The sequence below is a fragment of the Chaetodon trifascialis genome, chromosome 19 (genome assembly GCF_039877785.1).
Source record: "Chaetodon trifascialis isolate fChaTrf1 chromosome 19, fChaTrf1.hap1, whole genome shotgun sequence".
Lineage (NCBI taxonomy): Eukaryota > Metazoa > Chordata > Actinopteri > Chaetodontiformes > Chaetodontidae > Chaetodon > Chaetodon trifascialis.
In genome coordinates, this window is record NC_092074.1 from 7,127,681 (window position 1) to 7,199,769 (window position 72,089).

The following is a 72,089-nucleotide window of genomic DNA, read 5'->3' on the forward strand; positions in this document are numbered from 1 at the left end:
AGATGGGTAGATGGGGGGAGTGAAGGCGTAATTTGAATCCATATTTCATCCGACTTTAACAAGAGGTTTTTCCTGACTTGACATCTATGTGGTGACACGCACATGGCCAGTCATATGACTCATTAGCGTGTGCGTGTGTCGCACTGGGTTAGCGGTTACGCTGTGTGCGAACTGAGCATGTGAGCTGGCGTCTGTCAGTGTGTGATGTATGGGTGGATGTGCGTGTTTGTCAGCATTTTCAACACTGACGTTCAAGGTTTATTGTCAGACTGTGCAGACAGGAACACCTGCAGGGTATTTTCTTATAGTTCCCCTGATGAGCTTTGCTGTGAGTAAGATAGAGGACAGTGATGAGAACAAAGGAGAAGTTCTCAGGAGTCAAACTGAAAGGAATTATGCTGTAGAGAAGATGGGAGCTCAGATACAATGCAAGCACTGTATTAAAGCACATCCAGAAGAAACACCAATCACAGCAGACATGAACCTGTTGAGTAAGGTCAGGCGGTGATAGCGAAACACATCATTTCACACAGATTTTTGTCAACAATGGAAGGTTCAATGGCCACAGGTTTAGTACAGAAAGTAGATTTTATTCATTGCAAAGAATGGCTGCACCGTCACAGCACAGCCATTCACATCATGTTGTTGGCCTCCCACGCTGATACTTGTCCTTGCCTCTAAATGAAAAGGTTATATGAAATATCTTTAAGTAAAATCTTGCAAATTGCTGCCTACAGCTACTCTAAGATGAAAGCTGTAGTCCTTTTTAAATTAGTGAAAACACCTGCATTTCCACTCTTCCTGGAAGCTTTTGAAATGATTTCAAGAACTTTCACTAAGGATAATCCTTATTGGATGTTCGCCAACCTCACAGGATGGCATGCTGTGTAAATACATGTTCTGAAGGCATAAATTGTACACATGAAACTCATTAATTAGCGATTTGCACCACAGAGGCAGTTAATATTCGATAAATTGCAACCTTTGAGTTCATGTACAAATAATCTGCCAGGGCAAAGTCAGAGTTAATTACAGTGCAGAGAAGCTCACAGAGCTGCTTTTGTTGTGTGACAGAGGTTTACGCAATCAGTCAGAAATGCAAAAGGTGAACTTCCCTCAGGCCGACTCCCTGACAGCTTCAACTCTCACTGCTATCAAAATACATCGGCTTTTTCCTGAGTGTGGGCGCGACAGCTAAACACAAGGCGAAGTCGCCCAGACTCCTGCATGAAACATTATACAATAGCCAATAAATTTTTAACCTAAGGCCTGGCCTTAAAACCTTAACGCATAAATGTAAAACGACCTCACTTGTCAGGAAACACCCTTTTAGCACCAGCGGGATGGAGTGGGTGGGTGGGAAGGGGTTGTTGAAGTCAATCAAATAGACTTGGAAAGGATTAGACCTTTCCAAGGAGGGAAACAGTCAGTCTCCTTAGTGTTCATTAATAAGTGGGTCAGTCAGTCTAAAGCTATATGCTACACTCATGTCAAGTTAGACAGCGGTTCCAAACTTTTTTTTATCTGAAATACTCCTTCATCTTTAGCTCAGGTATCCCTTCAGCACCACCTGCCATGATACAAATGTGTTCATTTTACAGTAATTGTAAAAATACATAAAAGATGGTCACAAGCTGTTCAGCCATTTATCCTTCAGCTATTTCAGCTGTTTGTCCATGACTTTGAATTAGTTATTTCACCTCTTTATTATTTTTCACGATTTCTTAGCTCTCTCTTAGCTGACTATTTAAACCATCCATCCACGAATTTTACTTCACTGTTTTGACTTCTCCTCTCACTTGCTGACTAGCTTTTCTATAATCTCATATGCCATTCAGGTTTAAGGAGGTGTGTATTGTGCAGCCAGCCTGTTGTAGCTGGTAGGTGATTTAATCAGTAGAGATCAGTCTCATCAATTAGTAAACCTATTCTACTAAATAGAAATACATTGATATGCTTTTTGATCAAATCATAATTTCTCTTTTTCCAAAGTAGCTGAGCTACTCCACAGTCTTTCCACGTACCCCCAGGCAGCTGCAGAAGTAACCCCTGGGGTACATGTACCCCTGGTTGGGAATCACTAATGTATCCACCAACTGAGTAAACTGAACCTGATTCGGAGCTTCACCCTCTGGGAAGATCGGCAAACAGCAAATGACATCAAATCGCTTTGTACCACATGCTCCATGAACTTGACACCATTGATTGGTTTATTAAACACAGCCGCTTTTTAAGACTCTAATATGGGAGTGGTGCGGCGGTATACTGCCACAGGGCAGCATTCACTAAGTGAACAATAAATCAGCTGCCCGCTCTTTATCTCTGCGCTGCCACTGCAGTTAACAGGATTGGAGAGTGACAAGATTCCATGTAGCATAATTACATCAATCTGATTACAAATTATGCTAATCCTATTACAAAAGAGTGGTAATTGAGTAAAATGGAGATACTTTATGACACTCATCTGACACATTTGAAGAGCTAAAGGCGCATTGATTGTGATGTTACATGGTTGAAAATATTGACTATTCAGATTGTATTTGAAAAATGAGAAATTTGCTAAATCTATTTGCCTTTTTGGACAATTTTCTATTCAATATACCTGCCTGAAATCCATTAACATATAGCACCCCTAAGCTAAAATCTAATAATCGCTGTACCAACTAATGTTTTAGCAGGTACTAGTGATAAATTTCATTCTGAAGGTGCCCTTGCCCCATTTCAGCACAGCAGCTGCTGTGTCTGTCAGGCTTTTCTCCGTGTGCCACAGCAGCAGCTGAGGAGCCATTTTGGGGCCTGATGCATTCAACAGCTGGTGGTGCCAAGCCCAGGTTGGGCGTAGGAGGAGGAGAGAAGGAGGGGGAGCACGAGGTCGTCTGTCTATCGAGCCGTGGAAACATGGGACACGGAGCATATCGGACGACAGGCACGCAGCCAAATGGTAAAAGAGGAACAGCACTTCACTCGCATCACTCCTCTCAGGGCTGACCTAAAATCACATTTAAACTGCAGCTATAAGCGTCCCATCACTCAGACGGCTCTGTAATGCATGCCATGAGAGCACTGCATGTAACTCGCCCATACGCTGTATGTTGTAGGAGCCGAACGCCAGAGCTGGCCTCGGTTCACAGCGCTGTTCCCGTTCTGTTCCATGCATGCATGTGTGCGTGCGGCACGGTGAGACAACATTGCACCGCTTGTGGATTTTTGAGACTCCAGCTTCACTTCACAGCACTGTGAAAAGTGGATAGCATCCCATTTTTCTTACAATCCCGGGATGTGTTTACATAAAATCAACCTTAGTGGTGTCAGGTAATGGAAAAATCCCTTCCAGATTGAATGATTGCAGACACTAGAGGATATGAGAGAGGGAATCGTTTAGTCAATGACCTTCGTCTTGAAGAAACCTCAGACCTCCAGCAGCATTTTATTGCAACTCGCTCACTCCGTAATGACGATACTCATCCACAGCCAGATGTTCAAAGTGCTTTTTTACCCCTCTTCTCTGGTGCTGTTTGGAGTGTTGCGGCGTGCACAGAGCATCGGTTTGGTTAAAATAAAGTAGAGAGTACGCCACATGAAGGTGGAGTTTCCTGTGAAGTCGTTCTCACATGTAAATCATCCTCCATCTCTGAACTAACACTCAGGGAAGAGTTCACTCTGCCTTTATGTTGCGCTCATTCACACAATCTGCTGTGTGTGTTAGAGTTTCTCTGTCTCCTTACAAATTATGTGTACTCTCCTCGCTGTCTGTGTGTGTTTTAAGGAGATTCTGCAGAGATGACAAGACAGCTGAACAAATGAAGAAGGAGATAAACATTTGGACAGGACACACCAGGTGGATGGCGAGTAGTATCCAGATGGCACTGTGACGAATCACAACGTGTGTCATTTTCCAGTATGTAATTAAGAATTTAGAGGAAAATTCTAATTTAGAAAATTGTCTATCAAGACAATTTTGAGGAAAAAAAGTTTTTTTGATAAGAATATGCATATCACAGTGAAATGTATATGCATGCCATGATTTGATCACTTCCGTCTTTCTGTGTGATTACCTGGGGTCAGGCCTCCTAATCAATAATCAAGCCTATAATTTCACAACACAAACAAACTTGACAATGGCGTGCAAATGGCCCTGCAGCAGATATAATAATATAATGTCTGTCATCCACCCCAACCACCTCCCTGCGACTCCAGCATGGTTCATAAATGTCATGTTTCATGCACTCAAAGAAACGAGGAGCAGGAAAGATGCTTCCAACTGAAATATGTGTGAGTGTGCTGAGCGTCACGAAAGAAATGGAAAATTCATGTCCATGCGCACAAATCCTGTAGATTACATTTTGTGACTATTTCACAAACTGCCCTTAGACTGTGTTGCATATACAAATCCCCACGATCTGTTTTTAATCTTAACTCTGTTGCATCAGTGTGTTGTTTAGTGGTTGTGACCTGAATTTAAAAGCTTAATCAGGTAGATGCGGTGAATTAGCTTCTGCTAGACGCCTCATCAGATTAATGAAGTATGCACCTGTTGACAAATATAAAACCTTAGCTGAACTTGTAATGGACATGTGAGAGACAAACATGTGGGTCATGGTCATTTTGCAAAACATGCTAATTGTACTTAATTCCCTGCACAATGACTAATATTGACTCACACATGATTGTGTACCAAGTAGGGTTCATAATAGCCTGAATGAAGAAGAGGACATACTAGATAAAGGAAAATTAATGAGTGCAGTAGAGGCCAGTTGGAGTTAGGGTCTGCTCCCCATCCCTCTCCTTAGTAACAGTGGCCTTATGGTAAACATAGGAATTATTTTAGTTCATAACATGGTGTGCATTTGTATGAGCCATTAAATCACCCCTCAAAGCAATAATTGAATCATTCATGCTGCTAAGAGTGTTTTTCTTGGACAAATTCCCTTCTGCTTTTCTCTTTTGCACTGATAACACAGCCGGGGCTCGGCTTTATGATGATTCACTGCGATTAACCTGCATCTCCAAAAGGTTAGACGAACACTGCTGCCATAACCTTATTTGACACACTATACACCTCCTCTGGTGCACCCAAGGTGTGCCAATGAATATTTCACTAAGTCAAAATGGATATTATTCCCGAGTCAGACATGCTGGCACAGGCTGCAGTGCCACAGGTGGGGCATTAGTGCCAGGCACGCTCAGAGCACAGGGGTAATGTATCGAGACATTATGGGCTCGGGTCACTTCAGTTTTTTTTCTGTTCTGATAAGAGAAGGCTGTATTTGGAAGATTTAGCTGCAGTTAAAGAGGACTTCAGAAAGAGTATGGCAGCTTTTGCAGGGATACCGTGCCACCTTTAGCTCTAACAAATGGATGCAACACCATCAGCTTAGACCTACATCACTAGAAATTTGCTAAAGTTTTGACTGATTTCATTTCAGTTTCCCTCTTAAGGACTGTGCAGACCTGAACGGCACTATGTTCATAGAGATTTTTAGCACTCACAGTCACAGCCATTCATCCTTATCTTATGTTGGATTAAAAATATGCTATAGTGAGCATTCAAACACTGACTTCAAGCTGAACTGCAGGTTACTCAGATTCTAGCTCCAGCTGCTTATGTGTCATCCGGAAGGTTTTAGGCAATAGAGTCCTCACATAGCTCATCAAAAGATAAGCTCCTCTTACAATTCTTGTATTTCAGCTGAGACCTCTCTTCTCACAATTATAAAGCCGAGCATAAGAATTGCCTTTAACCAGTCACTGTACAAATACTTTGACGTAAGCCCTGCATGAAGGAGCTTACTTCTTCCCCCAGCAGTATTTAATGAAAGAGAATTCACAAAGGAAATGTGACACTGTGCTTTTATATAAACCTCTGAAAATCAACGCATGCTTAACAAGTGATAACATTGGACTTGGTAAACTGTATAGCCATGATCTTATAAGGCTGTGTAAAGCACAGCAGCCGTTATTTGGACATGAGACACATTATCCTTAGGTGTCAGCTCCGAATTTGCTACAAGCCCTATTCAGGCCTTCACTCTTCTCTTTCACTCTCTTTCATGACACTACTTCTTATCGTAGAGTATCCATCTCCTTTCATGTCTCTCCTCAGGGAGCAAACCAGTATAATAAGTAATATGTCGTGCATCAAATGTGGTTCTGCCCATTTATTTTCCGTAAGACTATGTCAGTCAGGCTCAAAAGCAATGAGCCAACACCGCTGGTAAAGACATTTGCAAAGTAAATAAGGCCTCCTTTCTGACACCACAAATGTATGCCCATGACTGCTGTCACCATGGTGCCGCCTGTCAGCATCGTCACCGGTGTCGTCATGGCAGCGTGGGCTGATGATAATCTTTTCTGCGGGTGTGACAGTTTGTGGTCGGGCAGAGTGGGAGCTCCAGGAGCGGGGGTGTGGTAAATGTGTCAGTCAGCTACTGTTTAGGCAAAGGACCAGGACGGAGTCAGAGGGCAGGGGACGGATCTGAAAGAAAGAAGTCTATTTTTACTTTTTCATAAACTTGTAGCTCAGATATTTATTTTCCTTTTTTAGCCATGGCAACGTGGCTCTAGGTGCGGCAGTGCAGGTTGGTCAGTCGGTCCACCGCCTTCGTCTCGACAAAGAGACAATGTGGCACAGGAGAACAGCGGAGCAGCAGATTTCACATTAGAGTAAATCAATCAAATCAATGTGTATCCATGATCCTGTATTAAAAAGATCCAGTTAATTCATTCAGCACCAATTAATGTAGCCTATGCTTCCAAACCCTGCATAAGCAACTGCATCATTACTTGGCAAATCTCAGTATGCACAGAGTGAAGCTGGCACACAACCACATGCTACAAAGACAGAGGCAGTCCAGCTACGTGACACGTCTCATCCATGTCCCATATACTTGGGCCGTTAGTCTTGGAGGAGGCGTGAGCTGATTTTATTCACCCAGAGAGGTAACATGGTGTTATAAAACAAGAGTCCCTTTTAAGCCATGGATAGTGATCAGCTGGTGTTCTGGAGCAGCCGTGGAAGAAAATGAAAGACATTTTTCTTTCCTCCACCGTTCTATTTGTTCAGTTTGGTCTGCTTGTCTGTCTTAGGGGGAACCAGAGCTGAGCATGGGACACATCTGGGACTGGACTGGACAGGTCTGGACTGGTCTAAATGTGTGTGTGTGTGTGTGTGTGTGTGTGTGTGTGTGTGTGTGTGTGTGTGTGTGTGTGTGTGTGTTGGATGGGGGGTACCCACTGCAGTGCAGACTGGGTGCTGGAGAGAATCATAACTGTTTTCTTTTTCAGGAGCGTGCCCTGAGCTGGTTTACATTGTCGCCGTGCCATATGCTCTACCAGGGAAATGGGCTTTATTAATACGTTTAAGAGCTCGTCAGGCTTTGGTGACTTATGGGCTATGTAAGCCAATGTGAAGGTGCATTGTCGGCAACTTTTCACAAGTAAATGGGGGAAAAAAAGAAGGAAAGAAAAACATTCTCTGGGGGCCTCTGTGGAGCAGGGGACCGACCGGTTTCAGGCCTGTCACGGGGGAGAGGGCTGTTTCAGCCGAGCCTCTGCGTTCCAGGTGTTGCTTTTTAATTGGCAATTCCGAGAGCAATAAAGCATTTCACTTACTTTCGCTTGTAAAGTGCTTTCATTCCATCTCCAAATGATGTAATTACCCCGCCGTCCCAGGCGAGAGGGCGGTAGGAGAGGAGAGGCGTTTGCTCTCCGTGCAGCCTGCTCTCTCAGCAAGAAGCCTGGTGAAGGCTTTCCTGGAGTATGTTTTCATTTAGGAATCCAAACACCATAAAGTGAGGTAGTCGTTCGCACAATAAACCTACGCTTTAATTTCATTTCAAGCTCCCCCTGCTCTGTGTGTCTAATATTTGTGAAAATATGAAAAAACCATAGGTTAGTTCTCTTTGATGTATGAAGGGCAGCGGGGGTTGTTCTCTGTTCCTGGAAACAGATGGCGATTGATTTTATTTGTTCAACATTAATCTTTCCGAGGCTTTCATAAAGCCACAGGAACATATTTTTGTTTTCATCATAGCTGGAGATTGACGTCTAAAAGAGTATGTTCAGTGTTTGAATACATTTTTGCTTTCATTTGTGCTCTGACACAAGTCTTGTTCACAACTTCACCCGCCGATCCAAGGCCAACGCAAATAAGTTTGAAATCCTCACTGCGCTTCACCTTCGCAGGAGCCTGTTTTTCAGGTAGAGGACGAGAGGTTTACAATTACACATATGCTAATGAAGTCAGCTAAACCGCTACGTGATGTTATCATTTGAAATTTTGTGGGAAGGGGAGACTTTAAAAAACTTATTTTCCTGTTTATGTAGTGTGGAATTCCCTCTGAGACACAAAAAGGTCAAAACCAAAGCCAAGTGTCTGTCAGCCAAGCGTGCGGAGACTGTAACACTAACCTGAAGTCATTTGACTAAAACGGATCTCATGATCCACCTGAGGATTGTGAACCCACAAGAACAAGTTCAGCCTGTCAGTTTGTGGCATGGAGCGAGCTCAGAAACATAAACTCCATTTGATCAACTTCGCCCAGCGATAGGTGAATTCCACTGATGCCGTATGCCCAAATAACTCAGCGTGGATGTAACAACACACAGGAGAAAGTCGGAGGGAAAACATTCTTTTTCGCACAAGGCCTACCTGGCAACGCTTTTGCATATCAGACCTCTGCAGAGCCTGTCAGTATTCCAGCAGTGGCAACATTGCCAAAAAACACAAAAACAAGCTGTTCGCTATCACTGTCGTTCCCATGGGAACAGGCCCGCAGAGGGTGTGCCCGCTCTGACACTCATCTGCACAAACAGTACACAAGCCTACTCCCCAGCATGCTACACAGACCAGGACGAGGTAGAGAGGGGGAGAGTGCTGCACTGCTCCACCACCCCCAGCCTCTTTCTGCAAGTATCGGGGCCTCTTACAGAACCCTGCTATCAGTGTAAGCGATTAGCTGGCCCCGCTTGTGAAAAGTGCCACAAGGGGAAAAAGGATCAAGATTCCTGAGATGTTGGGCCTGCAGTGCTCACACTTCGCACACTTCCTCTCTTTAATAAAGACCACACATTCCCAGCGGCTGGAGCGACGCTGGTCCGACAGAGCTGCAGTTCAAAGCTGGCCAGAGCTGCAGAGGAGGGGGAGAGACGTCAACAGCAGAGCGCTGGCTGGCGAAACAATCAACAAATAAACGCCAGGCTGTGGCTTCAATTAGCCACACGTATTTTTGTTAGGCCGCGCTACGAGAGAGGGAAAGTCAGTTTGACGATCGCGTCTGTGAAGGCATCGCGTTGGTCTCTGCCTGTTTTTGGGTAATTGGCTGCTGCTGTCGTCTTAGCCATCAGTAGGAGCGAGCATCCCCTCCTCACACCTCTGCATGCTGCACCTCCACAGGTGGCGCAAACACCATGTAATTAGAATGGCGTGTACCTGCAGTTTTTTTTTCTGGACGACTTTGTGGGGCCGCAAACAAATGCACCACAAAACAGGTGCCAGTGAGAGGTAACAGTCCTGCATTTATATATCAAGCTCTAAATGAAACTATATGGTCAAAAAATCACAGACAGAAAATATATATGCTGAAATGTTTTTTGCGGGCTGCACGGTGGTGCAGCAGGTAGTGTGCGTGCCTCACAGCAAGAAGGTCGCAGGTTCGATTCCCGGGTCGGGCCTTTCTGTGTGAAGTTCTTCCCGTGCATGCGTGGGTTCTCTCCGGGTACTCCGGCTTCCTCCCACAGACCAAAAACATGCTCATTAGGTTGATTGGTGACTCTAAATTGCCCCTAGGTGTGAGTGTGAGTGTGAATGGTGTGCGTATGTGCCCTGCGATCGGCTGGCGACCGGTCCAGGGTGTACCCCGCCTCTCGCCCGTTGACAGCCGAGATAGGCTCCGGCCCCCCCGCGACCCCGAAAGGGATAAGCGGCATAGAAAATGGATGGAAATTTTTTTTTTTTTGTACATAAATATGGATTTTAAAAAGAAATCATTGAGGAGGCAGTCTGGGAATCTGAAGGCCTGACTGTAAAAAATGTATGACATATGATGCAGTCCTACATAAAAAAGCCACAGTGCCATGAAGAACTAAACTAAAGGGTCACTTCACCCAAATGACAAAAGAACATGTTTTCATTTGAGACGTCAGTCATATTTGTATTGCTTATATTGGAAATACTTGTCAGTATAATGCTCTTCAAACACACTGCACAAGCACCTTTTATTCAGTTTAACAAGGCTACAGATGCTGCCTACCTCGCCAGCTAACTGGATAGGTTGGCATTATAAGCTTGCATATTATTCAGCGTTACACTGCAGAGCCAGTGTTAACAGAAGGAGCTAGCGGGGTAATTCAGAGTTATCTTGGCAGCGTCCTGATTTTAAAAATGTTCTACAAAGAAAGATAAACACACATATTAACTGTGAGGAGCGAGCACAAACAGTGTCAAGCAGTCTGGTTGCTGTTGCCAGCAGGATGGAGTGAACGCTAGGTAGCTACCAGCTGTTGAGCACGGAAAGGTGAGGGGGCAGGGATAAGTGACAACAGCGCTGTCATGAGGAGTGACACTATTAAAGAAAAAAGACTTTTGCGAAGGAATGGAAGAAAAATGAAACCCAACATAACCCCGAGGCTCCATGAAGTGGCTCCTCATTGAACATTGTTGGCTGTTTCCTTCAAGCTGTGGATGCCTTTTTGAGGTCTGCCGCTCAGAACCACCTTGAAAATCTCTTCCTATTCTGTCTTCTTGTAGATACTTTCACTGTTTCTGATGTCCGTGACACAGTCTTACTTTCAGTGGATTCAGTTTCTAAACTGCATTTTATCTAATTATTTCCATTTTACTCCTCATGACTGGAAATGACCTCGTCACAGTCAGTCTGTCTGCCCTGAAAATAAAATTATTCGTGTGACGTGGTCATCCTCATCAGTTATGTATGTGTTTTTATTGTTTAATTCATATCTCTGACCCGAGACTGCTAAAATGTGACAACAACAACTCCACAAAAGAAAAAAAAGAAGCTTTCCTCCCCAGAGGAAAACACCCCACTCTCTAAGTGAGCAATAAATCTAGCACTTAGGAGAGCTTGTCCGTGTGTGTGTGTGTATTTGAGCGTGTAAATGTACTCAGTGTCCTCAAGTCCACAGCCTCCAGAGCTGTCAAACGCTGCCTGGCCCCGCAACTTCCGTAACCCGTGACCCCTGTAACTCCTGTTTTGTTCTCGCCACTCCAGGCCCCTCAGATATCCCTCCACTGGAACTCCCCCAGATGACAGACACCCCTCTCCTCTCTGTTCCTCCACACCACCCCGGTAGCCTTTGACCTCCCCAGCACCTCTGCCTCTCTGTGCGACTGCCCTTGCATTCCAGCAAAGGCGCTGAAACCTGAGCCCGCGGTGAGCTCATCGCCGGGCCACGGAATCAAGAGTTAAATGATACCAAAAAACAGAGAGAGAGGAGAAAACGGAGAGAGAAGGGGGAGAGGCAGCCGTCAGTGCAGGACAGGTCTGGAACTGGTTCTGTGTGTCTGCTCGCCGGGGCTCTTCAGGGGTTAAGTTACACCAGAGAAAGCGACGAGGAAGAGGAAGAAGAAACTGCTGGCGTCTTTGAATTCCCTCTGCTTTTGTCTGTCTCATTTTCGCCCTCTCGCTGTCTCTCAGCGGCCTGACTGACTGGTGCCTGCAGTTTCCTCTTGACACACTCCAGCAAGCCCGCCGCCCTCCATCCGCGCTTTCAAGTTAACGAGCCCCGTCGGTCTCGTCCTCGTGTCTGCAGGCTGGGATGTGAGTGTAATGCCGAGAGGTCGCGCTCTCCCCTCTGTCTGTGTCTCTGTTCTTCTCTGACCCTGCCATGACCACCAAGTGTCCAGAGATGGTAAGTGTCCCTCTTTGAATTGTCTGACTGTGTGTGGATTTGTGTGCGTAGGCTGGGGGATTGCATGGCTTTATCTGTGTGAAAAAGTGCAAAAGATAGCAGGGAAAAAAAGCTGCTCCCCAAATGTCACATCAGAGAATCATTGTGATTCATGTCTCATATTGTGATGAGTGCCATTAAGATGCTTCATCACTGCAAACATAATTAAACCAATCAGTGTTTCTCTCAAGCTGAGTTCTGAGGATAACTGCAGTAAGTTAGAAAAGGGAGCTTTTTAGCCAAGAGTGTCTCCAGCTGAAAGCAAAGATCAACTTTTAAAAGTTTTAAGAGCGCCATTAGATAAACCTTTCATCCATGTATTATTCATGGCTGCCATGTTTCTTTCTAGTTCACTGCCTGTTGTTCACCATGCCTCTTTCTGACCTTGTGCACTTGTCTTGTCGACCTTTGGGGTGACAAATCCCTTTAAAACAAAGTTTTAAACAGGGTGATGATTTTAATGGTTGACCTGCAGGAGACTGTAAGTAAAAGGCTGAGTACACATTATTTGAAAGAAAAAACACACGATGAAAGAGTGCATCCGCATCCTCAGGGGTTGTTTTTTTTTTAAATTCAAAACAGCATAAGGGCCAGTTTACAGTCTCAAATCTGCCACCTGCACTTCCTTTCAGAGCAGAAAGCAATTTAAAATAATTGTGAACGTTTCCAGCAATAACTTTTAAAAACGTCTGAGGTGAAACAGTAACAATTATCTCGAACATCTTTTGCAATGGTCTCATTATTTAAATGGGTGTGAAGTGCTCCATTGCTCCTCACAGGTAAATACACCGCACTTCTTGGGAAATAATGACATCTCTATGATCAAAAGCTTTCTCTTTTCTTTTTTTTTTTTTTCTGCCCTGCATGCACTTGATTTACAAAGCTGTGCTATTCACAGCTTTTACTTAACACACCGCCAGCATGCCAAATCCCAGAGCCTGACTACCAATGGACGTGATTAATGAGTAAACATTACAACTTGTAGAGAATAGCAGCACATACCTCGCCAGCTTTGACATGTAACTTCTTACAATTCAGTTCACGAATTCACATTATTCTGTATTGTCAAGCACTTTTAAGGCTTTTCCCTTTTTATTCCTTTTTTATGTTGCTTCCTGCAAAGAACAAAATGATTGAAATGATTCCTGGTCCAAAATGATTGGTACAGAGTGGTTTGCACATACAGTACACCCAATAGTAAAGAAGTCAAGGGTCAAAGCTGTAGTGTGTTGTAAGAATACATCAGTGGCTCCCAACACTTTTTGTCTGATGTGCCCATCGTCCCTGCCAGATGAGCTAAAGTACCCCCTCATCAACTCCAACCATCATGTGCTAAATGTGTTGCTTTCAGCTGATTTTAAAGTGGATGTTAAGTAACACTACATATATATATTTTTTTTATTCAATTGAATTGCCAATGTTTAGTTTCTACCAACACAGAATCTGTTTCAACCATTTCTCTGCTACTTTTAACTGCTTATTTCAGCCATTAGTTTTCACTAACTGCTTCAACCATATATCCATTACGTTTATTTAAGAGCATTTCTCATCTAAAAGTGCTCGTCATGAAGGTAGAAGCACCCCTGTTCATATATATATATATATATATATATATATAATTATTGGGTTAGAATAACTGATGGATTAATATATAAGCAGTATTTTAATGTTGTAGCTGGTCAAGGTGCAGCTATTTTTATTGCTTTACGTACTCAGGTAGTCGTCGTTTTAAAGCAGGAATGCAGACCAATCTGTGCTTGCAGCTTCTCCGCTGTGACCATTTCTCTGCTTGGATCAATGTCAACTGAATGTCTGACCACTGTTCAGCCAGACCGACACATTCAAAGACATCACTATGAGCTCTTTTTTCACTATTCTCAGATGTTTAACAGACCAATAGATTAACTGGTTGATTAAGAAAATGAGAAAAGTCAGATTGAGCTGTAAAGAACGGTAGCCAGAGCTGTCAGATAAATGCAGCGGCGTACAACATTTCTCTCTTAAATGCAGTGGAAAAGAAGGTCTGACGTATGAGCCTAACTGAGGTGACATGCCTAAATCTTTCCAAATCACTGCAAATTTCATGCATCATCATTCATGCATCAGCTCTGAAGGTATGTCACTGAAGTGTCAGAGCAGCTGACAGCTCAACATGCACCTTTTTGGAGCATAGGGGTTGAAGTGTTGAAAAAGAGCTGCTTCACCTATAATTGCTTTAGGGGACAGGCAGGTAGTCAGAAATGGTTTTATATAGAAGTCCATGAATGAGCGTATTTGACAGCTGGAATGTGTTTTTGTACGGCGGCGGGGGAAGAAAGAGGCACTGATTCAAGCCTCTGTTTTAAGCTGTCAATTTAAAGACATTTAATATCCAGATTTTACATCGTTATTTTGACAACAAGAATGACTCACTGTGTCTGAATCTATCAGAAATAAATTATAAAGACACAAAAGCAGAAAGATAAGAATAAAAAAAAAGCAATATTTTTTGTAGAATTCTTGGCTTTTGATTTGAAACTGTTCTTCTATATTAATTTCTTATTCCGACACTCTGGAATTAATCAGGATATTGAATCAATCTTCCGACAAGCCCGATCCCATTGTACAATAGAGTCAGCTGAGCGCAGCAGCGAACTCAGGCCATGAATCAGACGTTGTCTGGCTCTGGACATGGCCTGAGGGCAGAGCTCAGATATGCAGCGAGGGAGCAGAAGGAGGGTAAAAGGGGAGCGCGAGGAGAGCGTTGAGAAAGATCCGAGGGTGAGGAGGGGGAGACAGAGACAGCGAGAGTGGACCATGGACTGCTCCTCTGGCCAAATGGGAGATCCAGCACAAGGAGAAGCTTGTTCTTGCGCTGCCTCACTGTTCTCTGGGCATGTAGCAGGAGGACACGGCCTCCCTTGGCTGAAAGAAAAATAGACTCAAATACCAGAGGATAATGTGATTACAGGCAAATAGGAGAATGAGGGTTAATTGGAGTTAAGTGTCTATAAAAAACGACCCTATATATATACATTTGCTACATTCCTGCGGCGTCCTTTAAAGTAAACACATAACTCAATATTTCAGAAAGAATGTTGCACATGTATATTTCCTGAAGATAATACCTTGAAATTTGGAGTGCAATCATTAGATTATCGTCAATGGTTTAGACGTGTGATTAGAATAACATGAGGCCCAATGTAAAAAACATGAAGCTGCCACAGTGACTTTGTCACAAGTGTCTCACATGCATCTGGAGGTCGAAAGGAGCGATTCAACACCACTCATGACAAATCCCAGCAGTGGCTGTTTTCATCAAACCCTCATAATCTCCCACTCGTGACCATTCACGGCCTGTTTATGTTGGACCTGTCATTCAGACAGACAGACTGCCCTCACTAAGGTAAAAATGCGACAAACTCGACCTCTAAAAGACAACCAGAGCCAAACACGGGAGGAAAGAATGACTTCTTTTTGCCATACTTCAGCTTCCTAGATGCCTTTTCTGGCAAGAACATTGACATTGACGGCGCCACGGTAAATGTGTCTCAACATCAGAGGTGACAAATGATTTTTTTTATTCAAAAGAATCACTCAACATTTACTGGCACCTTTGATTGTTCTTTGCAGAGCAGGATAAAAGGAAAATCACATCTTTGATTGCTGCGGTAACAATGTTCTCAAAGCGCTGTGCAATTCAAACCACTTAGGGATGAGGAAAGCCCATAAACATTCAAAACAGCCATTTAAACCTGGCTCGCATGCCCTTCTGTATGGAAAAGACCCAGAGACTGCCACTCTGTAAATAACAAACTGCATTATTAAACTGGCACGTAATTAGGCTGGTTTGAAATTTGCTTTACAATATGAGTAGCAGAAGACAAGAAGTGTAACAAGCAAGTGAGCATGACTTTAAAATAAAATCCAACTGAAATTGAACCTCTTTTTTTTTCTAAGATATCAGTGTCTGTTTTTTCTTTTGTTATTTTGGCAAAATTTTACCTACAGTGGCAAAAAATATTTAAATTGACACTGTGGGAGCAGTTTGGTAGATACAATAACAGATTTTGCAACACTTTCTCAGAAGACGACATCTAAAGTGCTCTAATCTAATCTAATCTAATCTAATCTAATCTAATCTAATCTAATCTAATCTAATCTAATCTAATCTAATCTAAAGTGGGCATTCATAGTGAATTATAATGCATTTATAAAGCTTCCTCATGATGACCAAGTAATACTTTCTGATACACTGTATCCACAGTTATATAACATTATAGATGTGATTTAATATGACAAGTTACAACTTCAGGTGTCTTATGGATGATCTTGACTAAACCAGAGGCTGACTGATGGAGCTTATAATACATTATATGACTGCTTATACGCACCTATACACACACACACACACACACACCTCAGCACTCAACGGTGGTAAGGACTCGTAGTATGCTACAGTATAATAGTAGTATCATAATTTATTATTGAACCAACACTATGTTGAAAAAGGAGGGACCCACATCCTGTAGCAGTCCTCCGTAGGCTCTGCAGGGCTGTGGCGTGCTTCAGTCAGTTGTACACCATGTTTGACGGCACGTCTCCTAGCAGCACTGACTCTCAAATGTCAGTTAACAGCTGCCATAATGCCTACGCAGAGGTCTGAACCTGCCTGTCTCCACAGATATGTCAAAAAATGGTATTGTTATTAAATTCTTTTGATAAAAAAATGCTAAGTTATGCATTGTATTCATAGTATTGTCACAGTTTACACGTCCTTACACTAAAGGTGAGGATACTTGAACTTAATCACAACTTGAAATCTCGTTGAGCTTGATAAGAACATGCAAACGGCTCATGCCATTTTGAGAAGCACAGTGCTGCGTATGAGTGAGCGGGCTGACGCACGGTGTTTTACGGCCTGTAAGCTGGGCCATTCGTGTTTGCTTTGGAGCTTTCTGAAAGCAGCCAAAAAGCAAAGGCGAATGCCAGCCAGAGCAGCTGCCAGCACACAGCCCAGACCCCCGCTCCTCCATTCTCTCATCCAACCACACTGAACTTTTAGGAGGTTTTTACGCTGCTGTCGCAGTTTGGGCCCAATCAGCCCCTCCAACCTCACCTCCACCCTCATCTTTCCCCCTTATCTTAAATTTTATGTTCACACCTCATAAAAACTCAATTTGTCTGCTCAGTCTGATCTTTAGGGCTGAAATCCTTTTTGTCGTTTACAAGCGATGGTGCAGTTTGTGCTCAGGCACTGTGAATCTATCAGGATTAATTTCAGTGGTAACAACACTGCTGCACATACGGTGAGCATTTTTCTGGAGTGAAACCAAAACAAGCTGCAGATGTGACAGAGCATGGAGACACATGCTTTCACACTTTAACACCACAGTGGTAATGTCGCGCAGGCAGCATCAAAGACAAGGACAGTTCATCTGTGCAGCCATGTCTCATGTGGCAGGAGGGGAGGAAAGTAACTCTGTACTGTGCTGAGTATTTCCATTTTCTGTTACTTTCTACTTTTCCTCCACTACATGTCAGAGGGGAATCTTGCTTTTGAATCCACTTCATTTACATGACAGATATAGTTGCTTTTCAGATTAAGATCACAGCAGTTTTGGCTTACAAAAACACATTTCCTCATTGGGGCTATCGCATTTCAGACATCCATGAGCTGTCAGCAGTTTCAACAAAGAGTGGCTCTAACTGTTGAGATGGTTTCATTTAAATAAGTGATCAAATTAGAGAAAAGAGCACAGCAGAATAGAGCAAAATATGTGGTTGCAAACACTTCAATCTACTCTAAGACTTTTTTAGACAGTTTAGAATGTCACATTCATATCATCATCAGCATCGTTTTGTACGGTTATGAGACCCATTTAAAGACACAGCAAATGAAAAATACACTTTTCTTTCTCCTTGTAGAATGTAAAAATATTCCAGTGACTCATCTTGAACAAGTAATCATTTATCCAGATGAATGTAATTTGAGTTATCCTCACCCATCATTTAAAACTTGAGTGTTAGCTCATGGTACCGTAGTAGATCATTATCATATTGAGAGGTGTGTGTTTGGCAAAATCTTTGTTTACATTCTGAAAAATGTGATTGAATTTTTAAAACAACACACACACACACACACGCACGCACGCACACACACACACACACACACACACACACACACATTCACCCCTCAGATTTATTTTGTGAACCTTAGGTTGGAAACCACTGAACTAAACTACCAAACTGCAAAAAAAAAGGTGATTAAAAGCAGCTCCACCTCAATCAGCTATGACAATAACATGCATGTAATAACATCACTATACAAAATCTAATAATGTCATCTATAATAGTTTATAAGCAACAGTATTTTGATGATGCTTCAAATACATTTTGCTAATAAAGCATCTGAACATTTACTGACTGTAAATAGGCTTTTGAGTGCATTCTCACGTTGTTGTACTGGCACTTCCACATAAGGTCCAAGTGCTTCTTCCACCAGCGGTCACAGCCAGATGTGATGTCACCATCATATGTTTTGCGTTACGCTGTGTGAGTGACGTAAAGGACAGTTTCAAATCTGATTTGAGAGGCTCGGCTAAGCCATTTAAAATTTCATTTGAGTCAGATTTCAAACCGCCTACAGTCAGGCTTCTATGTGTTTCTTGCCATCCAGACATGATAAAGGCAATCTGATTCCAATCTGGATATGGCAAAAACCTGATTCTGGCTGCCAGTCCGAACGTAACCTTAATGTCTGTCTTTACTCAAATTCTCTGTTTCTCTCGGCCTCCTCTCTATCTCCTGTGCATATCTTTCTCTAACCCTTTCCTTGCTCTCCTCTGTCTCTGTCTCTCAACAGACTCAGTCAGTTTTGTTGTTGCAATACCTAAACTTATCACTCAGGAATGCAGGTTGGATCAAAGGTCTAGTCAATGCAATACACCAGCTACACTTCCAAACTGTGCACCATACAGGCATTATGCAACTCCCTGGACTTCCTGTTATTGCTCACCTTAAGGTTTTTCTTTATTAAACCTCCTCAACCACCATAAGATCCACTGCATAATATCATGAAATGAAATCATAGTTTCATAAGGGAACAAATTTAATCTTCCTGTTTATATGTACTGCTTTAATACCAGCTGATACATGATTCATTCTCAATAAAGCAGTTCAGAACATGCCTGTCCAGACTGAGGCTTCCCTAACTGTCCTGCTTTCAGCCTCTGGTGACGGCCAGGCTTTGACAGCACTCACTGGAGAGCCTGAATATGTGTGCATGTTCACTTCTCTTTGGATGTATGTCTTCTAGTTTTGTGTAGGTTCATTTCACCTGTCTCCACGAATGTGTTTTTCCCTTCTCCTTCTTGTTTACTTTATGTCTCTGTGCTGTAAGGACGATCTTCTCTTCCGGCAACTCGACACCATTATTTTCCTATTTTGCATGTCGCTTGCTGAGTTAGCTCACGCTGTCAGCTGCCTGCTGAGTGATGCATTCCACTCCATCTCAAAAGCGTCGCAGTAATTGCTGGGTAATTGTTTGTCCAGTAATGCGACATGCAAGCGCCTGATCTGTCCTTGAATTTTTGCCGAAACAATCCAGAAATCGGAGATCTCTACCTTGTGGCGGGATATTATCGCATGTTTCCAAAGCCAATTATTCAAATAACCTGGATTGTATTGAAACAGGGAGGAATAATCCCTCCCAGGTGGCGTACAGTTTTCACTTTGTTTTAAGAAAAATAATCTTTCTTGACTGCAACAGCCTTTGGCAGGTATCCAGCTCAGCCACATTCCAGTTTCACATGACCTTCTCACAGACCTGGCCTGAAGCGAGAGCCACACCGTCCTTCCCCGACCAAACCTCTGTTTGACTGGCCTAGATATTTCAAGACCTGCTTATCTTTTCCTCTTCTCCTTCTGCCTCTTCCTCCTCCCCCTCCTCCTCCTCAGTGTTTACAAGTTTGACTCAACTCCAGATATGCAATTGGCTAGTAAATTTCATTTATGTGTATTTACAGGTTTGTTTTACAAGGACAAATACACCCCCGCTCAAACACTAGAAGCCTTTGAAATCTATCATTGTGTTGAGGTCGTGTCAGGTATTATTCAGTGTGGCTGTAGCACGTTTGAACAGCAGATGTTATGTTTAGACAGTTTTAATGTTAGGAATGCATCAACTAGTGGACTTTTTAACTGCTTAGCTGCTTAAAGGATTAGCTCCACACTTGAAGAAATACACTTGTTTGCTTTCTACTGTAACCACCAGCAGCTGCTTCGCTTAGCTTAGCAGAAAGACTGGAAACTGGAGCAAACAGTTAGCCCGGCTCTGTAGGATGCTGACAAATCTGCTTACCACCACCTTTAATGAGCACATTATATCTCCCTGGTGTGAAAATGACAATTAGTGGTTTTGCAGGCGATTATGTGTGTGACAAATTGTTGCTTTTATGCTTCAGTTTTAGTGCAGATTAAATAAACAATGTGTTAATATGTTGGTTGTTTCTTTCTTTTTCTTTTTCTTTTTTTTTTTACCTTGGATATAGCCGGGCTTGCTGTTTCCCCTGTTTCCTACCTTTATGCTAAGCTAAGCCAATTGGTTCCTGGCTGTAGTTTAATATTTATCCTGCAGATATGAGGGTGGAATAGTGATCTTCTCTGCTAACTCGAAGAAAAAGTAATATCCCAAAATGTTGAACTATTCTTCTTCTTCTATTCTTAAGAGGATTTGCAGCTTCTCTGCTTTCTACAAATGTAAATTAAATATCTCATTCTATATAATTTATATATCCAGTACCTGAAGTTACCATTTTCGCCTCTTAGACATTTTTGTAGATTAAGGAATTCGTAACTCTAACTCCAATAGATTACTAGATAATGAAAATAATCATTATTTCCAACCCCATAATCAACACTGACTGCCCCAGCAACCCTCTATCTGTTCTGAAGTTCCTGGCCCGAGATTTTATTGACTTTCTGAACAACAGAGGAAGGCTGTGAAGCTAGCTTCTAAAGCAGGAAATGGAATTGGCTTTTGCAAATGATGGTGTGTGTGTGTGTGTGTGTGTGTGTGTGTGTGTGTGTGTGTGTGTGTGTGTGTGTTTGTATTAAGGAGTCAGAGAGACAGAGCCATGCAGCACTTTAATATCCCCAATAACGCTGGAGAGACGGGGCATCTGTTTGAGGATCCCACATCAAACGAGACGGCATGTCAGCGGAGGGTTATGCATATATTTCCCCTGCTCGTCCCGTCCAACAGGAACAGGCAGGCGTACAGGGAGAGCTGATGAGGGAAAGGAGATACACTTTTGATCAAAACTAGAAAGTAAGGAAAGAGGAAACCAAACAGACAGGATACATGAGTAAATACATACATACAGAGTCAATAGAGCTACAAGGGAAACTTGCAAATCAATTACGTTATCAAGGCTTGGCGCTGTGTTCTTTTTCTGTGGTGGTGCAGGCGGGGATGTTGTTTTCCTGCGAGGGCATCTGGAGGAGATTAGGGTCCAACCTGACACTGCAGCCCCGTGAAACATGACTCAGGGATGAATGGAGGCTTTTAGACCAGTGTCTGTCTTCCCACACGTTGTTCTGCTATTCTTTATTTGTCCGTCACCCAATAAAACACGCACGGCGTTATCTGATACCCTCGCGCTCGTCGAGCAAACAAGATTCTGCCAATCTCATTCCCTGCCTCTTTTTTTTTTTTAAAAAAGAAGCCATTGTTGGGGCTTTTTTACCTGAGGTGTTTTTTATCATGTCCGAAAGCAAGGCCTCAGAAAAACAAGATGTCAGCGGCCATATTAATTTCAAATCAGTTGTCCGCGCAGACCATACATCACTGTAAGAGAATGTAATTTGTAAGGTCAGCAAATGTCGGCTTTTTTCCCCTGTAAAAGCAACGAAGCAGAGCAAGAGGAGTGCAGAGCAGGGAGCGTGAGGGAATGTAACAGAATAACACCAGTTTAGGCCCAGCCGAGACCGAATTACCTGCAGAAAGAAGTCCACTTTCAGAGCCTTTGTTTTGATATAGTCTACACAGCTGCGAGTTGGACTCTTATTAGTTTCGGCCCGCGTTTCCACTTGTGGTTGAGACGAAGCCCTCTGACAGCCTTTATCCAGTTACGTCTGGGCCCCGGCGCTCTGGGGAGCTCGCATTTGCTCCTCCGTTATGGGGGCAGAGGGGGACTAATGCATGTCACCGATGCCACCTGCAGTTAGAGCAAACAGAGCTGACCGCCACTCAGCTGGGCACTAATGCAGCAGAAAAAGAGGGGAGGTTTGAGCATTACGGCTGTGTTACTGCGTCGACAAACCCAGGTCACATAGCTGAAGGATATATGCAACACCAATATATTTCAAACATTATGAGAACTTCCTGGGGCCGTTTTTATGCTGCAGTCCCGCATCTCCCTGTGAAAGCTGTTTTGTTGCCCCCATAATTGAGGCTGCTGCTGTCAATTGTGTTTTTTCCATTTTTTATTGGGAGGAAATATGCGAGCTGAGGTAGTGACTCCACACGTTAATGTAGAGGCATATCTGTTGCTTTGACAAATATTTTCTGGGGCCCTGAGCATGTGTGTGTGTGTGTGTGTCTGAGAGGCAGAGAGAGATGCGGCAATCGTACATTGTTTTCATTTCTGCAGCAAGTCAAAGGCAAGACTATATGGCGCTGTTCTGTTTGAGAGCATGCCACTGTCCCTGCATGGGTTTCAATTTCAACCCCCTCAGCACATCAGCGACGCAATTGCTTCCTACTGCAATTTATTACAGGCAAATTGAAAGATTCCAAGGTGTGAGTCAGTTTGTGTTGGCTCTGAATGTGCAGGCTGGTTACTTACAGTCCTTTTCTCTGTCTCTTTTTCTCCGGCTTGTCCCCCATCTGGCTTTGTGAGAGCTGAAGTTATTGTAACCAAGTCCTCAGGAAGCAGAGAGACAGAGAGGAAAGAAGGAATTGCTGCTTTTCCAAAGCAAAGAGGGGAGGATGGCAGTGGTCCCATTAGTTGACCCCCAGGCGAGCTCTCTGGAGGCATATAGACTTACCAGCGTCAAAGCATAAGAATATGCACTAGGCAGCATCAAAGCGCAGCTGATAGCTTGTGGTGACATTGTGCTGTTCGACAGAGCACTCTGCGCCATCATTACTGTGCATCCCTCACTTTGCCTATTTATAATCAATTTTCCATTCTGAAACATGCTGCATCTCTGTCTCCCATATGGTGAAGGAAAGAAAGAGATGAGAGACAAAGAGGAGGAAAGGGGCGGAACAGGGAGCTGGCCGAGTATTGCTAACAAAGAGGAGAAATTATACAACAGGGACTGCTCACATAAATGGACCCAGACGCGTAAAAGTAACAGCGGTTTAGTGAGGCCATTTCTTTAAAACCAAAGCTCAGATGACGAATAAAACGACTCAGTTTGAATTGGGTCATACCTCAGAACAGCCCCCATTTTAAATTAGCCAGTAAACTGCGTAAAGCCGCATCATTATTTACAACAAGAAGGCCTCATTTACAGGCACAACTATCACCAGGCAGTCAGCGAACATTGTTCTGCTGCTTTCATCCTCTATTTATTATCGGGGGACTTTTTACACTCTGATTACTGTGGGTGTAGTTTTACACAGTTTTTTTTCTGCGTGTGTGTATTGAAAATGCACTCATGAGTGGAATTTGTTTTGCTTTGGTTAAATGTCAAAGAGGCACAGTGTCAAGGGAGGCACGCTGCGAAGACATGCACATTTCAGTATGCCCAGATGAAAAGCAGAAGTGTAGGTGTGTGAGTGTGTCTTCTCACTTCTCTCCTGAAAGGATGAGCTGCAGCATCCTTGATGGAGGTGATGAACCCACGTTGCAGTGACATTCTGTCTAAGTGTGTGTCTCTGTGCGCCTGTGGTGTTATGTTTTGTCTTTGACACACTGATATGTGAAAGGAAGTGGATTTCAGCTCAGGGCCCATGAATGTGACAGGGAAATATGACCAAACACAGAGACAATAGGGGTTAAGTGCTGCCCCCCACCTCCACCCCCTCAATCCTAATACCTAACACTCATTCAGGGACACAAGGATGAGGTTTGTGGCCTTGCGGCGCCACTTTACACCCACTTCCCCTGCAGCGACAGTAATAAGCCTGGAAGTGTAACCAGTTTCAAAATTTATGCAGGTTAAAGGAAATGAATGGTGGGACTGACCTTTTTGTTAATCTCTCTCATTTTTCTACTGCTTCAGGACATCAGACGCGTAGCCAAGAGTGACACCACTGCGCCCTCTGAGGCCTGTAACATTTAATTAATGTTAAAGCAATAATCTGTGACATTTGCTGTTAACTTTGGAGCAGCATGAGAAGGTTTGCTGCATTCGCTGATGTAAACATGGTTTGACAAGAGGGCCTAGTTCTGGTGCAAGTGATGCATGTTACTTCTGCCGTCTGTTACGCCCAGTACAGTTACACGTACGGCTGTCAAGCAGTGAATAACAGCAGGTAGGAATTAAAATGACGTGGTCAAACAAATAGTAATAACAGTGGGAGAGAAAATCGATTAGATTAACACAGAATTCACAACTGTTTTTGATTGATTGATTAATAATTACAGTCAATTGCAAATATTTGCTGGTTCCACAAACTCAAATATAAATACTAAAAGGATCTGCTGCTTTTATTTGTTCTAGGATTTTTTTTTTTTTTCCCATTTTTTCACAAATGATAATTGATTAATTGGGAATATAACCAGCAGATTCACAAGAAATGTAGAGGTCCTTGATGAAAATCTGCAGCTGCACTATGTGGAATAGATGAAATCCTAAAAAAGATACAGTAGTGGTTGAAGTCACAGTCAAAGTGCAATTACAGAGGTTGAAATAGCAGTGAAAATGGAAGTGCTGAGAGAGGCTAAAGTTTCAGTTTAAGTGGAAGCGCCAAATGACATTAAAGTGTCAGTTTAAATGAAAGCCGTGAGTAAAGTTGAAATATCAGTTGAAGTAAAAGTGCCGGAAAAGGAAATTCAAGTACCAAAAAGAGTTAAAATGGTATAACCTGAGCCGGAGGTGTCAGCTGAGGTGGAAGTCCTGAATGGAATGAATGTCAGTCAATGCAATGTTGAGTGTATAAACTGAGAGATTAACACTTAAAAGCAGTCGAAGGAGCTTGTGCATGAGCAGTGTAGGTTGTGCAACTGGGAAAAGCTGATTTTTCAGACACAGAGAGAGTTTGAAGTGTTTAAAGTGGAAGCGCTGAGAGCAGAGACGTACTGAGAATTAAAAAATAACATCTGAGCTCATAATAATAAGGATTATTACCACTTCTGCCATTTCATCTTGTGTTAGTGACTGTATTTCTGCTGTTCAAGTTTAACACTTTTAACTGAAAAATTCTTCTACTGGAACTGTTCAAAGTAATGTAGAGAGATGTTGTACAGTCCAATTACACACTGTGAAGGAGTAAGAACTTTCCATCAGGAGGAACATCGGTTTGTCACTATCATAATTCGGTAGTTACCAGGAGTGATGAGCTTTGTTTGAGCAGACAAAATAATACAACTTGCATACAGAAAAACTCCAAAGTCAGGACAGAAAATCCAGGCAACAAAGACATCACAGTGCTGGACACATTTGATTGAGTGACAAGTGATCTCAGAGGTATTGCAGGGTAAAAACAGTGGCACGTCTTCAAAGACATTACTAAAATAAAAATACAGCAGCAAAAATAAGGATTATTATTTAAAAAAATCAATCAAAATCCATCAAACATACTCTGACAGGCAGCCTATCATGTGAAACTGAGCATAATTTCTGATAGCTGCTAACATCTGGATAGTTTGGAGACCAGACCGAACTTCAACCACACTAAACTTAAAACACAATATGCAAAATGAATCAGAAGAAACTTCTGCTCTGTTAACCTCGCTGGCAATTTAAAGAGTAGATGGGTTTGTAATGAAGAAAGTTGCACTGAAGGAAACAACACAAAAACTTGTTTTAAGAGTGAAAATGATTTCATTTCTAATCAGAAAAGGGTTCCGATTGGCAGTAACTGTGTTCCACTGTGCAAAATGAAGAAAATCATTTGGAGAAAATAATCACATACGCTTGTGTAAATCTGCTAAATACTAATGATTAGCAAAATGAGAAAATCTCTGTGAAGTTCATGAACCTGGCAGCCTTCAGACAGACTTAAAACATCCAGCTCGCTTTACTTCACTGAAAAACAATTAGACAGCTTTGAGGGCACTTAATACGGCAGGACAGCTTCACCACTAATTACACAGTTATAGGGGACCATTAATATTTTTGACAAGGCGCTCATTATTCATGGATTACATTTGCATTAACAAGGTAGAAACTTGGTAGATTGACAATGGATTTTTCCTTTGACTCTCTCCCTCAGGACATAAGTTTTAGTTAAAAATGTTCCAATAATAATGTCAATCTGCAGTGCTAGATCCATGTTAATGTTACAGTTTTGATGATAAACATGGAGATGAGTTGAGTGTCAAAGCAGAAAAAGAAGCATCTGCTAACACTCGTTGTGGCCGGGCCTCGTGGACTCAGAGGCCCCCCACACTCTGCCTATACTCTAGAATTATGTGACCGGTTGATGAGTAGTTGTGCCGAGTTGGAAGGTCCTTGGCGAGAGGCCTTGGGCACCACTGGAAGACTATCAGAGTGCAGAGTCATTAGAAATCCCTCATTCTCACTCTGCTGTGTAAACGGCCAGGCGGCCTCCAGCTGAACGAGCCCCGAGGAAGGATCACCTCCGTCTGGCTGAAATTGGATCGTGCACAGAAGAAGGGAGCAGTGGGAGCTGAGCAGGAAGGAAAAAAATGTTATGCGTTCCTATTTATTGACTCTGCTGCAGAGATCACTAAACTGTTTCAAAAACAGTAAAGTTTGGGGAGTTTTTCCCAGAAGCACTGCGGACATTAGGGGAGTGACAAGTTGCCTTCATAAAAGCCTTAAATGACTATGGAGAAAAGAACTCAATTGGAAATGTACTTAAAGCCACATCAGGTCGACAAATTATGTTTTGTTTGTTTTTTTTCCTTCATAGTAGTAGTTAATCCCAGCACAGTACGTCCCTAAGCACAAGCATAATGGCATACTATGCATACTATAATAATATTTTAAGCATATTAATAATGAGACATATGAACTTGAACTTGAACTTGAAAGTTTATATTCCTTAAGTCAATCCTACATTGCTTCAAAGGAAGGTGACTGAAACAAGAAACCCCTCATTAACAACAAAAAGGCAAACACAAACCCAAGCAAAGAAAGGAAGAAACCAATCTCTAATTTAATCTAATATGTTTGCTGTGAATGTGAGGCCTGAGAAATGTTCTGTACCTCTGCAGAAGATTTCATCTGAATTCAAACACCGCAGCCTGACACTCACAGTTGGCTCAATACTTAATTACTTACATTTTACTTGTTGAAAAGACAATTAAATGCTACTTTGTGAATTAAAAAGCAAATTTATTCCTCTACTTGTTTCATTACTGTAATTTGTCAAAGCTTCCTTTAAACAACTTCCAAACCTCCACACCCACAGATCTCATCGTCTGTATTTAACATTTCGATACAGAAAAGGGCGACATGACAGTTTAACAAGCCCCCAGCCTTCAGTTAAACAGGTGATGTTAGCTTAGCTTCTGTGACGGCACTCCAGTCGTCATGACCTCACAGTCAGTTTATTCCTAAATGTAGGCTAACATTAGCAAACCAGCTAAAGGAGGCCAGCGGCTAACACTAGCAAGGCACAACATCAGACAACCATGGAGGCGCTTTTCAAGATTCACTGCTTTTTTTGGCTGAGGTTAGCTGACCTCCCTGACCTTTAGCCCCTGCATCAAGCTAACATGACCCGCAGAAGTGAATGCACTGAGATCCCATGACCAAATCAATCCATTAAACTCCAGCTTTAAGTCAGTAGCTGAACCCACATTGTTGAAACACTGAAGCATTACTTGTACAACTAGCTGTATTGTTATTGCTGAATTTTAAAATGTACACATGAGCCATTACTCAGAAACATTTAAAAATATTCACATTACTGTAATTACTGATGCTAATGATGAACAATAACCCGTTCCATAATGATACCGTCTAATAGATAATAATAATCTAAACCTAATCTAAATTATGCCCGACACTGATTTTGACTGAAATATGTGACACATGGCAAAACTGTTCCTGTGGTGTACGTTCAGATTTTACAACAATATGGGCAACAACAATTTTTCTGCCCCAGTGTGATTAGACGGTTTGTTACAATGGCGACACACACCACTTAACGCAGCTGGCGAAGAAAGAAGTATTGTCACCTGAATGAGCTGTCCACATAGATACAATAGTGGACATTTAATTTGTACTTATTGTTAAGCTCTTCCATTAGTGAAAAAAACAGCAGCCTCGCCAGACGACGAAGAGACTGTTTGTGTGATCAATCCATTTAACTTCTCTTCTTTTATCTTTACTGTCGCCGAGGGACAAATGTGGACATTGGTTTAGCAACTATTATCTTTTGTCTGGAGTGTCAAGCGACCAAGCATGAATTAAGCTGAAGTTGTAAAACAGAAGCTGTATTTATAACGGTTCAAACTTCAGAAACCAGGCTGCAGCTCAAAAACTGATATCATTGCAATGAATGTGTAATTTAATCCCTCATTTACAGTAACATGCATTACATCCTCATGTGACTTTATAATACCACAAAAACTGTGCTTACAATCATATCAAACCCACTTTCATGCTGCAACAATAGAAGTGGAACTGAAATATGCAGGAGCTGCATGTAATTACCTCCCTCTTAATGTTTAGTTTTCCTCTTCAGTAGAAGAACTAAAACTATGCATCTTGTAAAAGTGCTCAGCAGTGGCAGAAGTGAAAATAGTCCCCATTGAAGACAATAATGAGCCACGTGATTAAGTCCCATGAATAAAAATATACACGTGTTTAAATATGATGGAGTGTGGCAGTAAATGCAGCCGTATGCTTTGCGTTCTGCAAGCTGCTTTTAATGGACTCAGGAGAAAAGCAACAGGACTTCCGGGGCGTAAGACAAAAAGCAGCAGCAGAGCAGTCAGCAGAGGCCTCTGACAGTGGCACACACACAGCACAGCTTTTAGACCTCTGCAGCAATAATGGCATGTTGGGGGCGTGGAGGGGTATTAGCACCTGGCCTCCACACAGACCTGGACTCTCTGTGTAGCCACGTGACACAGAGTGCGAGTAATGCCACACTTGTCCTTGGTGCTACTTAAGAGCGGGGGCTGCATTTTGCACATGCTGGGCGTGCATGTTTGTATGCAGCCTGAGCTCGAAAAAAAATCAAGGTTTTTTTTTTTTTTTGCTGGCATGAGTGAAAGGGGGCTAATTGCCATGGAGGAGGATGCATGAGAGGTCTGCAGCGGAGATAGAAAGAGAAAGACAAGAGAGAGAAGAGAAGAGAGAGAAAAGTACCTAATACTGTTTGGAAAAAAATTTGCTCAAAAGCCTTTTCATTTACGTAGGCCATATTGAGAGATTAGCAGCGCCAGGGGATGGCTGGGCACTGCGCGGTGTTCACTCAGGCTCAGTCAGCAGGAGCAGCGGCAACAGAAGTGATGAAGCCCTCCTGCTTTGACTCCTATCAACCATTACAATCAGTGATCTCAGACTCTCTGTTTATCCAGCCTTGTTTCCTTTCTCCTGCATTTGCTTCTCATATCTACCTTATACACAGGTACACGCCACACCTCTACCCACCTCTGGGATACGCTCACCACTGTCCTTCTTGCACAAGACTGCAACATGTCATGTTGAAATGCTTAATGTAATGTGTGGGAGACAATTAAAGTGATCGCTCATAGCTACCGACCCACATAGAATTACCCCCAACAGTTCCCCTCAGTGTCTTTCAACTCTTTGTTGCGCTTTTATAGTTCACGCCTTTACTATTTTGATTCACTCTTCCGGCTCTCATCAAGCAACAGCAGACAGCAAAAAGCTCTTAAAAACCCACTGTGCACTACCAACACCAAACAACAGACAGACAATGCTCGCAACTAGCTGGTGAGCATATTGGCACATTCAGCAGCTAAAGGCATTTCCTGAAGTAGTTGGTGACTAACGAGCCAACATTGGATTTACGTTCATCAGGTGGCCAGAAATATGACTCTAAATCTCTAAATGAATGCTGATGTTCCTCTGTGTAACACGTTCACCATATCAACGCTATGAGGTGATAACATGTCAGTGTTGTGTTCGCAGCATGTTGCACTGTCCAAAGTAGTCAAAACTATCAGTCAAAGCAGGGTTAAGGATAAGGGTGTAGTTAAAACACAAGTAGCTAGCTAATTGTCCACAAGCATAACCGCAAATATGAAGCAAACACACGAAAGCATTTTATTAAACTTGAAGAACTGTGGACAGCGATGAGAGTCACAAGCATCTCCAGAGGGAGACCATTAGACCATGTCATGGCAGTTGGTGGGTGCAGGTTCACAAGTGTTGGCGATCAATGCCGCTCAGACTGCTGTTACCTCAACAGGTCCTGAGATCCAAGCTGCCCTAACAAGCAAGGTAGGAAGTGATCACCTTGCTAGGTCAGAGGAAATACACCACAAGCCTCCATTATTATTGTTATTAGAAATTACTAAACCATTAAAACTGTAAAATAGAAGACATGCCTCATGCTTGAACCACCGGGAAGTCCCATACCCACACACACACACACACACACACACACACACACACACACACACACACACAAATATCTCACATATTTCCCGCATCTCTCTCTCTCCTCCCAGGTTCTTTCTCTCCTCTCTCCTCCCTCTCCTGTCGTTTTTGCGTAATTCCTCCTGCTTGAAAGAATGAGTTTCCTCTTACAAGAAATAATAACAAGCGGGTGGTGTGTGTGTGTGTGTGTGTGTGTGTGTGTGTGTGTGTGTGTGTGTGTGTGTTTGTCCGTGTGTGTGTGTGTGGTGCGATGAGAATCTGAAGGGGCATTCCTGATGTCAGCACTGCTTTTGTACCTCGCAGGTTGTGGGTGTGAGAGTGTGCATGTGTCTTTCTGTCCGGCTGCGTGTGTGTTTATTGGTCTCTAAGTCTGGTTTATGTGTCCGTCTGTCTGTTTGTCTTTGGGATGTTGCTCACTGTGTGTGTTCATGTTTGCATTTGTGTGTGTTTGTCTCTTAGTCCACTGTGTGCCGCATGTACGTCTGTCTGTCTGTGAGTTTATTGACATCTTTGATGTTCACGTCTGTGTCAGTCTCTCGGCTGTGTGTCTGTTGATGTTTCGGTGTGTGTGCATGCGCGCGTGAGTGTGTACAGCAGGAATAAAGCACCCCATTGATAAGAACAAGTTCTTCTTGTTAACGTATCAGTCGAGCTGGACCTGAGCCAGCGCTGAAGTCCCAGGGGCGTATTTCTATACAACCCCCGCTATGACACGGCAGTTACTATTTTGCAGACGCAGACCTCCACACACACACACACACACACACACACACACACACACACACACACACACACACACACACACACTAACACAGGGCTAGATAGCCCGGGAACTGAACATGTGTTAACACTCTCTTTCCAAGAGATACATTGAAGAGGACATTGAGCAATGTTTCATCTTACATCTCTCTAGTGGCCGCCTGCTCTGCAGTCATCTAAAATGCTTCCATGTGCAGTCTCTGCATTCCGACTACCTTTCTGAGGCATTTCGAGACTCTCCCGAAAGATACCCGATACCCAGGGGAAAGCAGATAGTCATGAGAAATACCTGCTAGCTCTTAGCAGTCTTAAATAACAGGAGGGGGAATATCTGCCATTCCCTTGGTCTTCTTTTTTTTTTGCACATGTGCCAGCTATTGTTTTCCCCCTCTTATACACCAGGGAGATGGAGCCAAGGCTGTTTTATGACAGTCATAATCACCACCCCTGGCGGCTGCATAGGGACATCAGCTCCAATCGGCTGTTGCAGGGCACGCCTCGTTGTCAAATAAAAGTGTCTGGATGAAGGTCGGTGGGAGAACAAAGAGGTTCAGTGTGCAGAATGAAGCACCTACAAACCCCACTGTCCCACCGTGTGCATGCTCTGCCTCTTCTCTACTTGTTTAACCATTGCAGACCACGGCGAGTGTTGCAGAGCCAGGCTGCACACTCATTCTTTGACAGCAGGGACTATCACAGTAAATCTGTGCAGAACCGCACAATTAATCACAACGGTGGGTCGAACAAGTGGCTCGACGTGAAAAATGCATGTGGGCAGTGCGTGCTGAGAGCCTAAACAGCATTTAGTGTGAGAATTACATACATCAAGGTTGTATTTAGTGAAAAACAGGTCACTGAAAGTAAGGCTCGTACAGGAGGGTGTTGTTAACATCTGTTTTTGTAGATAGATCAGGAAATGTGAGGGCGTTTGGGGATGAACACAACCACAATGATAGACAAGGGTTTAGTTTACTGCATCTAAATTTAACGTCATCATCCTCGAACCGTTTGAAGTGCAATCACATAGAACATTTGCATGAACTGATTCACTGACTTGCCCCCTAAACACAGGATATAATGTGGAAATTCAAGAAACAGGATTTAAAGAGCCTGAACGCGCTTTTAAAGACAAGCGGGGACATCTATTTTCCAGATGGCTTTGATATAGATCATAGCGGTTTTACCACCAAAGCATGCTTTCCATTATTCCGATTGTTTAAAAGCTTTACCTCTTAAAGTAAATGCAAAGTGACAATCCAAAAGGGTTCAGACAAAAAAGGGGGCAGGTCTAACAAATGGAATTGTCCCCATGGGCAAACCACATAATATTCATATCAAGCCTCGTACATCTACCACTTGAATTTCTAACCATGTAATCAGGGGCTCTGCCAAGTTAGTGAATACACCCTGATGAATCTGATGATAACAGGGGCCAACGGGGCATTGTGGCTTTGTGGAAGGCCATGTTCTCATTAGTTATCAGACATCTTGAGTTCGTTCAGATATTAGCTCATAGCCTGTAAATGCCTCCTGTGTTGCAGAGCTGTAAAATCTCATTTGTCAGGGACAAAATAATCCCACAAGTTGTGCTAAATCCACTCTGCTCCCTTAAAACGTCTCCCCAACTTTTTGGGTGACCACATTTTGGGTTTGATGGGGATATGATGTTGAAACATTACCTTTTCAGGTGGCTTATGCCTCCAGGAAGTTATCGGCAGAATGTCCGCTCTTTTCTGGTCTTCAAGGATAATCATATTTCCATTACACATGTATGTACTGTATTTTATGGATGGCAACGTCCGTCTGTTGGTTGGCCCACCACTCTGGGCCACATCTAAACATCTCAACAACTATTGGATGAATAATATAAAATCTGCTGCAAAACTTTTGCCATCAGCCTGAGCTGCGCTTTGTGCTAATGTAGCAAATGTCACGATGCTAACATGCTGAACTGTGTGAGATTTTTTTTGTGTATCCAAAACTGTAGTATAAACTATACAGTACTTGAGATGCATACTATTGAATATTTCAATATGCAAACACTAGACCCTACACTGCCGCAAATATCCCACCATGCAATGCGGCATTGATGCTAGCTAGATGCTATATTTAAAAAAAAAATGTTAGTTCACGCGCCAGATCCACAACAACTGCGCATGCATATCCAATATGTATTATATGATTAGCATTATTATTATGATTACAGCTAGATAAGGGATTATTGCAAATGCCCTGAGAGATGAGGTTGGTTGGCAGGGGTTACCACGGTGACACATCTCCGAGGAGGCTCTTGGAAAGTGTTGTACCAGTATGTCTGAAAAGATACATATTACTATTTAGTGAGTGATAGTACACATTACACAGTACACAGTATGTAGTGCACAGTAGTAATCAGGCAAATCCAATGTGATATTATGACTTTTTTATTATTCTTAAGTGACTATTATTTTCAATTTATTCATTGAAATAATTTATCTTATATGTTTATTGTTTTTTTCCCCACACATCAACTAGTGTCAGGATTTATTAAGACAAACAATCCCCCTCCTGTGTGTCGCTCCCTCTGCTTGGCCTGTGCATGATGTTTACATGGCAACCATGCTGTGTTGACATAAAACCCGATCGAGCTGCCTGGCAGGACACTGTTGTTAATGTCACTTTGGTCAACATTTTTCACTCCTTATTACTTCCTTCTGAGTGTCAGTGTGAGAACGCTGTTGGTGGCTGTTCACCCTGTCCCCTTCTTTTAGTGCTGTTATTCTGGGCAGTGGGTCTTATAAATAACTAATAAAGACCAAAGCTATGACGCATTCATCTTAATGCTAGGTGGCATCAGGGACAGGTGTGCTGGCTTATTCCTACCTTTTGTACGACAGCGCAATTAATCTGCTTTGTGCCAAGTTAAGAGCAAAGGGTGGACGGTGGAAAGAGACAAATGAAAACCAAAAGGGAAAGTCATGAATTTTACAGTGAACTCAAAGCGATGACTACCTGACCTTGGCTACCTTCACACTTTCTTCTTCCTCTCTTTTTTTTTGCGTTGAGCAGTACTTTCTTAAAAATAAGAGGAAAGAGACATGAGTGAAGTCGTCTGTTCCCGAAATAGAACACAAACGAGGAGAGGTGATGCAGGCGTGTGCTGGAGAGGGGAAAGTGGGGAGATATTAGCCATATGTGATTCATTTACAACAGCATGCTTCAATTAATCTGGGCAGGGTGGCAGGCGCCAGGGTTGGGCCCCATGCCACCTGAGCGAGAGAAGAAGAGTGATCTGCTGCTCTGTGAGGGATGAGCAATGAAAGCAGATCCCTCCGAATCGATACACCTTACATTATTGCTCACACCAAACTCATCCCGTCCACTTTCCTCCCCCCTTCCTCTCTCGCTGACTCTCTTCCTCTGAGCCCCTTTGTTCTTTCCCTTCACGGGACTTGAAGACGAGGCCAATAAAGGCCGCACAAGGCGAGGGGAGCGGCGATTCTCATGTAGGCGTCCACCTAGACACACCCTCAGGATGTTTTGTGAGACTGTTCTCTAACTGGGGCGGCATGCTGTGGCAGTAAGTGAAAGCAAAGGGGGGGGGGCAAACTGGCGAGGGGCAAAAACCACAGTGACCAGATGGAACCGCAGATTGTTTTAAAGCGGCTACTGCCTCAGCAAAACCATATGGGGCAAAAATGCTATTTAGCGAAAACTCATTTATGTTTTTCACGACATGGTGAGCAGCACCGGAGGAAATTGTAAACAAAAGATAAAGTACCAACACTGTCAACACGTGATGGAAAAAATCCAGTAGCCTCATCTGCATGTGTGTATCTGCAGGGCATGTTGCAGTGAGGAGTTTTATTTCAACTTGTGAGCAATATTCCAAAATAAGAGTGAATGAACACTTGCCAGGCTTTAATACCACACAGCATTAAGTTACAGCAAAGCCTGCCAAGCCTAATACTGTGATTGTTACTAGAATAAATAACCTGAAAAAAAAAATTGATGATGATGAATTAACCAGAGGAAAGAAATATATATTAAGGCATGGATAAGAATATTGAATTACGACACTTGATAGGAAAAGACAAGCAATGGCATCAGTATGGCAAAGGATTAAACAGTGCAGTTTGGCAGCGTCTGACAGTATAATTATATTTTTAGCTGTCTGTTTTGTGAGCTGTTTCACCTGGCTTCTGATGTAATCTGGATTTATCCACATTCCTGCCTCATGCATCAGGGGGATTTTTCACACTGAAAGACAAGGAGAGGGCTGAAAAAGATAATACAAGCCTTTCAAACATCTATTAGGATGTATGCTGTCGGCCATACTACAAGCTAAAATGTCTCTTTGCTTCCCAGGCAATTAAAACTTTCCACAAGGAATAGAGATTGGCACAGTATTTAATCTGAAAGTGAAGACACAGGAGTATAGAAGTAAAGCGAAAATGAACAACCTCCATGCCTCATCCCCAGAGTGTGTGTGTGTGTGTGTGTGTGTGTGTGTGTGTGTGTGTGTGTGTGTGTGTGTTTGGATCTCGCTAAATTAAAGAATGATAATAATAACGAAGATGATAACAATAATGATCTCCTCGTTATTTGATCCAGCGTTAAATAAATAAGCAAGGTTCAGAATTCTACCCGTCTATATGAAATGGCATTAAATGCACTATATTGTAATTATCTCTAATTAAAATCTAGTCATTAATAAGTGTCTCAGGTCATGCGAGTGTAAATTGTTCTGAGACATTCTCCACTCAGCACTAATTTGAAATCATGCAATAATAAATCAGCTGCAGGGAGAAGCTGTCAGAAAGAAAAGGGTTCAGGGGACCATGGTGTTTTGGTGTTTCAGGGCTTAGTTAATTAGTCGGAGGGGGAAGCCAAAGATAAACACAGATCATCACTCAAGCACAGGCTGAGCCTTTAAACAGCTGTCCACAGCTGTAAAGTCCTGATCAAATCAAGGTGGTGGTGAGACGTGGCTGTGCAGCGTCAGGACGAACTTATTCACCACGGCATACGTCGGGCTACATGTATGTGTTTGTAACTTTGCAACTTTCTTCACATGAAATAACCCAGTTATGTATTTTTGTCGAGAAAATCTACACTAAAACTTCCATTCAGTTAAAGCTGAATATTGTTAGAAAGCAAACAAACAAATTATAGAAATGAGAAATGCTTGATAGGCTCAAAATGCACTAGCATTTAACAATATAAACGTCCTACAATGTCGTTACATTGGCCAAAATGATCACAATACACACTGACATTTCACATTAAACACTATCATCAGTCCAAACAGCTTTTATCTTCACTGTAAAACATGAATGGTGTTTTGGCAGCTTGAATAACGAGTTTATTGGTTTTAAGAAAGCAGCCTCGAGCTGGAGCTTTTTGGTTGATCTAGTATTGGACTTCCATGAAGCTGGAGAAGTTTAAGGAAAAAGTTACAAAATCAATGGAAAAGAGGCCAAGACTTTTGGCCTCTAGCGTGGGTCCGTGGATTCAACACACAACTCTGATGACGTCATCAGGGTCATTTTCTACAACGTCGTAAAGTTAGATAACTTTATGCAACTGTTTTCACTTGCTGAATAGTTCATCATTTCATGTCATATGAAATACATGCATATGTCCAAACACTTCTTTATTGTAAAACATGTATGTAATTCTGTTTTCTGACACATTGTGTGGGTTTTAACAACATAGCTTAGAGTAGTGGTTCCACACCTGTAATGTTGCTTATGACTCCTGAATACAAAGCCCTGAAACAATTTCAGGCCCCAAGAGGTCAAATTAGTTAACATTCAACAGTAAAAAGCATAACTCAGAAAAGTCAACATAATGTATGTGGCAAGATTAGATTTTCGTTATGTTCTTCCCGTATAATCATCCAGTGACCCCTTGGATTCATCTTTTGACCCCCTGACTAGAGTTTTCTCAGAAGTAATTGTACACATTTTTTCCCAGTCAGCAGAATAATAAGCAGTTTAAGACAACCCGGCTTCCCCACACTGCTGAAGACTATCATAACCTTTAGTGTGAGGGAGTGTGATTACTGGTGATGTTTTATTTTGAGATTTATAGTGTTTAGTGGCCCACACCTCACACCCCCATCTGACGCTGCAGGAGTCTGGCAGGATGGATGAAACTTCTCACATTCGCCTCTGAATGACTGATACTGATAAGACATCTGTGTCATTCCAGTAGTCATCACGGATGCACCACGATGAGCACTGACTCAGGGTCTGGATATATGTTTGAGTTCCCCCTCCAGTGACTCATGGATCTGCAGTATTTGTACTGTTTAGTTTGGGAGGCAGGAGCAGTCCTGAGCCCCTTCCACCCACCCAGAAGACTTCCTTTTTGCTCAACTCAGAAGGGGAAATTTAGCCCAGATGTGACTTCAAACAGAAGAAAAGCTGCTGGGATTGGAGGTGGGATCAGGCCCATCTTTCGCGTGACCCCAAGACCTGCTCCTTCCTGGCATCTGTCTATTTTTCTCCTCTTCTGTTCTTTCTCTGATGATCTCTTGTAAGTTGCCGTCTCGTGGGACCTTTTACTTTTACCCTTAAACAGCACGGCTGTCTTCAGCAAATCAGTGCTGTGTCATTCTTACTTTGGCTCGGTGGTTATCCCCCATGGTCTATAAAATGATAAGGAAATCCTGTGTAGCAGCACATTTTTACCAAGTAAGGTGAAAGTCAGGGATTTCCAAAGTTCTCAGGACACACACGCTTAAGCCTTTCAAAACAACCACACATGAAGTGCTTCACATTTCTCAGCTTTAGGTTGTATTTTTTTCTAACATCTAATATCTGCCCAAATGTAGACGACTCCATGACATGCCACTATTTCCAGGAAAATGAGGATTAAGCTGAAACACGTTTCACTGTAAAACATCAGTGGTAATTAAAGAACAGGTTTAGAGATAATGCTTAGACATTGTTCTTCGGCCATTCTTACTTTTCATCCTGTTTACCCACCAGGTGTAAAGCACAAAGATCTACTCCCAAGAAACTGTTTAAAGTCACATGAAGAAATGGAGGAAGTGACGTAAATAAAGTGGACATACAGATGTTTATTACTCAAGTCACACAGCATCAAATGTTGCAAAAAATGCACACCTGGCAATCTTTGAACAAGAGTCTACAGCCATGCTAGCAGCTCTGTGAGGCTGCACCTGAGCACAACAGTGTTTTGAGCTAACATCAGAATGTTTAGCAGGCATATGTTTACACTGCCGTTAGCATGCTAACGTTTGCTAATTAGCACGAAACAAGGTGCAGCTGCTGGGAATTGTAATAATTCTGCAGATATTTGATCATTAGCAAAAGTAAAACCCTGAAATAAGGTCAGGTGATCACCAAAGTTATTAGAATTCATCTTTTGGGAAAGATGGAGGTCTGTACAACATTTTAAGGCACAAAATAACGCTTTGACCTTTTGGTGGCGCTACAGCAAAAGTAAGGGGATCCATGAAGTCTCGACCCTGGATTCCATGGATATCTGTACCAAATTTCATGGTAATCCATCTAATAGTTGTCAAGATGTGTCACTAATAAACAGAAATGTCAACCTCATGGTGGCGCTGGCAGAAAAGTCAGACAAGGATGAATGTGTGTAGAAAATTTCATCTAAATTTAGCTGTGGCTAATGAGAAACAGAGAGAGAGAATATTCTCTCATCCAGGTGGCTCGAGGAGTCTTTGAGGGTGGTGCAAATACTGACAGAGGTGTTGTTAGGCAATCTTCTGGGTTTTTTTACTGATCGGTATTTAATTGGTATTTAATTTTCTGCAAATCAGACGCTGAGCTCTCTGACTGGAATGTAACGGTCAGATGTGGAGGCACTGAACATCAAAACGTGGAGATGTGAAGTAAAGTAAGAGTGGATTGCTCTTTCAAACTATATTATTTTTCATGGCAGAGAGCAGCACATGTCAGCACAAAATGGCCACCACTTATCTCAACAATTATATGTTGCTAAGCAGTTGTCTGAGGTATTAAATCTCTGGAGGACAAGAACGACATAGCAGACACATGTCAGAAACAGCAGTAATCCACAATCCCCTCTTCCTGTCCTCTTTTGGAGCATTTTAAAGCTCCCCACCCCTCTCCTTCTGCCTCTTTCCCTCTCTGTGCTCCCTTCTCTCCCCCTCTCACTCTGCTCTCCCCCATCCCTCCCTCAGCAGAACTACAGGGGCTTGCTTGTTGTCAAGTCAGTGTTTTTACAGCCTGGCATTAGCACAGGGCAGCATTCAGTCAGGACACTGCATTCACTTTGCCTCCCCTATAATTCACATGCTCACGTGAGAGCGCCTGCCTTCGCTATACTCAAGAAATGACCCTGATTGAGCATCGTCGGCCTTTTGACAGACCATTTTTCTTTTCTTATAAAAGCAACTTTAAGCCTTCCAAATAAATCTTTTATGCATTTTAAATGTCACATATAATACCCGTGTGACATTAGGAAGGCTCAGATGGAGTGGCGCTCTATGGAGTTTTCTTACATGACAGTCAGGGGGGCGATTTGTTTGACTTCAACAAGGCAGGAAGGCGGGGAGGTAAATGCTGTTTAGCCATGCCATCTAATTAGAGGCCCACATTTCATCCTCTTACAAAGTATCTTATTTTCTGTTTCTTGTGTGTGCACTGCACGCTTTATTTATTGTATTTTTCTGTGTCTGTCATTCATGATATGTTTGCACAGAGACAGAGTGGAAGAAAAAATGGGTTTTGGTGTAGAGGGGCTCAGGAGTTGGTGCAGTCCTCCGACTGCCTCGTCTCCTCTCAGCTCCTCGAGTAAAATACACAGTATGTTGTCAGCTGACTAGTTTCCTAAGCAGTGAAAATGTGCCGTTCTCTTCTGGGAGCCCTGCTGCGACATTAGAGGCATGTAGATTGATAATCGACGGGGGTAAACATAATTACATCGCCTTAGAAATTAATGAACGCATTGATCGCCCACACTAAACATTATCAGCATATTTTTCTTTAAGCCACTGAAATCTCGAGGGAATGGCCTGATTATATCACGGATACGGCGATTTGCAATATTACTGTGGTTTCCCACATTTAGCTGTTGCACAGATCTTGCCAATACTTGTGGGGAGGTTTTAAAACAGTGATGCTGTTGGCACCTTTGAAGTGCCTTTCGGTGTCCAGATGTAAATTCATGCAGGGAGAAATGTGATAAGCTAATGATGTCTCCGGGGAATAGAATGAATATAACCAAGGGATAAACATATCTGCATATCTGAGTGGACTTTTCCCCCCCTCTACCCTCCTTTTACACTGTTTGGGGCCTGAACAGGAGCAGATGGACAGAGCAGGCTTTGATGTGCTCTGGGGTCATGTGTATCTGCAGTTTTATCAAGGTACACAAGCGTGCAGAGTAAATATGCCACACCAAAACTCTGGGAAGGTCTCTGGGTAAGGCAGAGAAGGGAATTTCCACTCTGAGATTCAAGAGAGGGTGTAGACTGAAATATTTAGCAGCGTGTGTGCAATATAGAGTTTGAATATATACAGTATATCCTTATGAAGCTTTAGAGCAAGGCTGCCAGAGGAAGGCACAATAAGGATGGCTCACTTTTTCACTTATAGAATCTGTTCTATTCGGCTTTAAAGTCATTTTTGATATAATGCAATCAATATGTTCAGGCCATTTTACATCGAACTATTGTTATTTTGCCCGACAACAGTGAGCAAAATAAAATTAACATAGTGGATAATGGCTTGAGCACATTTGCCTCTCGCCCTTCATTCACCCATTTGAGTGTCTGTCATTTTATCCCCATTTGCGTGCCTGAAAAGAGACATTCCATAATGCTGCACCGACCAGGGACACGGCGCACTACTGCAAAACATGTCCATCAAGGAGAAAATAAAAATAGGCTGTTTCCTCTAAATTCACTCAATCAATAATTCATGCCGTGCACAGAAGCTTGATTTATGAAGGAATTAAATGTTGTGGACTGGGCCTCGCAACAGCCGTCCATCTCGGGAACGTGGCTGCCGAAATTAAACATGAAAGGCAAACACTGAGAACAACCAAATCATCTCGGGGAGACTTGACGTATTGGGAGACTTCAATGGAACGCACTCTGGGCGGCCTGATTGGACAAAATGACACAGGTGATTTGATCGGGAGCCGCATAATTTGTTCTGAAAATTTTCAAGACTTGTATATGTAGACGTGGGTCACCAAAGGCCACAGAGCGACATTAATACTATTTGGCAACTGGAGGCAGAGATGAAAGGCGAACATGCACATGCTGACCTGTGGGGATCTTGTGACTCCTGTGTGCCTTTCTGACCCTGACTGCGCCTATAAACTAACATGGGAAACGCAGGACCATGGCACTTTTAGTGTTGTTGTAATTTATATTTCCTTTCCTGTGTGAGGAAGCAGAAATTCTAACGAGGTTTTCAAAAGAGGATACAATTATTTGTACATATTTGCAGAAATGGCTTTGAAGCTTCAAGCCTCTGTGTATTTACCATGGCGACGATGGCAGCCAGCATTCGATACACAGCACTGCTAGGAGACACACATCTTCCATGTTGCACTACCAACTTCCACGACGTAACTGTAGCCTTCCAACATCCAGCTGTCTTCATAGGAAATAACCGTATAGGTCGACTGCATATTTAGAATTATTGCTAGGTGGTGACTTCTAGTGGCTGTAGTAATTATGACTTGAGCAAAGGAGGAAGTCATAGGCGATGTAGTATAAAGAGCAAGAAAGTCTGCATATGGGGGGATGGGTCAAACAAACACAGGACTTTCACACAGGAGACCGCTGTTCATGTCCCGTGAGAAACAGAAACTCAATGTTGACTCATTCTAACTTTAATAATGCACTGAAGTAATGTCACATACATAACAGGAACCAACTTATTTTAAACTATAATGTTTTCCAATAGCAGTTGAGACAAGTGATGATTGCAGGCTAATGGTGAATGCTAAAAGCTGCTCTAACAGTGGCACAAATGAAAAAGGAGCCACAAAGACAGCAAATTGATCTGGTAATGTGGTTTGCAGCAATATGTTTTTAAATTTGCGAACATTACCTAGCATTAGCAACCCAAAGCTATACAATCAGTCGAGCCAATTAAGATTGTAGGCCAAAAAGAAAAACCTCAGAGTAGTGAACTCGTTTTATTGCGCATCATTCAGTTTTATTTCCTCTTTCAAAAGTTTGCCGACAAAGTCTCACTTTAATTTCACCTCAACTTTAAGTGAATCTGTGTGTGTGTGTGTGTGTGTGTGTGTGTGTGTGTGTGTGTGTGTGTGTGTGTGTGTTGAAATATTTAAATGGTAATCTATATGGATGCATGTGTGCGCGAGTGAGTTTTCAGTGGCGTCAAAGAATGAGTGCGCGCGCAGGGAGACGGTGAGAAGAACACAGCTGGATGCAGGAGCTCGCGTGTGCGTGCGCGTGCTGTCGGCTTGTACAGTGCGGGCAGAGCAGCGGTGCACTGCTGAATCAGTGTTAGCAGGAAGAAGCGACGCAGTCAGATGAAATTACTTTGGCTGTGTCTAAATGCTTCAAATCACTGCAAGAGAGCACAGGAAGCAAAGATGAGAGTGTGCTTTCCACTCGAGCTAATTATCCAGCTGTAATTAAAAAAGAACACCCCTCCGAAAATAACTTAAAAAATCTTACCCCACGCCTACAAATAGTCCAACAAAACTTCAGGATCTCTAATAAAGCCCATCAGGGACGCTTGGTTGTAGTCAGGCACTCACCAACTGGAGGGACATAAAAGGACTCTGGCCCGGAGTGATTTTCATTGAGAATGTGACTCGAGGACGAATTCCTGGATTTTGTGATTAAAATTCAAATGAAAGCTCAGACGTGGTCTTAGGTTAGGTAGGCCGAGCACAGAGCATGTAGGAATGAAGTGTGCTGGAAGACAAACTATATTCTGCAGTGTGAGGGCAGCGGGGAGGATCTGTGGCTTGAAGCCATCACGGAGCTGCTGGAGGAGATGCATTCTTTATCCTGAGGAGGGGAGGAGAGAGAGAGAGAGAGAGAGAGAGAGAGAGAGAGAGAGAGAGAGAGAGAGAGAGAGAGAGAGAGAGAGAGAGAGAGAGGTGAGCAGAGCACACACGTCGCACTATCAAATGAATCCATAAGAAAACAACTCGCAGGGAGTCCGGCTCTGAGCTGCGTACACACTAAAGGCAAGTTTGAGCTCCCCACTAAACACCGAGGCGGACGGACGCAGCTGGCCGTCATGGCCCGTGGCGGATCAGGCGGCGGACACTTCGGCGAGTGCGTCCTCACTGTTCGGGCAGAGTGTGGAAGGAGAGAAGTGGGCTCCGCTGTCGCCCTGCCGCCGCTTTCTTCGCTCCTCATGCGCCGCAGACGGTGTTGAGTTAAAGCGGAGAGCTCCGTGTTGAAGCGACCGGGAGCTGGAACCCAAAAAAAGTGGACAGCGGTGCGGACGGACGCGCAGCCACAGCCGTGGGGGACCCATGCAGGGAAATATGCTGTACCGTAGACTCACCGGGTTCAAGCTGCTGATCGGAAACGACTCGCTCCAGTTTTACCGAACGGACCTTTACGCACGGGCGTACAGCGGGACTGCATGAAGGACAGAGGCGCACAGAAAGGGGAAAAGTTGAACGCTGTAGCGGGGTTTGTAATGGATAAAGGCTCGCACAAGGTACAGTAGCTGTTTCTCAATAACCCAGGAGATAGTTGGAGAGAAATGTAGAGGAAATCTCACAGGCCTAAGTTGAATGAATCGGCTACTTTTCAGATGAAATTCTGAATGAAATACATAATATGTGAACCTTATCTTAACCAAGCCTGTATGAAAACATCCACCAATACGTCTCACCTCTCTAACCTACAGCCCCGAGCATCCTGCAAGCAAAGATAGCCATAAACTGACGTTAATTCACCTATTCCCAACCACTTTTTAAGATTAATTAAAATCGTTAGCCCATTTAGCTGTAGGTTAATTAGATGTTCCACCGAGTTGAAGATTACTGCGCTACAAAGCGCACCGCTCCACATTTTTTACCCCGGAGAAAACCTGACTTTTTTTTTTTTTTTTTTTTTTTTTTTGGATGGGGGGGCTTTCACTCTCAACGCACTGCACGGTTTTCAATCCCCCTTTTGAAATAATTCATTCAAATGAACACCGCTCACTGGGCAGGCTTTGAAGTATACCTGATCCGCCTTTTATCGCCTTTTTAACACCCTATCCATTTTAAACTTTTAATTGCGTTCTGTCGCTAAATCCAGTTCTAATCGGATTGTCCTGGCCACATATCACAGCGTTCATCTGGCGGTGAGAAACTGTGCTCCGTCGGCTGGAAATTAAATAAAAAGGAAGAAAAAGAAAAGAAAAAAAGTCTTTTCTATCACTTTCCCTCCTCCATCTATCCATTGTCCACTATTCAAGGGGTTTGGTGCTGTTAAGTAAAGACCAACGTGGCATCCTGCTTCTTTTTAAGGTTATTATTTGGTTTCTTGGTGACACTTTATTTATTCAGCTATAATAATCTTGATGCTGCTGCCTTCTGCTGTTGATTCTGCTGCTGTGGCAGCACATTTTATGCCTCATGTGGTTGCTTATACCCCCCGAAGCTTATTTGATTAAATTTAGCTCTTTCAATTTAGAAAAGTAGATCACAGATGTGTGTCAAAGGATTGTTTCTCCATCTCTGCCACAAAGAGCCAGGCTCCATCTCGTCAACAAACACACACAGGGAGTTTAAAGAAGCAGGGCTACGAAGGCAAATAGATGGATTTGCTTTACTTACTATTTTTTATTTTGCTATTTTTTCTTTCCTTTATGAAATATAGTTCTCTGGTCATGACTGCCAGACATGAAAAAACAAATCTGAAATTTAGGTTAAAATGACCGAAGACAGCAAGAAGTCTACCTATTTTTTGAATTATGTGGCTACTCCTCTTCTTGACAAACCCTGCAGGACACCTTAATCCACACTCATGGCCGTTCCTGTGCTTAACATTCAACCCATCCTTCCCATTATTGTGTGTCACCCAACATTGACTCGGGGTGGAGCTTCAGTTAAGCTGAAATCTACCGATGTCAACCAGTATCTTTCAATCATGTGGGGGAAGAAGGGAAAAATGTTTGATGGGTCATAAAACTTGGAATAATGGATCTGGGGTTCTACTGTAATCCAATGGCCTTGTGCTTTACAACAAGCCTCTGCATGCTGAAAAATAGCCTGTATCGATCATTTATTGCAGGTGGAGGGACTAAATTATTTTCCAATCCCATTTCATTTGACAGCTGATATATGTCACTCTAGTGAGAGGAGGAGCTGATATGCAGGGTTTTCATTCCTCGATTGCCTCGCCTTTGTTTCGCAATTCCTCTGCATGCCCTTAAATCTTAAGTTTGCTGGTGAGTTCAGGCATAAGCTTAATAACGAGCTCCTCCTTAGGCCACCGGCAAAACAATTGGCTCTGTTTACTGTAAGCACTTGTGTGTTTACTCATGTACCTCTGCCCAGAGTGTCTGCTCAAGCAGACAGAAAAGCGACAGTTGTATCTTGTTCTCAGTTCACCCATTTTTTTTTCTCCAGAAAATATTCTGTGCTTCCATGTTGGCGCACAAAGAGGTGATGTCTTTTTTAGCTTAATCTCTTTTTAGCCTGTTTTCCATTAAGCAGCATTGATGTTGCTCAGAACCTCCGTGAATCCATGAGTGTGTGTCCTTGCAGTGCTCTATTCCCTCCTTTGATAGAGCGGAAGGGATAAAAGCCTTCTTTATGTCTGTGAAACCGGATGTGCAAGAGCTGTTCTGAATATTTATCAGATGGTTTGACTCTTTTTTTAAAAAACCATCGCATAATTTGACATCAGCAGTGAACGATATGTTTTGTGACTCTGTCTGTCTGTAAGAGAGGCAAAGAGTGTGAGAGAAGGAAAGACAGTTGGTGTGTGTGTGTGTGTGTGTGTGTGTGCGTGTGCATGCGTGCGCAAGTGTTTGTATGTCAAATAAAGAGACAGAAGAAGAGAGGGAAAACAGAGGCCTCTTTTTTCTGGGAACAGACCACCCCTAAATTTACTAATCCAGCATTTCTTTGTTTTCTCACAGGTCTGTGGATCCAAATGTCACCCCCCTTGGACTCTGCCCCAGTCGGGGACCGGCAGTGTGTGACGGACAGGCGAGCGGAGCCTGTGGTGGCTCTCTACTGCGTGGCTTCAAATTGGCCCTGGCTGAGCTCTGCATGGAGCAACGAGTGAAGAGTCCTGCTATGGTCTGACATCTCAGCATGGATGGAGTCAGTCAGAGGACCGGCCACCACTAATGAGACCATCACTCTTCAGCTTAGGACTAGCATTTACAGGATTACTTCCACGGTTTCCTGCTCATTTACCAGCTAACTGCATCATTACCAAACTCTCCTAGGTGGACCTTTCGTGGGTCTGGTTTTTGGTGGATATATACTTCATTGCCTTTCTGATTTCCATATTTGTTTTATTCCCTCCCAGTTCTTTTTCATTTTTGGTTTCCCTTTTCCTGTTTTGTTTTTCCACTATGGAGTTTCTTGCTGGACCCTGGAATAAAGATTGGGCTTCATTCCTGCAATTTTGGTTGACTGTCATCCTAAGTCTCCAAATGCAATTCAGCTTTGGTGCCTCTTGCCCAGAGGAGTGTCGATGTGACAACCAGTTTGTGTACTGCAATGAACGCAGCCTGACATCAGTGCCTCTGGGGATACAGGAGGGCTTCAAGGTCCTTTTCCTACATAACAACCAGATAAACAATGCTGGCTTCCCTGTAGAACTTCACAATCTGGCTTCTGTGGAGACTGTGTATCTCTACGGCAACCAGCTGGACGAGTTCCCCATCAATCTGCCCAAAAACACCAGGGTCCTGCATCTCCAGGAGAACAATATCCAAACGATCTCCAAGGCAGCCCTGGCTCAGTTGACTCGACTAGAGGAGCTGCACCTTGATGATAACTCCATCTCCACAGTAGGGGTGGAAGAAGGGGCCTTTCGTGAGGCAGTAAGCCTCAAACTCCTCTTTCTTACCAAGAATCATTTAAGCAGCGTTCCAATTGGCCTTCCAGAGGACCTAAAAGAGTTGCGGTTGGATGAGAACCGCATTGCTGTCATTGCAGAGGAGGCCTTTCAGAATGTGACACGCCTGCAGCGCCTCCTGCTGGATGGGAACCTGCTGACGGATGAGGGAATTGCACCAGGAACCTTCCAGGACCTGGTCAACCTCCGTGAGCTGGCCCTGGCCCGCAATTCACTCACCTTCCCCCCTCCCCTCCTACCTAGCCAGTCACTGGTCAAACTCAGCCTACAGGAAAACCAGATCGACCAGATCCCTGTGGCAGCCTTCGCTGTCCTAAATAGGCTGGAAAAACTGGATATCTCCAGCAACCAGCTTCAGACTCTTACACAGGGTGTGTTTGATGGCCTGTCAAGTCTAAGGCATCTTATGGTGCGAAATAACCCCTGGCGTTGTGACTGTGCCGTGAAATGGGTGGTGGTGTGGCTGAAGTCTTTGCCATCCACCATCAATGCCCGAGGGTTTGTGTGCCTGAGTCCAGACAAGGTGCGTGGCATGGCAATCAGAGAGCTCACGCTGGATATTATAGAGTGCCCAGTTGATACTGACCTGCCACCCTGGCCAACCCTCCGCTCCACACCCCCTCCCCCACCCACAACCATCCCTATCACCACCATGATCTCCACCCTCATCACCACATCCATTCCTTACTACTTTGACTCACCCTCCCCTCCCTTACCCCCAGTCCATAACAACCCTCCTGGTCCTGTGCCTCCTTATGAGGACCCCCTTAAGATCTCCTTCCATCTGGTCAATTCCACCAGTATTGAGGTGAGCTGGGCTTCTTATTTCACCGTCACAGCCTACAAGGTCACTTGGGTCAAAAGGGGCCAAAGCCAAATAAACGAAGGAATGCGGGAGCGGACCGTGAGTGGGGACCGGCGGCATATTAGCCTCACCAACCTGGATCCCCGGTCTATGTATCGGATCTGCGTGCACGTGCTGGACACCCTTAATTCCTATAGGCCTGGAGAGGATACTATATGCTCTGAGACCAGGACCAAGTCTACGGTGTCTACGAAACCTCCTGGTAGAGAGCAAGCTCCTCAGGAGAGCATCAACTCCACACTGCTAATGGCTGGGATCATAGGTGGAGCAGTGCTTATCGTCCTGGTAACGCTGCTCAGCCTGTTCTGCTGGCGCATGCACAGGAAGAGCCGGTCATCTTCGACCAAGTGGAAATACAACCGGGGCAGGAGAAAAGACGACTACTGCGAGGCTGGAACCAAGAAGGATAACTCCATTCTGGAGATGACTGAGACCAGTTTCCAGATAGTGGCGCTGAACAATGAGCAGCTGCTCAAAGGAGATTTTCGCATTCAGCCCATCTACACACCTAATGGGGGTATTGGATTTAGAGACTGTCACCTCAGTAACAACAGCATAGCCTACTGCAAGAGCAGCAACGTGCCCAGTACAGAGTTCTGCCACACGTGATGCAGCAGCAAATAGTACAGAGGCATTCACACAATCTCACACACACACACACACACACACACACACACACACACACACACACACACACACACACACACACACACACACAAACAGAAACACTTAACAATACATGCATAAATACACACAGACATACATCATTTGTGTAGACAACAAAACACATAAAAGTTCTAGTCAAATATAACTGTACTATATATATTTCCAAGTTCTGTCTACGATGTAATTTATACTGTGGATAATAATGTGGGATTCTCTGCTATCTTTTTTATTCTTAGAAAAAGAGATACAAGTGTTTCTTTTTTTATAACCAGCAGGGTTTTGAAAGTTGTTTTAATGGTCAGTACTGTACATGAACATGGATTTGTACAATCACGGCACCCTGGGTGTAGCTTCTGACGAACGCTGTCAGCCTTGGAAATGTAAGGGCGCTTAGAGGGCTGGGATCCTTTGCTAACCACAGAAGCAAAATATGGCCTTTTTGCGCTTTGAAACACTGCAAACCCTCCCCAGTACAACAGAACAGTAGTAAAGACAACACAGCACAGGGGAAATCAAAACACTGCTGATTAGAGCACTGTAGAAATATAGCACTGGTTCACTGGTGGCATGTTGTAAAAAGAACTGAAGTGCACTTTCTTATTAATGGAAGCAAGGCAGGAAATGAGCAGAGGTGGTGATCACACGTGCAGGATAGTGAATGGTTGTGTAGGGAGAATGTCATCAATACGGTGGAAAAACCTGCACTGAGATTTCCCAAAAGTGCCCGTATACTAAAAGCATCTTTGTTCTACCGGTGGTGGAGCTAAGGTGGGGTTAGTAAAGACACTTTTTTGGAAAACTCTAAAAAAGGACATGTCATTTTCAGCACATTTTTTAGTTATGAACTGCAATTATTAACAGGAGTTTAAAAGCAACAAGGGATTATTGTCCCTAATGAGGTGCATAGGATGTGCGGAGACTTGCCGATCTGTCTGAAGAAATTTCCTAATTTGTTCTGCTTCTTTTTTTTTTCCTGTTTTGGCAAGTGAGGCCACAAGGGGGCAGTTTCCCTCAGCATCGTGTGTGGGACAGAGGAACAAGGGAGGGCAAGACAGACAGAGAGAAAGAAAAAAAAGCTGCATAGATCACTTTACCTCCACAATTCCCCTGGAGTCCATTACCCAGACGACATTACTCATGCTCAAACAGCATTGTTTAGAGTATTATTGCTCATCGAGCTACTTAATGATGTGGAATCATTTAAAACTAACAGTGTTTTCTATGTTTGGTGGCTAAATGGTATGGATTTTCACCACTGTGGTCTATCATGGGGGGGGGGGGGGGGGGGGGGGGGGGGCTGTGTTCGTTCGCTCTGTGTGTGTGTGTGTGTGTGTGTGTGTGTGTGTGTGTGTGTGTGTGTGTGTGGAGCATGTGTGATGAATTCTGAGGAAAGCACACACATAATGCTAATTATACTCCCACTTATTTCAACCTCGTCCCGGCGTTCATTAGGCTTTTTGATAAATTAGGAAATTACAACAATAAGATGACACTCCGCCCATGATCCTCACAATGCACGGTTGTGACTGAGCAGCTCATCAAGCGCCTCATCATTTACCCTATTGTGTACACTTATGAGACTGTCGACTTCATTTATTGGTTGCTCACCTGAACAATGCACATGCTCACTCCACATTAGTTTCTGCAGTGGTGATTCTCACCCTGTCTCCCCTCGTTTTCTGTCTCACCGTCTCCCTGTCTGTCTCTGCAGCTCTGATCCCTGCATGGGCTCAATTAAAACACTTTTCCTGTCCTTCAGCTCCGGGGCTGTGGTGGCAGCTCTTTGCATGTGAGGTGCCAGTGAGAGGTCTTCATTATACACTTCTTAAGAAGACTTTATTTGATTTGACAAGATTTTATTTTGAGGGGCCAAGCTTAAAGAATTCCCACCGCTGACCCCTCAGCCCCCCTTCCCTGTTTCCCCCTCTCCTCATAATCCTCGACCAAAAAAGGGAGAAAAATATGTAGACCTTATTTTCACTTGGCTGCGTGGAGCTCACGCTGGGAGAGGGAGCGTGTTAACTCTTTGTGAGGCGCACAGATACAGCTGCTCCGACGTGCACGGCAGAGAATCAACACAGACTGGGCTGAACATTTAATGTAACGTGATTTTAAAGGGCTTGCACTCGAGTTATTAGAGAGGGTTGAGATGATCTCTGATAGGATTCACCTCTGCAGCTGGAATATCTCAAAGTCGCTGCACTTGCTGAAATACCAGCATTAGCTCAGATCGCAGTCACATGGACGACTACTTCAGTTAAAGCTCAGACAGGCTTCAACACAATGTTTAAATTCAGCGACGAACAAAATGACTGAGTGAAATCTCGTTGGCATCATATGTCTTAAAATCATGTTTTTTATTCAGACTTGTTTTTTCCAGCACTTCATTTGACTTAATCTTAGAATATCCTGAAAAGAAAAAACTTTATTACCAAGAAAACATTTAAAGTAATAATTGGACATTTTGGGAGATGCGCTTTTTCACTTTCTTGCAGCGAGCTAGATGAGAAGCTTGACTCTACTGTTATGTCTGTAAGGTAAATATGAAGCCTTAATTTCATAATGTGTCACCTTTACATGAATTAAACACGCAAGATGTTAATTACTGAGCTTCAGAGGAGCTCATTTTGTTACCTTTAGACAGTGCCAGGCTTGCTGTTTCCCTCTGCCTCCTGTCTTTATGCTAAGCTAAGCTAAGCTAAGCTAACAGGATGTTGGCTGTAGCTTCATATTTACCATACAAGCGTTAGAGGGGTATCAATCTTCTCACCTGACACTTGGCTTTAAGTAAATAAGGGTATTTTACAAAATGTCAAACTATTCTTTTAGCAGTAAACTGTTGGTGACATAAGTTGATTTGCATTGCAACAAAATGAATGATTGTAATCCACTCACTGCAGGTGAGGCACGTTTATTTTAAAGATTTTAAGATTTCCATACGTGACCTGTTTAGATGGATGCTTTCACGTTGGGTTTATTCATACTAAGATCTTCTGTGGTTATCAAAGCACCCCCACTTTTTATTTGAACTTTTTCTACTAATATCCACAGCGGACCATAAACACTTGAACATTTTCATCAGATCTTGCTTCGCTTTTTCTTTGTTATCGACGAAAGCCCCATTTTAAGTCACGCGCAGATCAAACAAGGAGGGTCAAACTATCGCAAAATATAGTGTTATGTCCTCTGTCTGTGAATGTGTAACAGAGACAGATATTTGCCTTACCTTTTATGCAGGATTGAATGATTAACTAGAGAGAGAGAAAGAGAGAGAGAGGGTTGAGTGGGAGGAGGAAAAAGAGAGAAGAGACGATGAGACATAAAAAAGACGGCAACAAGAACGCTGAGCGGAAAGCACATTTCTCCCAACAGATTGCAGGCACGGCAGCAACAATAACAGTATTAACAGGAAGAACAACACTGAGCGTGACACGCAGTAGCTAACGAGAGACTGTTCATCCATAGTGCCAGACCTTAAGCGGTGCATGGCTAATGATTCAAGCAGACGGGGGAAGGAGCTTTGGTGGTTGTTTTGCAGTGTTCATTACTCTTAATTTTCTTTTTTTGCTTGATAAAAGAATGCGGCTGCAGTGCCGCGACCAATGGAATTACACAAAACATATTAAAGACTGCTAGCGTCATATTATTACTGTTTCTGGATGCAGAGAAGTAATATCCCGTAAAGCTCATTGAATCACATTGACGCAATTATGTTTCATCTTTTGAGAGGTCAATTCAGACAAGACACGAGTGGTTGAAACAGAGTATATTCAAGGTCATCTTTTCTTCCTGTAAGCAAAACTGCAAATATCTATTAGCCAGTGACATTCATTCAAGGATTTTTGCATGTACTGTATTTAGCTTCATAGCCCTTCATTTTTGTCATACTGGGTTTTGGACTTTCATGTATTTTTTCAGCGGTGGTTGAGGTACAGTTTGAGCAACCGTAGAGAAAGGTTCTCATATAGGCTGGAAATCTACAGTGCATGTAAAACGGCTATGTTGGGATACTTTGCCATCCGAGCTTCTCATGGAGACGCTGCAGTGTTACGTTAGCCACCCACACCAAGTTTTCTTAGGAACCAAAGTTAAATTTCTGTTCTCATGATGAAATATTGATGTTGTTCCATGTATGTGCCTTGAGGTTGAACTTACAATGTAAAGTCCTTGAAACCTTTAAATGTTTTTGCACAAACTGTAAATACTTAAGTGAAGCTTTTTGAAAATAAAAGAGCCATTGGATTTGAGCGATCACTCCTGTTTATTTAAGCAAGCTATTGCCTCCATCCAAATGAAAGTTTATATCCTGTTGTGCTTCAATGAGTGATCCTGCATTCTTTGTCTTTTACACATTAGTTTTGTGTGCTGGCATAAGCTGTCAAACTATCTGAGGAGGGAGTTTGCACAGAAATATGGGCCTAGCTAAATGTATTTTGGGTCAGACACTAGTAATTCTGGGTCAAAGATTTGTGCTGTACACACCATGCCAAGTTATCCTCTTATTTCTGTACGGGAAGCTTGAGACATCTTAGCGTAGCCACCGCAGCTTAGCGTTCAGCTGGGGAAAATCCAGGATACGCTCTCATTCTACTTGTATGGCACAACTAAACCCCAGAATGGGCTCTTTCTTCAAATCCCTGTGTTCTACCAAAATCCAACTTTTTTTCCTCCCTGTGACCACAACCCAGTGTTGACTTTGTAACCGCCAGCCTGCTAAAAAACCCACATTAGCCCAATCTTAATTCACTATGACAATTAACCACATGCATTCAGATGAAACACAAGAGGGTGTGCCACTCTGGTATTTTGAGCGGGAAATTGGTATTTTTCTGAAAATCCCCAAATGTCAAAATATAATTTGTTTTGCAGAATTGTAGGCTTTTTGGGGAGGTAAAATAAGTGAAGGGAACTGAGGCTTTGGCACTAAAATCATCTTCTTAGCTGCTCTCCCCTCCTTGAATGTTGTGTAATGAACACCATAAAAGATTCAGTGTGTGATCTCACCCCTGTGCTTTCATCAGGATTGGGTTGTACAGCCATCACTAAGTTTGTGTGTAAAGTTCTTAGTAACTACTAGCTAGTTTCAGTCTAGGGATTTGCCAAATGAGGTTGCAAAGACTTTGCTCATGGCTAGAATAAAGATCTGCATCACTGTCCATTAAAAGCAACCAACCATGTCAACAGGAAGTGACTGTAGCTTCACAATCTGTAGCACAGCTATAGTTTACATTATTGGGTTGTTGTAGTTTTGTGCCCAGATGGCATCATAGTGAAACAGCCTTTTAATAAGTGTCATGTCAGCTGTGTTGACCATATTCAGTATTATGTTTCTTCAGTCTAATTGTCTTTTATTAGTAAGCTAACATTCATTTTGTCAGTGAATTCAGTTCAGCTAAAGCAGCTCCACCTGGCCACTGCAGGTCTGAATATTTTGTAATAGTGTTGGAAACTACGTACATTTACCCAGGTATTATACTGAAATACAGAAGTGGGGTACTTGCACTTAACTTCTGCTACTTTACACTTCTACCCCTCACAGTCCACTGGACACACTGTACTTTTAACTCCATGACTAGATGTCACTTTACTAATTGAAATTTGACAAAGAAATTGAAAAGTGAACTTACAGAACATGATGCGTTTGGAAAAGATTAAACTACCCAGCAGTAAAAAACATTAAAATTCAACTTAAACATTATTGTAGCAGTAAAAATAATATGGTAATAGAAGTGAATATTATTAAAACATTCACATGGGGCCATTTTTATGCCTCATGGTTATTTTACTTTTGATAATTACAGTTTGTTCCTAATACACACATACCTTTACATGTGGAACATTTTCAATGCGGGACTGTTCCTGGGATGGGAACACTTCTTTCACTGATGGTAAGAACATATGACCGTAAGAACTAGTTTGTGTGGTGCCACCTCTTCTAATTTAGCGATGTGTGAATCTTGATTAAGTAAACACTTTGGTTATAACTACGTGTGAACTTAGAGCTGGTGCAGTCGTCCCCAGGCCACTAAAATAATTTCCAGAACACTGAAAAACGGTATCATAGCAGTGTTTTCAAACACAATTTGTGCCCAAACATTTGCGAATATTGTGATTTTTAATCGAAAGTGGCTGTGTTTGTCATATTCCATATGGCAGGAACTAATGAAATGTAGATTTTGCCTTTGAATTGCTAATTCAACAGGTGTTAGCTCTGAGAAGCTTTTTTTTAATTGCTCCCTGCTAAAAGAACATTCAATTTGTTGCATAGGCTAAGCTGTCTAACAGCTTCCCTCTGTGATCCTCATTTAAGCATCTTCTATCAGCCTCAATATGGAGGAAAAGTCATTAAAGGAAGCAATTTAAAGCAATCTTATTCCATGTATTACAAACACCAAAGTCTGGTAGACTTAACGTTGAACTGGCTGATTTAAGCTGTGCTCTGTTGTTATTCCCATCCTCCATTGCCCTCAGTAGCCTTTAATTAAAGACTGAATGCAGGTGAGGCCTTTGCCTCTTTCACAGTACTTCAGGTTAATGTGTGTCAGGATGGTTCGCTGGATTTCAGCCCAGTTGCTGCCTACAGTGAATGCCATGTCCATTAAGGAAAAGCAGGCTAAATCAATTTAGACTCACCTTGCTGTACTGAGAAATTACATGGAAAAAAAGCTAATGTATGGAAAATTGGTCAAAACAGGCCACATGGTTTGCATTTATTCCAGCGATGAAAGAGAAAATAGCCTTGCAAGTTGAGTTTTTTCTTTTCTTGAGTACTGCTGTTTCCTGAAGGTACTAACTCTATTTGATGCTAGTCATTAAAATTTGATGTTGTGAGTTGAAAGAGACCAAAAACACAGCATGGGCTCTATAGGAATTCCTGTGATAGCATTTAAACATTGAACACGGGATATTTTAAGCAAGCATCAATCAGGGGACTGTTTTCAGATGCAAATTAAATTTGTCCTCCCAATTTTAGACTACTGAGCCGGAGATTACCATGTGAGGGTAAAATGCACACAGAATTCTTGCCTGTTTTTCTTTTTTCAGTAAGAAAGAATTTGCGCATTGTGCCATTGAGATAAGCAAGATATTTTCTGTACCAAAATGAACACTATGAATACTGCCCGACAAAGTCATTAGTGTCTGTAAGGAGATTTGCTTTCAAAAAAAAGGAAACCACAGTACTTTCTTTAAAAAATGTACACAATTTTCTTCTCTTTTACAACTTATGAAAAGGGACTCAGTAACTGCACAGGTTCCTAATTGGTGACAAAATGATTTTTACACTGAAAACTGCTGCCAAACAGCCTGAACTCCTCTCAGGCCTGGAAGGAATTTACAGGTGCCGACACAATAAAAGCAACTGCTGCTGCATGCAGCATGATGTAACCCACTAACAGCTTTCTGCAATAATACTACCATTGTGAAGCTTGCAATTGTCAGTTTGTGTTGACAGTATGTCCTATGGGCATTGATTCAACTAGTTGGCTGTAGTTTGTGTTTTTTGTTTTTGCCATATTAGATTCCATTATGTCCAAAATGTAGGGTGATGGCTAAAAAAAATGGCACACCATTCACTATTAACCTGCCACCCCCCATCCATCCCCTAGTGGCAGAGAGTGCAGAGGCATCGGGGTTGTTTAGTGGAATATGTTAGTCTACTCTGCCTGACTCTATACTTTATCTGACTGAAGTTTGTGCAAGTTAGAAACGATGATCCCCACCATGCCTCTGAAATATCAGTAGCCTGACAGTTGCCATTGCTGTATATTTATAAAATCTCAGTCCCACCCTTCATCTTCAATCTATAATATTTCCTGAACTCAATAATCTAAATACTCAATTATATACTGTATTGTGGCCTATATACTCTATAGAGTAGTGTTACCTTCATGATCAAAGTGACAAGTAGCAGCATGTAGTCACAGAAGAGCAAGAGGATCATAGAGACACACTGCTGCCTGTAGTATTCCTATAAAAGTCCTATAATATTTCTAGGATCATTCAATAGCATCTGTGCTGACCATCAATATAGTTTTCACTTTATGGGGTTAGGGCCAACCCCCAATTAGACATGAACAAATCACTGACTGCCATTACATCATTAACTATGACCATACAATAGAATTAAGACCTCTCACAAAGCCACTGTGATAGTTTGGATTTCATTGGACTGCACATTTGTATTGTATTTTAACTGCCTATCTTCACTTCATTGAAAAAAATATTATTGTGCAAGTGTTTTAAGGAGACTGGGAACGCACACACATGCATTGCTCTGCCAACATGTGCTGAGGATTTGTGTTTTAAGAAGTGAATGTGTGAATGTGTTGTGCTGTGTTGTGTTACATCACAGTCCACTCCCTGTGGTGCACTGCAGACAGTAACAGACTGCGAGGAGGTGAGACTGTAGCAAGTGTAACAGTGGTTTAACTAGTGTTTGCAACAGCACAGACAGCGATACCACAATATAAAAATACTCAAGTCCAACATTCAAAATTTTTCTTTAACAAAACGACAGTTAAATGCAATGAAAAAAGTGAAGGTAAAAGGACTGGTCATTCAGAAAAATGGCCCCTGTGTTATATCATTATCATTTTGGATTGTCAGTACTGATGCGTTCATGTGTAAGAAGGATTATACTGCTCATTTATACATTCAGCAGTTACAGAGCAGTATCATCATTCATTTGGAGTCTTGTTTCTATCCACCTGATGAATTTAAACGCAATATTTACTCTGTTTTAGCTCCTTTTTTGGTCTCTACCAACTCCTGAGGGAAATATCTGGCTCTTTTTATCTGCGAAAGAAAGAAAGAAAGAAAGAAAGAAAGAAAGAAAGAAAGAAAGAAAGAAAGAAAGAAAGAAAGAAAGAAAGAAATCCTTTATTCGTCACACACTACACAACATGCACACACGCCATATTAGGTGAAATTCTTCTTCCGCGTTTAACCCATCCTGGCAAGTCCTTCCTCCGCGGCAGACCAGGAGCGGTGGGCTGCCAGCCGACAGTGGCGCCCGGGGACCCAGTTCCTTCTTCATCACTATTCGGTCAGGTGGTGATCTTTGTGCATGTTTTTAGAGGGGTTCTTTTTTTTTTTTTTTTTTTTTTGTAATTGTCCTCTGCCAGCTAGTTGTTAACTGTGTCTGTTTACTGTTTGGTGTTGGGCAGGTAATGTACAATTAGATTTTAGAGCGGCTGAAAATAAGAGAGCAGTGAGTGTGAACCAAAACAGCAAAGTTATGAGGCTGCCAGCAATGGGCTGATACTTCCTATAAGCTCAATAAAGCCGAGGGGAGCTGCAGATTCAGGTGATAATTCTGTAGGTTCAGTCCAAGCGACTCCTTTCACCTTGTCACAGTGTTTTCACACAGTGTCATTCCATACCTTCTTATTATAGAAATATCAGTTACAGCTGCTTTCAGTGCAGTGCTTGATTAAATGTACTGAGCTATAGTGTGTAGCATGTTAGCTAGAATATTATACAATAAACCCAATGTGGACCACAGCAAATATAGCAGTTCCCTTAAAAGCTGCTGGTCTAAATGTGCATCCGCGTAGTCAGCTTTAAATATGCATTATGAATTCCCTCATCATAAATTTACCTGCTGCTTGATGGGCTTGTGAGCTAAGTCAGAGGCATCCAGAGAGATCCCAGGGCAGATCATTGCAAAGCACAGTGAAAAGATTAAAAAAAAAAATCATACAATACATTGATTTTTTTTTCTTCAATATGATATCGCACAATTTCCCTCATCTATTTTTAAAAAGCTGCCTAAATAGCTCTTAATTATGTGCATCCATAACTGAGTGGCACTGTGGCTGAGCAGACTCAGTTCATTAGTCGCATGAAATATCAAGTTGTCCTCGCACTTTCATTTGTTTCCAAGCTAACAATGTGTTCTGTATGTCTACGACACTTTGTGCTGTGGTATAAAATTCATCTTTAGTTCTTTATACATGAAGCTACAGAGTGAGACTTGTGCATATTTGTATGCTAATTGGTAATTTCTCCGAGCAGCATGTATTGCGGTGTTAGGCGCCTTAGAGAGGCTGTTATCATGGAAAGGTGATTTCTCCAAACACGTCAGCATCCAGAAATAATTGGTATGGAGCTAAACAACACTTCTTCCGTGTCTGGTTTCCTCAATTGAAAGTACTTGTGCTTCCACCAAAAGCTACTTGAATTTTCAAAAATATACAATATTAATGTTGTAGAAGGGTGAGCGGGATGAGGTGCTTAATAGAGAGGGTGTTTATGCATGCACAACACATAACCACACAATGGGGAGAGAGGCAGAAATGCTTAAAATTACTTCACATTTGCTGCAAATTTATGGTCCTGGCTGCAAGTTGTTGGTCTTGATGAGAAAGTTATTCATGGCTAAACTAAATATGAACCAAGCATTTTCAATAATTAAAACACCACCTGTCAGGGAAATTGGGAGCAAATTCCCCAGTAGCTGGCCAGATTAAAGTTTAACTTTCTCCCCTGGACCGCATGGAGCACAGTAATGCCTCCATATGTTGGGCCAGTGGGTCAGAGGAGTCACAATTCCAGGTGGGACAAAGCAGCTGTGACCTAGAGCGAGACTCACCGTCTGGTAAGGACCGTAATGAATGAAGATGGTGATGAATAGTGAAGGCGAAAGGCTCAAGGCTTTCTGGAGGTGACCACGAAGAAACTTGGAAAATGGGTTGACTTTTTTTTATTTTCATGTTAGATACAAGTCCAGACTGTGCGAGGCCTCGGCCCAGAGAGATTTACTGACATTGCAAAAGCTTTGCAGATATTCAAATTGCAGAAAGGTGGGTTACTCATAGGCCTAATTAGGGTCATGCTCCTTTTTTACAGGAAACATTTCCAGTAGTTGAGTAAAGTGCTCGTTTTAGTCCTTTTTTTCCTCATGACAATACAAAAAATGATGATCAAGGTGGGAAAGAGACAGGGCAATAATTCTGCATTTGAGAGCGAAATGCTGACCCATAATGTCGCGATGGAGATGTGAACCATTTGGGATGTCACTCTAAACGAGTTCATCCCACAACAAGGCCTCATGGGATGTATTTATGACACTGACAGTGACTTGCTCGTTGAGGGTCAAGTTTTCCAAACATGAGTTATGAGGAACCTTGATAACAGACAATGAAGTCTGCACAGTGTAAAAATGCCAACTTATATTCTTTGGCATAAATAAGCTCCACAGGTGCTTACAACCAACAGACCAAGACATTTTTTTTTCATTTCTTCCTGTGGAATTCAGGGAAAACCAGGGTTCAGAGTTCACCTTCAGTTATTTAGTTTATTCTTGTAACTTCCCAGCATGTACTGTATTTGGTCAATAACTCACCACAAAGGCTATCTTCAAATTATTTGAAATATGTTACACGCTAGAGGCTTTTTGCTGTCTTTCTTACTGTCTATTTTCTTGGCTTACATGGTTGTTTCACTGGTCTGAATTGAATATGATGACAGGTATCTGCTTCAAGCGCCCCTGTACTCCTTCTGTGTAATTCATTGAAGTCCCAGGACTCATATCCATCAGCTCTGATCTTGGTTTTAAAGTGTCTGATGGCAACACCCTGATCAGACATGACACTAGGCTCAGGTATGCTGCTAAAAGTTTCAGCATTGTTCCATTGCTTCAGAACCTCCTCTGCTTTGTGTTCTTTTAATCATATGACAAATCCTGCAGCTGTAACATTAGAACAGAGCGACGACCGTCCTGAGCCACAAAGTCTCCCTGAGTCATGAGCTCCTTGTTCACAGCTGCATTCTTTGGGCTGAAGTCATAAATACCCTCCTGAGTGAAAGTAAAGTCTGTGGCAATGCAGGCTCAGAACAAGGCTTTTATGAGCAAAACATGCCATTCATGATGGAAAGACTGCTAAATGTTTGTTTGTTGCCTGGCAAACTGCTGCAGCTGATGTAACTCTAGAAAATGGCTTTTGATGTGCATTCATTTATAGTCAGACTGAAATTAGAACTCATCTGTGCAAAGAAAGACGTCCATATATCTCCTCGGTAATTGTTTTGACTTGAGTTGTTATTTATTCCAAATTGTACTGAGAAGAAGAAACAGAGGTTTAATTTACGTCTCTGCTGTGATAGAACCTCCAACATTCTGGGGCTTGTGATTTATTGGTCAAAACATGTGCAGTTAACCAGCTGAACTCAGTTCAACTATAATTAAATGCATGAAAAAACATTTCAGAAAAGTTGTGTCTTAGCTGACACAATATTCATTTCACAGCCAGCTCCCATGTTCATAGTCAGTCAGTTAGTTAACACTGCACCTTACAGCTTGTTAAGTTTCCTATACACCAACTTTACTGCAGAAGTGGTGTCATTTCAGTACGATAATTAAAGATCGTCTTTGTTCATTTGCTGTCATGCAATTGTTGTTTTCTCGCTCCTGGAGTTTGCAGTAGTTTCTAATGAGCTCTAATAAACTCTTCACATGGTTTTAATAGAATCCACAAAAACAAGAATATGTATGTATGCGTGTGTGTGTGTGTGTGTGTGTGTGTGTGTGTGTGTGTGTGTGTGTGATCTCTAGTGAGTGTTTTTATCACAGGAAAAAATCAGGATTTGAGTCTTTTCCTTGGCTGCATCACATAAACAGGAAATATACTGCTGTTTCCTCTACTCTCCAGCTACCTACTCACAACAGAAAGCTCTTGTTTTTGTGACTACTTTTTGAGAATTTTTGATTCAAGTCTCTGTCTCATTCTCTTGAACTCCCGTTTCTAGTTTCATGTCTTCTTGCTGAACCTTCCTCTTAGAAGGAATAAATTCTTCCAGTCCCAAACAAACATTTCAGTCTAAATTGGGAGCTCATTAGAGTCTCACACATCCACTGAGAGCATGGAAAAGCGAGACATTATGAATTGACTTCTCTATATCTGGACCATAAAAGCGGAGTGCATAAGCATTAGAGAAGATGAACGTTGCATTTGAGATGAGCTGAGGGGTAAGAGTGGTGTTGAATTAAACAGATATGTTTAACAAGCTGTTAACAACTCCCACTATCCCGGTCCCCCTCTTTTTCTCCCCCTCTCCCTACGAGTTGCGGAGATGGAGTCCAGCCGTGGCCCGAACATGAGCGAGATCCTGAGAGGAAGCAGCGAGAAAAGGCCCACTGTGGAGAGGTGGTGACAGTTCACACAGCGAGACTGCAGAGAGTCCACCCGAGACAAAAAGCAGAAGCCCTTTGTCTCACAGCTGGTGAAAGTGTGGCCCAAAGCTGTTTAAATGTTATGGCGGGTAGGAATGGTTCTTATGAGCCCCAGGTCCGGAGTGCACATTACATGTTAATGACTTGGAACACAGACAGCAGAGCAGAGGCTCAAACTGCCAATTAAGCATATGCTGCAGACGCCACTGGTGTTCAGACACAACCATCTGATAGCGCTCAAGCTTGGCCTGCAGATCTGAATCTCTCCATGGGACGTGGAGGCACTCCAATGGTGAGTCATTAGCCACAGACATCCCTGAAAACCACCGAGGAATGTGAGCAGCTGCTGATTGGCTATCACTCATTCAGCTCCATCCTTCATCAACGCTTTCTCCTTTTGTTGGGCTCACCACTGTCATCTGCTTAGTCTAACACTCTGTGATGATGTTTGTCTGTGAGCAAGTAAACAAACTGTACAACAGCGAATTAGCACTTCAATCATTCTGTGAAAGTGCCGAGCGGCTGAGGAAAGGCTTGTTATTAAAGTGACATTAAGTTGGTAAAGTGTTATTATTGAACTCTGCAGTTATTAAAATGCATTACTTTTTAGAAGCTCTATACCACAGTGCCTCAGAGAATGAGGCACATTTTGGAAATGAGTAAACTATACTTTAGTACTCGTTACATTATTTATTCAGTGTATAAAGGAATGCCAAATAAACACCTTTGAATATTTTAATATGATATGATGTCAGTAAATATCTGCTGTTTGTAACTACAAACTCTTTATTCAGTATGCCTGTTCAGCTCCAGGGGGTCCAATCAGCCTCCAGGGGGAGGCCCACGCCACCCTTGTCCAGCTCTCTCGCCCTGGCCGTGTTTCCTACTCTTTCTTCTTTATGCTTCACTTGGATCTCCATTAGCTTCCAGAGAGTGGTCACTAGTCTTCACAACAATGATAAAAAAAAGACGAGAATTTAAAATCACTGCATCAATAAGACACGCAGCCCCCCAAAATAAATAAAGATAAGCAAAAAAGGTTCCAAAACAGCAATAACAAAATAACATCTATGTGAAATTCAAATATTTGTGTTTTGGTGACCTGAAAGAAAATCTGTTTTTGATCTGTCTGATGTCATCTGGGAGCCGGCTGAAGAACAATTGTCATCGTAAAATTTGTTTGTGGACCAGACGATTCACATTTGTTGCAATTAAGCTGTTTTCTTTTATTGAAGAAAAAAGCAAAGGGAACTCTGTCCAGATTGACCTAAATTAAGACCGAGGATAAAACACAAAAGACCTCCTCCACTTCACATGGTTAGTTAGTGAAGGCACCTTTTGGCAGCAGCTGCAGACTGGGGTCTGTGTCGATCGGTCTGTCTCAGTTTGCATGCCTGGACACTGGAGGTTTCCCTGTTTTCTTTGCCAAATTGCTCAAGCTCTGTCAAGTTGCATGGATAGCGCGTTTGATGTCCAGCCACAAATTCTGGATTTGATTGAGGTCTGGCTCGGCTACTTCATGACAACAACTTGTGTTGAAACTGTTCCTGTGTGGCTTTGGCTTTTTGTTTATCTTCTCAGGAGTTCTCTTCAACACTTGCAGCCATGATTTCTCTGTATTTTGCTCAGTTTGATTGATCTTTTCTGTCTGGGGCCTGCGGAGAAGTGTCGCCACAGCATGACACTGCCGCTACCAGACTTCATGGTGGGGATGGTGTTTTTGCTGACAGCAAACATAGCACACATAGAGCCAGATTTACTAACAAAAGTGGTGTTCCTTTTGAAGAAGAGCTCACAGGCACAGTTCAGAGGTGGGAATGATAGTGATCTTGATCACAAAATATTTACTGGCCTCCAACTTCACCAGAGAAAATCTGTTAGTGTTACTCAAAATCATGCCGTAATCTTCAGCATATATAATGCATTAGGATGTAAACAGAAAGGAGAGGAATTGATATAATAAGACAAATTAAAGATGCAAAAAATACACAGAGAGCACTACAACAAGGAGTGAGAGAGGGAAAAAGTGAGCTGCAGGTCCTGCAGGTGGAGAAGGAGATGGTGTAGACGTGGATGTGAAGCTGGCTAAGGTAAATGTGGTTGCAGCCCTCAGCAATTTTCCTGTTCACTGATGGTCAAGTTTTAATCATATAGAAGCTTATATTTAATGCACATTGTTTAGTTCCACTGCCTCAACCTTCCCTGTGTCTCCAGCAAACCTCATCTGTCCTGCGTTTCAGAAGCGGAGAACTTTCCCTGCAAAACTGACAGCTGCAAATAGCGTGACCCCAGCAAATCCAGCAGAATACATAACCAACCTCGGTTATCAACATGTCTCCTCTTATTATTTTGCTGCACATAGGCAACAAAGCGAGAGGTGCACCCTGCAGACACTCGCACCAATGACACGCAAAACTACGACTGCGGCCTGCTGTGTAAATACAGCACATGTGTTTGGGGCACAACGCGTCACATGTGTGCCTGAAAAACAGGCACAGGCATTTTAGTGGATCTGGCCCTCAGCATGTGACCATCAGATGTCTCATCATAAAACACTCATATGAGTTTTATCCAACAGTGCTGTCTCTTTGCCAGCAACAGTTGTTCTATGCACAGTTTTTCTCATGTCACCAGGGGACCATGTAGCTCCTTTAAAGATGCCTCAGATCTTTTGCTGGCCTCTCCTACTGCTGCCCTTCTCAAACAGACACTTGATTTATGAGGATGGCCTGCTCCAGGCAGATTTACAGCTGTACTGTATTATTTCCATTTTTCTTATTGACCTTTCTGTTCTCTGAGACATATTCATTGTCTTGGGGATTTTATTGCATTTTTCTCCTATTGGCATTTTCTGTTAACCTTGTTGTGGATTTCTTTGGAACCCCTTGTCACTGTCATGTTGTTTCAACTGAGAACTTTTTGCCAGTAAAACATGTACAACCAGTATAACCAGATGTAAGACCTCCTACATAGTGGGTGTATTTAACCAAAAATAATTGATTTGATTTTTGTATTTGACTTGAAAGTTGCAATCCTCAAAGGGCACTTCAGCAGTTTTATACTTAAAGATCAGCTAATGTCTCCTGTGGCTGTGGAATGAGTTTCATCAAGCCTGAAAGTGACTTCACTCAGTAACAGTAAACAGTGAGGGTAATATCACTGAGATCAAATTAAGAAGAGGAAAGATGGATTACATGCATGCATCATTTCCTGTGAATCCCTTGTGAGCAGGTAGGTAATCTGAATCCAGGCTGGGACAGCGTCACTAACAATGAAAACTACTATACTGAGAGGTAAAAACTAAATGGAAACGTATTGAATGGCTGTTGTCTAAATAATGCCAGCCATGCGGTTTGATTTCATTAAAATCTTAACAAGACTAGCACTTTAATTTCTATCAATTTTAAGAGATTTGTTTTTGCTTCGACATTTAGTTCTTTTTTTTTTCTGTCAAAACAAATATCCAACACACATCACACATCAACAGTCTCAGGAACTCTAGTGAGGAAAGAAAACTCATTTAGTTTTTTGATTAGTGTTTTGATGACGGCGTTGCAGAGCACCGTCTGACACGTCGCTCTCGCATAGGTGTATAATTGGGTTGAGCTCTGGTGACTGTGAAGGCCATAGCATATGATACACATCATTTTATACTCATTAAACCATTCAGTGACCCTTCGTGCCCCGCATGGAAGCATCTGCATTCATTAAATATAGTAAATGATGTGATACATGTCATATAAATAGCAGAGATGGTAATCAAATGACTTTCTGCTCATCTGAAAAAAACATTTGATGTCAGTGATGGAGACAAGCAGGCAGCGATCTCATTCTCTCAGGCTGCTCGGGATCTTTGTTGTACAAGGCACAGGACCGGGACCTCATATTGTGCTATTGTTGAAAGTTCATTTTCTCCCTGATGTGCAAGCAGCAAAATCAACAGTGACAATTCAATTTTCCACGTTCGCCGACGGTTCAGCCACTCCTGAGCCTAAACCACACACATCTGCTGATAAACGTCTCCACACACCGAGGAAAGTTGGTGCCAAAAGCAGTTTGCACAGCATCTCTTTGACCTTGGCATGATTGCCTGTGAGGCACTTTAATTTAATCAGCTTCCCCAAGCTTGAAGCTGTGCTCATTGTTAAGGAGAGCAGGGCCGGAGAGCGCTATCCACACACGTACACACACACACACACACACACACACACACACACACACACACAAACACACACACAGGCACATGAAGGCATACTCCTCCTCGTGCTGAGGCAAGGTTAGCGACAGACCAAAGCTCCAGGGACCTGGGCCTCACGTCCACACAAAGGCCAGCAGACAGAGGAGTTTGCCAGGCATCTCCATCAAACAGGCCCGTCTCTAATTATGTCATCAATCAGGGATGAGATGACGGGCAGGTACTCAATTAATGACCATTGGAATGCAGCACAGGGTCTTCGGGCACTGTGCCATCTCTGTCATCTTAGGCAGGCAACAGGACATACACATCAATGCACTTTGAAAATGCATGAGGCTGGGGCTAGGACAAACACATGCAGCCATTGTACAAGACCCGAAGAATGGAAGAATGTTAAAGCTGCAGTGTTACTGCGCCACTGCTGAATTAATCATCTACTTCTGAGAGAATCTGTAAATTCATGTTGTGAAGATCATTATTCCATATTGGCCCGTTAGTGCTGAGATGTCCCTCTTCTTTTGCCTTCCTGGTTGCAATGGAAATCACTGTCTTAAGGCATTTAGAATTGGCCTGATAATAGTTATGCTAATTGCTTTTTGTTTTTTTACTCATTTGGTTAAATTTGGACCAAAGGAGAGGCTACGGGTACACTGGGACTATGTTTGGCATTCACACAGTGTACCAATTAGACTGACATGGGTGCTGCTATTAAATTATACCAAACTGCACATTTTAAAGGTGCCCTGTGCATTTCTTGACCGCTAGTGTTTTAATGATGCAGGTCCCTGTCCCTGTCTACCACCATGCACATGAGACACCATGGATGTATTGGGACATCTGGATACTGTTGTCCAAGATGGCCCCATTCATTCCAGTGCAACTTGTTAGTGGGCAGTGATGCATGTGCAGTGCATGCAGGAAACAATATCTAATCGACTGAGAGTTTGTAGCAAAGAAAAATGGATATATGTTTTTTGAGGTAGTATCTACTTTGATGCATTTTGATAAGTGTACAGAGAAGTGTCTACAAGAGTAGCCCACAAGGTACCCTAATTGTTTAGCTGTGACTGCTAATGCTTGCATGGGTAAGATGAATCACAGTGGGTGCAATGTGATCCATAAAATCTCCATGATGCATCTTCATATTGATTGTTGTGTTCAGACACCTCTGAAAAGAGACTAGTGCTCTTATTTTAGCACTGCTTTTAGCAGTAGTACACAGTATGTTAAACAATATGGGGAAACTTGAAGAGCAACAATACTTTGGCATTCTACTGTGTACTCTGGAAAATGTGAAGCCGTGCAGTTACAGTCGTTTAAGCCAATCATTGAATGAGATTAATCATTTCATTCACAAATGGAAGATAATATTGAACTTTACATGTAATCATTGCATTTAATCAAGGATGAAGACACATATGGAATCCACATAATTTGTTTACTGAGATGCAGAGGCTCGTCATCAGGGCTTCTGTTTTTTCCGTCAGAGCTATTACAGCGAGCTCAAATGGACTTTGATCGGTGATTTGGTTACAAAATGAATCGCACTGGAATTAATGATGTTCGATTACTGTGCCAGCCCACTTGTGAGATGCTAACTGCACTCATTAGCCCCTGAACTGGGCAGGCGTGAAATGGGCGCCCACAGTGTGTCAACGCTAGCCTCTGCCTCAATGTGCACTGCACAGCATTATCAGCTGCCATTCAGACAGAGCCAGCTGATAAATAGGGAGGCAGAAATGCACTTCAACTGATTCATTTGATTAGTATTGGATGTGTTTTTCTCCTGGTGGAGACAACCTGTGCCTTTCCAGGAGGGGGTTGAGTGTGTGTCTGGGTGTTTGTTTATGTGTGTGTTGGCTGACAGAAGTTCTTTCAGTCAAACCATGAAAATACCTCCCCAGCAAGTGAATTAAGGTGAAGCCAATACTTATGCCCACACTAACATTCTTTTATCCAGCTGGATCAATATTTTTCTGCAGTGCAAAGACATCCTGTGAATAACAGGCTGGACGTTCCTGTCTGCCTTTATGTACATATCATCAGCAGCAGTATGGAGGAGGTGCAACCAAGGGGAAAAGCGAGATCAGTGCAAGGCAAGGCAAGGCAAGCTTTAAGGATGAGGCCTCACCAATGCGGAGTGCAGGTCTCTGCCAGGTGTATGTTGTCCTTAGTGGAGGGCTATTCAATTGATGAACTCAGAGAGGTCCAGTTAGAGAAAATGTCCTCAAGCAAAGGTGGACTGGAGGGATTATCAATAATAACTATTTGAATACTAAATAAATGTTCTCTTCTCATTTCAAATAAGGGCTGCATTTATAAACAGAGAGCTGCTGAAAAATGAACCTCCTAAAATAAAGTGCTTAATCTTCAAAAAATGAAATCAAAAGGGTAGCTTGAGGTTCCCCTTCTATTTTGCTAACTCCATTTCACATCTTAACAGTCTCAACCAATTATACAATCTCCGCACATCTGAACAAGTGAACGGCTTTAACATCTCCTCTCCTCTTTCTTCTCCTTCCCTGCCCATACATCTCTCCGGTATGTGTCTTATATCCCTCTTACACACCTCTCTCACATCCCTCTTATACAGTATGTCTCGTACTGGGTCGCCATGTTGCCAGTTTTAATAATCGCCATGTTCTCAGAACATATGAGATGGTTTTGAGCCGCCTGAGGGGAGAAAGAAGGAGTCAGTTCATTCTTGATTAAAAGCTCTGTTGTCTACTTTCCTCTTTTAATGGCACCGTATGTGAAATTACATTTCTCGGACTTTCTCCCACTGTTGTCTCTTGTTTTGTCTCTCTCCTCTTTGTGCATATTTGCCCATTTTTTAGAATAGGATTATTTGACAGCGTCAGGCACTGCAAAGATGGCGAAGGTTGGAGCTAATGTCACTGATCTTCACAATGACACCTGAAGAACCTATGGAGACTATCTCCATGTCTGTACTCCAAACTCCTTATACACGATGTATTGCTTTTACTACAGCCTGACGCAGAGCTGCTTCAAGATGTGGAGAAATCCAAAAATTGACAGGCATGCCGTTCCTAGTTGCTAAACTATGACTTGACAGCCACTGATCTGGGAAGGGTTTGGGGAGCAGTCATTAACAATATTAGAAAGTAATATTCTTTGGCTTATTTCGGTAAAAGGCAGCTTATGTCACTCTAAGGAGCAGAGCGAATGATTTTCTGTTCATTATTTGCTTCACTAGGTTACTGAGGCTGTACTAAACAATGCCATTTCTGGATATGGTTGGGAAATTTTCACATGCCGTTGCATGTTTTATTCAGGACTACATATCTCAAGACCAGAAGTAAAGAGCAGCTGAGAGCAACAATACACATTTGTCTCACTATGAAATACTTTTATCTTCCGCCCTCTTCAAATCCTGCAGACAGTTAATAACGTACTTCACTTTCAAGTGTTTAGCAAGGGGAAGCCTTTTACTACTCCTTTCTCACACTGAAAATGGTGAAGAATGGACCAAAATGCTACAAACTATGAAAAAAACAAAACAAAACAAAAAAAGATGTATGTGAAAAATTTCAGTATTTTACACATCTGAGGCTGAAAAACAAATGGCCACCATCGCCTGTTTTGTTCTCAGGGCTTCTCATTAGTCCTTGAGTATATCTGCACCATTCCACATAACTTCCTGTAATGTGATCATCTTCATTTTTTTTTCGTCTTCAGCCTGTGTCAGTCAACATATAATAGCTTTCAAGCACTGCCACTGCAGAGGATGGCATGTAGAGGGCTGAGTTAACCTTTAATTACAGCTTTATAGTACAAAGTGTTGAAAGGCAGCCATTCATGGACTTAATATCTTATGCATTAAAGGATCGTGGGCTATTCATGGCACACACTAACCGGGGCATCATCAGAGACTGAGAGGGACATGACATGATCTTTTCTTCATACGGTCTGGCCTGCAGCACAGACGACTTTTGGAAATTCAGAATGTTGACATGAATGTGCGCCTCCACAGGTCCGCCTGATAACATCACATTGTGCTGAGAGCTCAGTTTCATTGCCCGACTTGGCGAGCACAGGTTGAATTTAAGGTTCAAAGGTCCTATGATTGATCACCTACCTCTGTGCTGAATTAGCACCAACTATTGATCCATTGCATTGACTGGTATTGATCCAAGCATCTCCTTTCAGGCACCCCACAATAATTGTAAAACTTGATGAGTTTTTTTTTTAATGTATTCTCAGTTTTTTGATTACAGCTTTCTAATCATTTGAAGGCTACATGATAGTGGAGAGAAAGAATTTGTCTCACAAAATCACCAAAATTATGTTCAGTGAAGTTTTTTAGATCCAGTGTCAATATATTTTTTAGAAATCTGGCTTTCTGTAGTATTGGTACACGGCAGCTATGGTTCAGATCAGGGAAATACTGTGCCTTTGAAAAACAAATTATGGTCAAGGTTAGGCAATAGGTGTGTGATGAGATGCAAATTCTAGTCTCCTGCATGGAGGACACACATGCTACACATATCCATCACTCCGTCCTACACACTCTCGCTTTCAGTCTTGCTGCATAAAGAGAATACTAATTCATGCATCGAAACGTAACATCAGCATTGTGGACATGAATCACAAGGTGTGAGATTGTCCGATATGAACATAATAGGATACTGGGCTGACTAGTGTCAAGACAGCCCACATGGACCTAAAGTGATAAAGACCTTTGCAAAATTACTTCAATTTACTTATTACCTCATAACATGCATACACACATACAAACATACAGTTACTTCCCTGTTCCCCACAGTTCAGTGGGGAACTGCAGCTGCAGTATTACATTCAGAAATAGTGGCCTCAGGGCAGGAGCGTCACTCCAACACATGATGATAATTCATCACCTACTCTAAACAGCTGTCACTGTTAGTTATTCTTTGGATCAGGGTACCATATGGTACATGAATGAGACACTGAGCCTTTAATGTAACATGTATGTATTTCTAAGGTATAATAACTCTAGCACCACTGTTTAATTGTAGGTGGTATGTTTATGCCACATTTTGATAAAATACATTGTCTTAGCTGTCTTATTCCCAAAGATCTTACTTTGGTATGAATTAAAGATGCGTCATAATAGCATTACCTCCTAGATACAGTGGAAAATGCTGCCCAGCTTCTTAATGAATCATTCTTCACAAGTTCTGAATAAGGTTCTAATTTTTGTGTCACCTCAAGTAAAATACATCATTATGCTTAATGAGCAATTAAGTTGTATTCATTACCTAGTTTAAGATAACCATTAATTAGCAGTTTACTACTCAACACTAAGTTTTTTGCATGGTTCATTGTGGTGTTACTTTGTTGAATCAGTCCATCAAGAATCATGGATCTCCAGCAAAAAGAATGCTACGGTAGAGGCTAATGAAGGCTGACTGGGTGAAAGAGCAGAATGGCGCCAGGGAGCCCGCCTGGCCTCAGCCCCTCCAGGGAATCACAAAAGACCTGCAAGTAGAGGAGATCATGGCCCTGCCAATCCCTGATACCCTTTGAAAAGGACAGACATTGTCTGGCCTGCGCTCTGATGCCTGAAAATAAGCATTCCTCTGGGCAATTTCAGCTGTTGTGGGTGCCAGGGAGGAAAAAGGGATCTGGTGATGTAAGGTTAACTTTGGCAGATCAAGAAGACTCTTTCATAGCTGGTTTCATTTTTGTGTTGTTAAATTCAGGTAATTGTAAGTATTTGTATTTAAATATGGATATTTTCACTGATGCATTGGCAAGTGCTTTTAAAAAAAGCAACTAC

At 42.5% G+C, this 72,089-nt stretch overlaps 1 protein-coding gene across 2 annotated transcripts; it reads left to right on the forward strand.

The window, feature by feature from the left end:
• Positions 1-11,738: 11,738 nt before the first annotated feature.
• Positions 11,739-53,181, forward strand: flrt2 (fibronectin leucine rich transmembrane protein 2). Of its 2 annotated transcripts, none has more exons than XM_070987450.1 (2): positions 11,739-11,868; positions 46,458-53,181. In XM_070987450.1, exon 2 carries the CDS (start codon positions 46,902-46,904, stop codon positions 48,882-48,884), a length of 1,983 nt encoding a protein of 660 aa, XP_070843551.1. In that variant the 5' UTR covers positions 11,739-11,868; positions 46,458-46,901; the 3' UTR covers positions 48,885-53,181. The 2 variants fall into 2 exon arrangements, with proteins under 2 accessions (XP_070843551.1, XP_070843550.1); XM_070987449.1 differs by lacking the exon at positions 11,739-11,868 and adding an exon at positions 43,505-44,039.
• Positions 53,182-72,089: the final 18,908 nt, after the last annotated feature.

Excerpts from the sequence above, each read along its gene's own strand:
- flrt2 (XM_070987450.1), top strand. The coding sequence starts at position 46,902 with ATGGAGTTTCTTGCTGGACCCTGGAATAAAGATTGGGCTTCATTCCTG.